At 34.8% G+C, this 72,089-nt stretch overlaps 2 long non-coding RNA genes and 1 pseudogene across 2 annotated transcripts; 2 read left to right on the top strand and 1 right to left on the bottom strand.

Moving 5' to 3' along the window:
• The first annotated feature begins 28,238 nt into the window (after positions 1 to 28,238).
• LOC149417027 (uncharacterized) lies at positions 28,239 to 33,772 on the top strand. The gene is made up of 3 exons (XR_016303401.1): positions 28,239 to 28,363; positions 31,162 to 33,183; positions 33,611 to 33,772. It is a non-coding gene; the product is annotated as an uncharacterized LOC149417027 (long non-coding RNA).
• Positions 33,773 to 36,402: 2,630 nt separating this feature from the next.
• Positions 36,403 to 36,533, top strand: LOC149417026 (U4 spliceosomal RNA; annotated as a pseudogene).
• A 27,848-nt stretch (positions 36,534 to 64,381) lies between these two features.
• LOC149417025 (uncharacterized) lies at positions 64,382 to 65,635 on the bottom strand. The gene is made up of 3 exons (XR_016303400.1): positions 65,549 to 65,635; positions 65,117 to 65,366; positions 64,382 to 64,692 (listed from the first exon to the last, which is right to left on the bottom strand). It is a non-coding gene; the product is annotated as an uncharacterized LOC149417025 (long non-coding RNA).
• Positions 65,636 to 72,089: the final 6,454 nt, after the last annotated feature.

Genomic DNA, 72,089 nt, shown 5'->3' with positions numbered 1-72,089 from the left:
GCCCTGAGCCAAAAGGCGCCTGGAGCGAGTAAAATTTTGGCGCCCCTTGGCAAAACCAGTAGACGCCTAGGTAGTAGATAGGTGATAACAGATATTTGGATGATTTTATATTTGTGTAGCGCCGTTTTAATAAAAATAATCTCAAGAGTGGTAGGACTATTAGGTATTATCAGCACCTTGGTGCCTTTGCAATTCGGCGCCCGCCGGCCCTGGTACTATAGATGTCACAACACGAGGAAAGGTCTATTATAGACCTCCCGGCCGAGGAGACAAAGTTGAGAGGATGCATATAGTATATATACATATATATTGACTGTCCCACTATAAGTGATCTTATGGATTTGTCGGAAACTATATACATATTCTAGTATAATATTATTATATTACCTACGAACTAGTATTGGACACATGTGTATATATTGTATATATACATATATATTGACTGTCCCACTATAAGTGATCTTATGGATTTGTCGAAAACTATATACATATTCTAATATAATATTATTATATTACCTACGTACTAATATTTAGACTACCCAACATTGAGGAAAGTTACAAGACATGGATTGAATTGATACCATTTCCTAAATAAATTCATGTTTTGTATACCTACTCATGGCATAATAAGTCTTATCTGTGCGGGTAACTGATAACATTGGAATTTGTTTATCAGTCACTTCGGGTATTTGACCCAATATTTTTTCACATAGAAATTTATGCATTTTTCGATAGCACTATTTTAGTGAAAAATCACCTCACCTTCCTCGCCGTATTTTTATGCGAATACCACACGAGTCCAAACTGTTAGGATCCAGTGTGACCATGACATATCTAATTGGGGTACATATATGTTATGATGAAGGTAGTGCAGAAGGGAGGACGATAGGGAAGTGGGTGGTTACAAACATCTTTGGGGGGAGGGTGTGGGTACCGCTGCCCCGGGAACAAAGTATTGGATAACCAAAACCTTTGCCATAGGTCACCCCAAATGCCCGGGTTCAATAACATTTACCCATGCAGAACCTTTGTTGTACAGATTTAATATTCTTATCAATGTATCATAGTGATTTATTTTTGTGGTATTATGCCGTGTTGCGCTATGTCCTTCTTTTTACAACGTTTCGATGGGGTTGATCAATAAAATCGATTTTTTAAAAACATTTTTTTATGTGACTATTGCACAATACTCCCAACTGCCCCTCACTGTGCGGAGTCAGTGGGAATGTGGTATATTTAATTTGCCATAAAAAATAGCCTCACAAGGCTAAAGGAAGTGAAGATGGGAAGATTTAAAAAAGTGGGTCTCGTTATGTGAATACCGCAAATGTTCCAATAATATTGCTCCCTGCACGTTATCAGTAGGAACACGGTATCTCCGATTTGGGGAATGTTGTGAGGAAGTGAGAAGACGAAGACGATGGAAGGATAATAGTTTGAATGTACCTGGCCATCCAGCTTTGGTCACAAAACATGGATGACGAGTAAAGCTATTCCAAGCATCTTTTAGATGATCTTCGAATGATGGCCTCTGATCTAACATATTTATTTTGAAGACAACTAGGTTAGGATATTACACAAATTTATATTTACTTCCATTATTTGTTAAATCACTAAAAAATTAGATCCAATTTTGCTTAACAATGTCGTGACCTCTGGGCCTGAGTCAAGGACCATAACCGCCCTGCCACAATTTGCATCCAATCATTACCAATACCTAGACAAAATGAAATTCAAATAGATGTTTTTAAAAATATAGATTTTAAGACACGACGAAAAGTTTAAAAAAAAATAACATCTCCAGCTTCTCTCAACAAGGCGTAGACGCCAAAACACATAAACGGAATATCGATATGAAGCTTATGAAATGTGGTTTAATGTATATCCTATCTATGTATCTATAATAAGGTTATGAAACCGTTTTGATTAGTTCGACCCAGTTTCGACGAGGTCACGGCAATCTTTTGGGAGGTCAGGGTCAACAAAATATACAATAGTCGATCACTATAAATACAAATATCACTGAAATATAACTAGATAATGAAACTTTTACATTTGAAAAGTAAATATTGAATAAATATTTCTAAATCAAAATGCTGAAATTGACATGAAACATACAGGAACGTATAAAAAGTTTTGGGCCAACGAATGCAAGTGGCAGTGTTATGATTTGCCAATATCCTCAATTAATCAAGCAACCCTACGACTACAAATCATAGAGGACTCACCACCACACCGATCACGCAGAAATATAGTGTATCAGGGGTGCTCAAACGGTCGATCGCGATCGACCGGTCGATCGCGAGTGCTTTTTGAGTCGATCTCGAGAAAAATTTCCCATTTTTCATGCCTTCTTTTTTATTATTTATTTGTAGCTTGTAGCGGACTGAGTTACTGAATGGAGTGTTCTGGAACATTGCAAATAATATCAGATATATATCTCATAGCCGCAGCATCTGACACAAAATTCTGGTATTTTATATCTGAAGATAAATATCCGAATCTAAGGCAAATCGCCCTTCAGTTGACGACAATGTTTGGGTCAACTTACTAGTGCGAGTCGAACATATCTCATCGTGCTTGCGATTAGCACTCGGTAATTACGTAACATCGTATGAAAAGTATGCTGAAGACATGCAGTGCCACGCTTCAACATCCAAAGTCATTATTTAGTTAAGTTTTGAAACTAGAAATCGTTTGTTTTTTGTAAGAACCAATAAACTTGCAATTTTGAATAAATATAAGTTTTTTTATTGACTTTTTAGTGCAGACCTCCACCTACCTTGACTAAAAAAAATGCATATTGCGAACTAATTTCTGTCGTTCCTCCAAATTCTATGTGGATTCGTGGCCATGCAATTGTGCAACGTCCCTATATATACATTTTTACCTGCGCCACTATACACCCTACCCACATAGACGACAATCCTGCATCACACATACTTGCAGCCTCTCAGAGTCGATCGATCGGAATCTAATAATATTGAGGTAGATCGCCAGCAGTTCAAGTTTGAGCACCCCTGGTGTATAACATGCCTTGGTCTCGTGCAATCAGAAGAATCATGTTATAAGCAATAGGCGCTAACGCAAAAATCATGCCTATAAAAAGAATGGATGAAAATAATAAGGTGAGAGACGAAATAGGAGGGGAAGCGGGAACAGACAGGGCAGCGGGACTGCCTTTGAGTTGGGGGAACTCGAAATTTCAGTTCAGAGAGCCGTGGACTTCAGTTGTGGGAGTCGAGAGACGATCCATTGATCACTCACATATCCCATTGATCACAAAGCTGATTTATTCTAAACTCTGGAGAGTTGAACCACGGGAGGGACACGAGAGAAGCAACCCCAATATCCCACATCGGTGCACAGCAGTAAACGCTTTAAATATATTTAACCAAACGTAATGAAACAGTACCAGTTACTTAACAAATGAATTGTATATCAGTTTAACTGTATAAAGTGTTTTCATTTTTATGGTTTCCGTGAGAGATGGCCTGAACTCGTGATCTCTGAGATTAAACAGGTAATAGTGTTATTAACTATTATATTATACTTTTTAACAGCCCATAGAATAAAGAAGAGAAATAGAAGTACCTTCCTTCCAAATTTGAATGGAAACAAATGTGACATTGACTTTGGTTCTGTACCATTTAGCACGCGGTCTGTCTCTCCTACACTTGCCTGAAATCGCATATAGCTGTCCCATTTCAATTTCGTTATCATTGTGAAATACAGTTTTGGGTGGAAACATAGGTCCAAATTAGGCTTATGTTAGGGTTATAAAGCACTTATTGTGTTATTAGAACGATGTGACCCAACGGCACTAGATCTTCTTTTTAAATTATTTTTATTTTTTTAAATATAACATGCCTTGTGAATGTATGAATATGGTGGACGTATGTCTGTCGGTATGAAAGGGACAGGCATATCTGAGTGGGAAAACATGACCGAGACGTATAAAAAGGCATGTCTGTTGTAAATCGTCCTCTCTTCATTAGCAAAACTCTTATATTGTGCCATCCGAGGATTTCCAACATATTCTTTCATCTTTGTCCTTTTAAATTGTGGCATAGTATTTTGAATACGTTTATTTTTTGACCATTTTATTTTTATAATGTAAATTATTTTTTTCTCTCTTTCTTTCTTCTCTGATTTTAAAAATAATAGTATGTTACATTTTTCTTGCAATTAAAATCATGGTCACCCTACATGTTTACAACATTATACTGTAATGAATAGGCTGATAGGGTACCATGTAGGTATCCAATTCGTAGAAACATCAATGTAACAATATTGTTATCTTAATATAATATAATGTTTGTGCTATTTTTTTTATACTTTGTAAAATTATTAACCTCAACATAGGCTTGTCCTAGTGAGGTTAAAAATTCTAACTTAAAAAAAAGATACAATGTAAAGAAACGATAAATAAATTGTACATTGTATCAATACTTGTAGCTACCTGAATAAAACCAAATAGTACGGAGTACCCACATACTTTTATTACAAAGGAATCTGGATGATCAGAAAGGAAGATCACCACAGTTGGCGTAGCCTAAAAAGGAAGCTGAATAGCCTTTAATTCTTCCTGGAGGAAGAACCACAGTAGGCGCAGCTGAAAGAACCATAGTTTGGTTGTAATCGCACCGAGCACCGCGGAAGAGATTATTGTCGCAGAAATTTGGGGCAGCTTTGGACCGGGCAAGAAGGACGACCAGGAATCAGGACGGAGCCAGAAGACGGTCGGACGCAGAAGGGCGGCGATTGGCAGGCAGCATCAGTCATCAGATTCGTGAGTTGAGTGCTGTTTGTTGCTTTTTCTGATTATTCGTTTCATCTGCGTGGAAATGGAAGGAGTGGGTTTACCCAGGTTTTTTCACCTTAGAGACGGGCTGGAAACGTTCGTGCTACAGTTCAAACAGTTGATCCTCGTCAATGATGAGAAATTTAAATCGGAGGAAAAAAAGAGAGCGGTTCTAATATCTCAACTACACACAGACACGATTAATCTATTGATTGATTTATGTTTTCCAAATAAAATAACGGATTTATCGGTAGCAAATATTTTTTGTTTAAATGATTATATAGCTAGGTTACGTTGTCTAACAAGATTCTGCAAATTTGAAAGTAGATTGGAAGAAAACTTAAAAGATGTTTTTGTGACTGGTTTATTAGAAGGTCGTATAAAAGAAAAAAAAATTTGATTCAAAGAAGCTGACTTTAAAAATTTGCATCAGGTATGGATTCATTTAATAAAAATATTATGTGTATTGAATCCGAGAATGTCGGGCTTATTTATAGAGGTAAACAAAACTTTAATAGCAGTGCAGCTAGGAATTATTCTCGTTCGCCGGTGCGGGCAAAGACAAAAAAGTTACAATTCCGAGAAGGAAATCAGTAGAACGTATACAACAGTTGAAATTCAGATATTGTAATTTAAATAATGATGATTCCAGTAATTGTAGATAAAACGTGACGTGTTTTAGTTGCAAAAATAAGGGACATTTTAGTAAAAATTGTCGGGAAAAAAATGGGAGAAAGTTTCATCTGTGTTTGTGAATTCAAGTGAAATAAATTCAAGGTTAACGAGGAATACCGATCCCATTTATTTTTCGTTAAAAGATAATAACGGTATTATCATAAAAGGACTATTTGACACTGGTGCAGGAATATCGATCATATCGGATAAAGATTATAGGGTACATTTTAAAGACGTACAATTAAAGCTGAAGGATTTAACCCTGAAGGGTTACAATAATTGTAAGTTACAGTTACTTGGATGTTTATTTTTGTCAATTAATTTAAATGGTATAACTAAAGTAATGGAATTTTGTGTTGTAAAGGATGGTTCGACCACTGTGCTGGGTAGTAAAAAGAATTTAACATTGGTTTTACGGGTTTCGATAAGCTTTCTTCACAGTTGGGATGTGAAATACTCACGCATAATATTCACGACGTAAACAACTACGATTTCTACGCATTTGGGGTTATTTAAATTCAGTAGGAAAGTGTTTGGGATAAAAAGTGCACCGGTAATATTCTGTAGGACTATAGCTTCATGTCTACAAGGTTTGATGATATTATGGTTACGGGAGAAACGATGGAAGAACATAATGCTAATTTAAATGCAGTTCTTAATAGGTTAAAAGTTTGCGGTTTTTGTATAAATATTCAAAAGTGCTTTTTTAACGCATCATAAATATGTTTCTTAGGGTTTAAAATCTCGAAGGAAGGGATTAAACCCATGGAAGATAAAACGAACGCAATTAGTAAAGTCGCGCAACCAAAAAAATTATCAGAGCTACGCAGTTTTTTAGGGATGGTAAATTTTTACCGTTCCTTTGTGCCAAATATGTCTATGTTATTAGATCCTTTGCACAAATTATTGAAAAAAAAACTAATTTTATTTTTAATCAAGCTTGCGGAAAAGTTTTTGATAAAATTAAATAAATATTATGTGATATTCGAGTGTTAGCACATTACGATCCCAATGTTATTTTGAAGGTAGTTACGGACGCCACAATGAAAGGTTTGGGTGCAACATTGTTACATGTGTACAAAAATAATTTACAAAGACCCATTTCTTTTGCTTCTCGTAAACTGGTGGTGCGCAAATCCTTCGTTTGCAATTGTGCTGAGTTAGTTGCGGTAAGTGCGATAAACACTTAGACGAAACAAAAAAGAAATGAATTTGCCTTAGTTTTTGCAAGAAGAAATGAGTGGGAAAGGCCAAAGACTTACCCTAGGTCTCGTCCTCCGTAGCCGCTGGTTCCTTTTCACTTATCAGCTTACATACAATTAAGAGCAATTCCCTTTTAACATTCGCTCACTCAACACAAAACAAAACAGTGACATTCACTGCGGCGGGTAAAAACGTTTCACTGGACTGGATGTGTTCTTCAAAACAATCACATCCGAGTTCAACATATGCGGGTATTCACAAGATGACACGAATGTTCGCGGACCAAGATGCAACGATAACAATGCTACTTGTCTTTTGGCCCGGGTCAAGGAAAGGGGACAAGGGGCAAATATTCAATTTTAAAACCTCACGCGCAACTATAAACTGACAGTAGCGGAAAAAAAATATTCAATTTTAGACCTCGAGGCTTGTGCAATTGTGTTTGCTTTTAAGAAGTTTTTCGAGTACATTTACGGAAGGGAATTTATTCTAGAAATAGATAATGAACCTTTAGTAAAATTTTGGGAGAAAAAAAAGGAATTCCGGTTTTAACTTGTAATAGATTACAAAGTTATGGTGTAATTCTATCATCTTTCAATTATAAAGTACAATACGTGAAATCAACATTAAATTGTTCGGATTACTTATCACGCGTATCTTTGGGAGATCCCGTTGAGGAGAATAACAATTTCGATTCAAAAATTTTGTGTTTATTCAAAAATAATAGCGAGATGCCAATAGATGTTGAGGAAGGTAAAGCGGAATCTAATACGGATAAATTATTATTAGAGATAAAAAATTATCTTAGAATAGGGTGGCCATATGAAGTAAATAAGGATGATTCCAAATGGATATATTGGATAAAAAGGAACGATTTATCAATAATTGATGATTGTATTTTCTGGAACCATAGGTTAGTAATTCCAATAAGTTTAAGGGATAAGATATTAATCTGATTGCAAAGATCTCATCTAGGGATTGCCAAGATGAAAGGGAGAGCAAGAGGTTATTTTTGGTGGCCGGGTGTTGACAGTCAAATTGAACATTTAGTTAGAGATTGTGAAAGTTTTGCGGAGATCCAACCGTCACAACCTAAGAGTGAGTTAACTCCGTGGCCGATAACGGAAGAAATTTGGAGTAGGGTCCATATAGATTACGTAGGGCCTATCGGAAATAAATATTTTTTGGTAATTATAGATTCAACCTCAAAATGGTTGGGTTGCGTGGAAGTAAATTCACCTAACTCAGATAATACCATTAAAATCTTAAAGAGATTATTCAGTTATTTCGGTAGTGTACAAACCTTACTTTCTGATAATGGAGCAGCTTTCATGTCAGCAGACTTTAAACAGTTTTGCGAGTTAAATGGCATTATAGATTATAAGAATGCACCATACTGTACAACAGGGTTAGAGCCAGCAGTTGTAATGTTTGGTAGAAGGTTAAGGTCAAATTTGAATAACTTTATACCTAGAGGGGGGAAGGTAAAGGAAAATATGATTGATCAGGATACCAGAATGAGAATGTCAAAATTTCAGAAAAATCAGAAATTCTATTATAAAAGAAATAACAAAGTATTTAAGTATTTTAAGATCAATCAGAAAGTTATGGTCACGGATTTTAAAGACCAAAACAATGATAAGCGGGTACCAGGGAAAGTACATAAATGATTGGGAAATAAACTATATTTAATTGAAGTTAAATTGAATGATAAACGCATGTATTGGAAAAGACATTTTGAACAGTTGTAAAAACTGTGTGTTAGAGTGGAGTGAAATCTTTTTTTTCACTGGACGGTAATGTAAGAGTTCAAATTTGGTGCCTTTTAGGTTTAATTTAAGCCATGTAAAATATTATACCATTTGGTTTAGGGTAACTGCCTCCGCAACGGCATCGAATTTATGAAAATAATCGGTTTTACACTCTAATTTGAAGTAATGTTTATGTACGATATTTTTGAATAAACATACCTACCTATTTTTATCAAGAAAGTTTACTTGGTATAGTATAGATTTGACACAAAATAAAAAGAAGTTCGAATTTGTGTTTAAGGCTAGCATTACACTTGTAAGTTTTTTCGTAAATTTACGACTTCTAGCCAATGGGCATCTTGCATTTTGAAAATCCAATGCGCCCATTGGCTAGAAGTCGTAAATTTACGAAAAAACTTACAAGTGTAATGCTAGCCTTATATAAGGGGAGAGAGGAAGCGCGGGAGGTGATACTGAGCTTGCTTGCACTTGTCGCGTCTCGAGTCTCTATCGTTCGTGGCTCGGATCAGTCGCACGCTCGTTTATCGTTAAAAATACGTTCGATAATCTTTCGTTGCAACCATGCAAAGAACTCGGAGTGTATTCAAATGTCCTCTATTTAGTGATGTTTGTGAGATGAAAGAAAACGTTCTACCTACTTATGAAGATGTAGTGAAATACTATGAGTGGACGAGACATCAACTGAAATTGCAATTAGAAACTGCAAAAGAACCAATTTTTGGCGAGATAGCAGACATAGTAACGTCGAGAATTGAAAATATATGGCAAACGGCATCTATTCCTACAGTGACGCGAACAAGGATCATTCAAATGTTGAAAGCATATCATCTAAAGTGCAAAAATCTACTCAAATCTATCAAGAGGCTCTCTCCGGACGAGTTAAATAGTTTTCATCAAAGAAGTAAGATACTTTTTGATATTTCAGCATGCAAGTGCAAAGAATTCGCTCAATGTATCTGTCCTAAGGATAAAAAGGTTCCTAAACGAGAGCAAACTTTTTTGACCGATCAAAGAACGTCTCGGATAATGGTAATCAGCGGAATCGACGTAACTGCTACAAAAAACATGCAAAAAAACTCTAAAAAGGAACCATGAACGAGAGAATCGCCGAAACACATCCTTAAGCAGTTCAACGTTACCTGATTTAAATGGTAGTATTTCTTCAGCGACATCATCAGAGACAGAAAAATCTGATTACTCCATGATCAAAGGCGTTATTAAAAAGAAAATAAAAAAAATCGACGCTTAATTTTCCTACGCTATCGAAGACATGTGATAGGTATGGAGTGTCTGACAGAGCAGCAGCAGCAATAGCATCATCTGTTTTGTTCGACATTGGGTCTGATGTTGAGGTTATTGATCGGCACAAGTTACGAAGAGAGAGAACTAAAACTAGAGAAATAATAAAGGAAAATGCAACAATTACAGAGCTCTTGGCCTTATACTTTGACGGGAAAAAAGACAAGACTTTGAATATTGTTAAAAAGGGCGGTAAATGCTACAGGACTATGGTTGTGGAGGAACATATCTCACTAATTCAAGAGCCGGGATCCATTTACATGGGATACGTGGTACCTGATGTTGGGACAGCAAAAGGAATAGAAACCGCGATAACAGGGTTTCTGTTACATAAAGAAGTTTCCCAAGATAGAATTATGGCAATTGGTTGCGATGGTACGAATGTAAATACTGGAAAGTATGCTGGAATTATAAGACTGCTTGAGAAAAAGCTACAAAAACCACTTCAGTGGATAATTTGTTTGCTTCACATGAACGAACTGCCTTTGAGACATCTGTTTCTTCATCTCGATGGGTGTACTTCGGGACCTAAATATTATATTGGTCCACTGGGAAAATCACTGGAAACCTGTGAAAAGCTGCCTGTTAAAAAAATTGAACGCATCGAAGGTCAAATGCTACCAGAAAAGGCCAAAGATCTGAGTTCAGACCAACAGTACTTGCATAAAATTGTCTCGGCGGTAATTTCAGGTGAATTTCCAGAAGACCTAGGCAATAAATCTCCAATAAAACTATCACATGCCCGTTGGATCACGCGTGCTAACCGAATACTACGTTTGTATGTATCTACTGAAGAAACATCTGAAAATTTGAAAACTTTGGCTACTTTTGTGGTCAAAGTTTACGCACCGTCTTGGTTCTCAATTAAAAATAAACCATCATGCAAAGATGGCACGCGTCATCTGTTCAATATCATTAAGGCCTCCAGATACCTGCCAGAAACTCTAAAAAAAATTATAGATCCTGTTATCCAAAGAAACGGCTAATTGCGCATCCTCAAGGGATTCTACTTGCGATGATAACAGATGATAAAAAACATGTTAGAGAGCTGGCAGCCCGCCGCATACTAAAGGCACGCAGTACTGCTCAACCTCCAACACCTAGAATGTTTCAAGTGCCATTGATAGATTTATACATATATTGATTTAATAAATTGGCAGGAAAACTTAACCGAACCACCGATTTTGAAAAAATTATCGGACCAGGAAATTCAGAATATCGTGGAATCTGGTGGCGAAAGCGAACTATTGTTTATAAGGCTTCCCTGCCATACTCAAGCTGTTGAAAGAGCTGTAAAGAATACGACAGAAGCTTCCATTTCTCAGTGCACAAGAAAGTCGCGAATAGGTGCTATAAATGCCAAGCTGGAATCGCGGAACATAATGCCTAAATTTAAAACTATGAAGGATTTTAAACCTCAATAATAAATGTATAATTTTTCAAGTTTGTTTCAAATTTCAAGAGCTGTAAAGACTACGACAGAAGCTTCCATTTCTCAGAGTACAAGAAAGTCGTGGCTAGGTGATGCCAGGCTGGAATCGCGGAACAAAATACCTAAATTTTAAACTAAAAAAGGATTTTAAACCTAAATAATAAATGTATAATTATGTTTCAATTTTTTTTTTTTTAGAGCGATGCCTTAATAAACATCTTAATATATATTGTTTATCATTTAACACCTACTTACCACTAAATTAATCAAAATGTATCGCCTTATAAACTTTTAACTTTTTTACCCTAATTTTCAATTTTTGGGGTCACTGCGGAGGCAGAAGATTTTAATTAAATGAAATGAAAAATCCCACATATTTTTATTTTAACATAAGGCACAAATCCCCCCCTCTTTGAACTCTGAATCATAAAATTATTTTTTTTCATACATCCGTGCTCCAGTCTATTGTGTGTATCATGGGAAAAGAACCCTAGTATTTTAATCCGTGAGTCTGAGACGAGGAGGCTATCGTTCGATGAGTACGATGTCTCCGACTTTGTTTCGGATGACAATCTAACGGGTGACTCTATTTTTCCTTCCAGCTCCAGTGAACCCGTGGCTTCAACGTCGGGGAACTGGAAGGAGCGCATTCGACCAAGGACACAGAAATTATACTAAGCAGCAGTCAACTCCCGAATCAACATGATTATGAAAAAAAAAATGTTTTGTAAAATAATAATGAAATAAGTTTTTATAATTATTATTAGGATAATCTTGCTGTGTTACTGTCTGCTGATTTAAGTGTGGAGGGATGTGGTGAACGTATGTCTGTCGGTATGAAAGAGACAGGCATATCTGAGTGGGACAGCATGACCGAGACGTATAAAATGGCATGTCTGTTGTAACTCGTCCTCTATTCATTGGCAAAACTCTTATATTGTCCATTGTATCAATACTTGTAGCTACCTGAATAAAACCAAATAGTACAGAGTACCCACATAATTTTATTACAAAGGAATCTGCATGATCAGCACGAAAGATCACCACAATATTGTTACAATAACACATAAGAAATGTCAAAAGGGCAAATGGTGACATTCGTATTTTTAAGAATTTTTATGCCAAGAAGAGAACGAGCTCTTGAGATTGGTGTTGGAGGAAAAAGTAAAATCATAGAGTGTACAGAATGTGATAACAATAAAAAACAATGTTAACATATAATACATTATACGATTTAAGGTTTCATAAAAACGTTCATAATAATACGTTCAAAACCCTTTCAATACCAGAGTTCCTTCAGAGGAACATGAATAATGAATTAATATCCTTTTATTTTATCAAACAAATCGCCCCGTATTTTAAGAGCATATGCTAAGTTATTATTGTTATTTATTTATTTGTTAAGACATACACAGTACAATAAGATACAGTTAAATATTTTTTGTTATTACATAGTTGTAGTACCTATTACGTATGTCCATAAAATATCATTACGTAATTTCGCCTGAGATTGTTATAAAAGGAAGGAAGTGTGTGGATAGATAATAATAAATGAATTGAAAACAAGAATTAAAATAAGCTCACGAATTGTAATTGACTGTTAATACATAGAAGTTTTGAAAAATTATGTAAAAATATTAAACATATTTTTGAATAGTTTTATTATAATGCTAAGTTCCAACCTTTATTCCATTTACAAGTACCTACTGTAAATAAAATAACAGATCCCGTTTTGCCTGTTTTGCTTGGCCTGGGATCCATTATTGATGGATGGCAGATTTGTTAAAAAAATACCCTTTTTCGCAATTAACCTTGAAGTATTGTAATGTTGTAATTTTATTTATCTATTCACTTATACATACAGTTTATAGGTATACATATTGACATTGGGTGCAAGTAATACAGATAGATGTTCCACATATAAAACATGGTAGTAGAACGAAATGTGATATGCAACTGTATATTATACATGATTGAAACTTAGGTAGTAATGTTCTGTGAACACCTCACTAGGAAAACCTGTGCCGAAGTGTTCGCATGGGTGTTATTCTGCCGTCATAGGTGGAAACACAATATCCTCCTTGGGAGTCTCCACCGTAGTTCCACCCATGGTGGCACTATTTTACATTTCTAGGTTAGAAGTTAGAAACTGTGTTGACATGTTCATCATAATATTATATAGAAAAAAAACGTATCAAAATGTTCTGTAGACACACTGTAGTACGAGTACAGATACATTGTACAAATGTAGAACATGATTTAAACTATGATTTAAATATTATAAATGAGTAATGAAAAGAAAAGTAAGAAATATACATGAAGTGAACTTAATGAGCATTTAAACTGAAAAGGGGAAAAAAGCAAAACAGAAGTAATATTACAATTAATTGTTTACTTTAAATATGTTTTTATATTTAAATAATATAAAAACCCGAAAAATCGTTAGAATGATGTTTATCATATATTATCATAAACATCATTCTTACGATCGCCGTATACTAAATAATTATTATGTTTGGCTTGGAGTAAATAGGTTTTGGAAAAAAAGTGCTCCTTTGGATTTTATCCAGTCTGTGATCTGTTTTTTTAGTTGATGTCTTAGTGAATTATCAGCAGGTTGTTTACAGGAAGGTGGCATGCATTAAAGGATCTTTGTCCGTGGGTCGTGTGTTTTAGCGGAATTTCAAATGTTAGGTTTGTTGAAAACCTGTTTATTCTTGAAGACTGAGATAGTAAAGGGATATGTATTTTGTATTTGAAGAGGTGAAGACTAGACTATTTTCATATAATTGTCTGAAAGACAAAACGTCGAGAATCTTAAAAATTTTTTCGGAGTCTGTATCGTATGGTACTTGAAGAATTAGTTTAATAATTGCTTTTTGTGCTTTTTCTAGTGGATTTAACTATTATTTACTACCCCAAGACAGTAGACCATATGTGATTAAAGATTGGGAAAGAGCATAATAAGTAGATCTTAGTATTGTGAGTGGGAAGATATTTTTGATATTATTTAAAAGGTATATTTTTTTAACAATTATTTTTATAAGCAATAATTATAAGCCTGAAACACTCATCCACATTGAAAAATCTCCTGATAAAAGATACATGACGCCAACGGCAACGTCCCGTTGGCGTCATGTATCTTTTATCAGGAGATTTTTCAATGTGGATGAGTGTTTCAGGCTAATAATTATTGGTTATAAAAATAATTGTTACCCTTTGTGCTTTGCACAAAAAATCTTGTCTTAAACATTAGTTTACCAAAAAAATATTATTTTATATTTTTTATTTATTTTTGTATTAATTAAGTTAATGTGCTCATCCCAGCGTAAGTTTTCGTCAATTAAGATTCCTAGATATTTTATTTGTCTGAAATTTTCTATGATTTCGCAATGGCATGTTAAGGAGGATTGAGAGCAGTCATGTCATTTCAAAACGAAGATTGAAGGAGGTTAACCTCTTTGTGTTATGGTGTGTGTTAAGAATTTAGTTTTTTTTTTTTGTATTTAGAGTTGGTTTGTTTTCATTGAGCCATTGTTTGATGGTAGCAAGACTTTTATCAGATTTCAGGAATGTCTTGATCCATGAGTCAGCATGACAAAGTGGCGATTATTTAGAGAAAGTAGGCTGGCGAGGTCAGGGTATGATAGTAAGGGGTGGCGTTAGTCTCAGCCGAAAGCGGCGCTACCAGAAGGGCCCGTGAAATTTATTACGAAAGTCATATTGCGCCAAAATTCCAAGAGGGAAACTTAGAATTATGTAGCTTCTCGTACGCCACCTTCAAAAAGTAGGAGCTTGAGTGTCTATTCAGGGCTCATGAGGACATGTCTCGAACGGACCGCGAATCTTGCTCAACGCAACCATAGTTTACCGCCCAAACCGTGGTAATAAAATAATTAAACCATTTAGGTTTTCAAACTTCCACCATTTTAAAACGGTACGAATAATAATAATACTTGAATGATTTGTATAGCGCCGTTTTTGTGCAAAAACACCTCAAGGGCGCTGTACAAACTTATAATACATTTCTACAGTGATCTATGTTATTACTTAACTATTTATGGAGAAATATACAGTACAATACTTACCTGGTAGATCACTTTTGTCACGAATGTCCTCAGAAAGCAGACTCGCTTTCCCTGCTTCCCAGCGAGAGTACCAAAATTTCCTCCGCCATTCAGAGTGTTGCTCGCTAAAAAAAAACCATAGACAATTACGTGAAAGAGAAAAAATAAATAAGTACTTTAACCAGTGTCAATCAAGCACTTTACGCAACTGCATCATAGCAAAAGTATTACGGTGTCATCAGCAAATGTCATAATTTTGCCTTCTGTAATTAGTTCACAAAGATCATTGATATAGATAACACGGGCATGTGCCCTAGCATGGTTTTCGAAAAACCTAGACCCATGTAAAGCTTTCGATACAATATACTATTTAAGAAACTTATTAAACTCGGTATCACGGGAAATGAACTTAACTTACATAAAAAATTTATATCAGAGAGAACTCAACAACTTATTATCAACAATTTAAAAAGCGAACCCCTTTCAGTCAGATACGGAGTACCCCAGGGAAGTGTTCTTGGTCCACTAATGTTTATTATCTTTTTTTAAAGTTTCTTTATTCATTGATTGAATTGTTTGTTACATGCATTGAAGATTTTTCGACCACCATGCTAGGCACATGCCCGTGTTAGTGTGGTCGAGATAATGAATTAATATATTGTTTTAATTTTACCATAAAATACTATAATAAAGTCTATACAAGACTCATACCCTGGTTGGGTTATGAATAGTACAGAAGATACCATGTTGCATCAGCATCATTTGCTAATTATGGTTTTTTTGAGAAAGCGTATATTTTGATTTAATGTAGTTAGTGAAGGTGAAATATTAAGGATTTTATCACATAATTTCGCATCAGCAGTAGTGTAATGGTGGTGTTATTTATTAAAATTCATTTCCAGTAGATCAGCCATATTAATAGTTCGTAGGTTAGGAATTAGGAAATTTGAAGCTTTAGTGATTCACGAATGTGTCTCTATTTTTTTTAGATCGTTTTCGTGTTTAATTTTGATAGTTTTTTCCCCAGGTCCTTTGCGTACAAGTAGTCTGTTGGCCTTGAACGACAGTAGTTAGTAAGTAGTTCTTTATAATAGGGTGTGAGCACTTCACTAAGGTAAATTGGAGAGTTCGAGTTTTGTATATTAGCCGCATTTTTTAGTGAGAGAATCGACTCCCTAGATTTTGGATTGTTAAAAGAGATATGCAATTTATCCGGGGTGTTCCGCCTGCGGTTTTGAGTCTTGGTCACCAGGCAAATGTGCTGTTGTGGCAGGGGCAGTCTCAGCGAGCTGGCTACCCGAAGTACAGCTTAGGATCTTCGCCCGGCCGCAGCCCTACACCCGCCATCTCCACACTGTCAGACAACTTATCTTGTTCCAGTTCTGCAAGTCTGGATTTAAGGTTCGAGATATTTATGTTTTTTCTTGTCACTCTCCTCACGTAAGAATCTAGTTTCTTTGTGAAGATCCTGCATTTGTTTGAAGCTTGAGACTAGGTCTTCATATTGGTTACCCGTGAATTCACTGCTTCTCTTTAGGTCGCTTATTTCTTCTTCAAATATTTTTCATTTCAGTTATTTTTTTGTCAAATAACTGAAATGAAAAATGGTGAGCTCGGTTGGTTATTGCATTTCGGACAAATTCAAGATAATTTATTTTTAACTGCCATTCGTTTGAAATTTGAGTCCGAGACGTTGAGGCAGTGATTGTGGAACGAGAGTTACAGTTGGCACAGGTGAGTGCATTGCCGTTTTTGGATAGCGTGGAAAGGCAGCGTTCACAGTTCATTTTGTTTATATGTTTCACACTGTTTATTTATTTATTTATATGCCCTTTGGGCATTAACATACATAGTTAATTGAAAAAATAATATTCTGAAGATTGTAAGTTCACAATTGTAACAGTAATAATACATATAACCATATCCATTTGACATATTATAACAGCAAGTAAATAGTAAATGCATACAATAATTAAATTGTAGGTATAACCTGTTGTACAAAAATAAGAATATACCTACTCCTAAGGTATACAAACTTAAATTAGTTAAAAAGAAATGTAAAGTTTATATGTACATACTAGGTAGTAGCAGCAGTAACATGATATCATACGACACATAGTGTATGAGGCCTTTGAATTAGAAAGTTAAGGAAATAATTATTGGCGGTATAGTTAACAAAATAAAGAGCGTTTGACGGGTTGTCGTGGCCTGTTAAATCGAGGGTGTTTGGTCTGCCATTTTACATAGTTCATATAAAAAATATTCTGAAGATTATAAATATAGAATAGTAAAGCAATAATATAACCTTCACCATTTGACATATAAAAGCAAGCAAAAAGAAAATGTAAACATGATAGCTTGTAGGTATAAGCCTGTTGTAAGAAAATAAGAATATGCCTACTTCTAAGGTATAAAGACGAAAATTGTTTATAAAAACGTTAAGTTTATATGTAAATACTAGGTAGTAGTTGTATTAACATAATATTTATGCGACATATAAAAGCTAGTGTATATATTTATTCAGTCATTCAATTATCTATTCATGAACTAGCGGGCTCTATAAGCCAGCCAGTTCGTAAATTGATGAATAAATAAAAATAAAGTAACATTTTTGCTAAATGATTACAGTAATTACATGTGAAATAATAATGCAGTTGTAGTAATTGCAAGAAGACAACACCTATTATTGTGTCAATCTTGAGGAAATAATTCGATAAAAGGTGCAATAGCTAGATTTATTTATTTTATTTATTTATTAAAAGTATACAATACAGAATGTTTACTGTTATATTACAAAAGTTCTAATATATTGGTTTTAAATTTGGGAACCGATTGGAAACGATAGATATCGATTGAACTATATTAGTTTCTAAGCGTATGAAGCCTTTGAATTGGAGAGTTTACGAAGTAAGTATTGGCAGATTTGGTAACAAAATATAGAGCATTTAAACGGGTATCGCAAATTAATTAAGCTCGTTAAATCGAGGGCGTCCAGGCCGCCATTTGATATATTGAAAAGGCAAACTAAGTCACTCACTGTGCGTCTTGTAGTTAAATCGCTTAGGTTTAGTAATTCCATTAGACATGTATAATTAAGTTCTTCGATTGGTATTCCAAGTTTGTAATTAATAAACCTTAGGAACTTATGTTGTACTCTTTCGATTTTTTGCTGATGAGTCTTATAAAATGGAGCCCAGATTGTTGAATTGTACCCCAAATTACTTCTTACCAATCGAAGGAATTAATTGTTTTAAATTCTTTTATCGTCCTCAGAATGAACCCCAGGCATTTCATGGCCTTGTTGGTTATTTCATTTATATGAGGAATAGAAGTTAATTTACTGTCAAATATTATACCAAGGTCCTTAATTTGTTTGACTCTTTTAAGGGAATTGTTTTTATGCTTTATTGATATTTAATGGGATTTTTGATTAGGGGAAAAGTTATTGATTGACATTTTTCATTTTTTAGAAAAAGTTCACTAAGGGTGCACCACTCTTGTAGCCTCACAAGATTTGATTGCAATACGTTACAGTCATTATGATTAATTATTATTTTTAAATTTTTAAATCGTCCGCAAATAAAAGTATCATAACTCCATCAAAGATGGTAGTTATGTCGTTGATAAACAAGGAAAATAACACTGGGCCCAGATGTGACCCCTGTGGGACTCCGGTGAAGATTTCAAACTGACTGAAAAATGTGAATTGATTTTTACTGATATTTTTATTTTGTGAAGGTAGCTTTCGAACCATTTTAAAATATGAGCAGTTATACCTAGGGATTTTAGTTGGTTTATAAGAATTTTATGTGAGACTTTGTCGAAAGCTTTACTAAAGTCTGTATACACTGCGTCTGTTTGAAGACGATTGTTCATGGAATTATTTATATATTCCTGATATATAATTAAGTTTGTTAAAGTATATCTTTTTGATATGAAGCCATGTTGTCGATGTGAAATTACTTTATTGATTTCAGGCGAGAGTTTAGAGAGCAGGGCAGATTCAATTATTTTCGGGATTGACGACTAAATACATATGGGTCTATAGTTGTATATATCACCTTTCTTGAATATTGGAGACAGAAAGCTTGTTTTCCATTTTTTAGGAAAAATGCCAGTTTTTATGGACAAATTAAAAAGTTTAGAGGATAAGTCAAGACTGATGAGGATTTCGAAAAGAAGATTGGTGGAATGTTATCAGGACCGGCCGATTTGTTAAGGTCAAGGGATTTTAATTTAGTTCTTATATCACGTTCTTCAAATATACATTGATTGAAATCGATGTTATTATTATTAGGTGTTGTGGCGTTGAACATTGTTGAGTTGTTTGTAGAAGCATACATTTTAATGAAAAATTCAGCAAACAGATTAACAACTTCTTGGGAATTTGTAATAGTTATAAATTCCAATGTAATGGTGAGATAATCAGGATCAAAGTAGAGGAATTAATACGACAGAGCAGAGATCTCAACTCATGATTATGGGATTATTTTTCTGTCAAGTAGGTAGAAAATCAGAAATAAAAGAGAATGAACTTTATCAAAACTATAATGTAACCATCAAAAGAACACAACATGGGAGTTCAAAGTATACCAATGTAACATAAAGAATATAAAGCATACACATACCAGATGGACTCCTGAACACACTATGCTAACTAAACGTGGCCGGGTATCGAAGGAAAACAACGGATGGCGAACGAAAACTTGATTCAGGTAAAGGGGAACGGACCCGTGACGGGACCAAGGATCGACCGAGGACGGCGTGGAATCCAGGGAAGCAAGGTGATCCTTCACTTTGGGGAAAAAGGGCGCTATACCTTCAAAGAGCGTCTGTAGAATCTTCATCCGAGAAGCACGTGGAATCCGGGAAGCAAGGTCATCCTTCACTTTGGGGAGAAAGGGTGCTACACCTTCAAAGATCGTCTGTAGAATCTTCATCCGAGAAGCACGTGGTCCAAGCAGTTTCCAAGACTTACGGACTTCGGAAAAAACAACAGCAATCCGTGACTTCGCGACGCGGGGTTAAACAGGCAAAATATTATAGCCACAACTAGGACCAATCTCTTTACAATTTTAAGTCCAAAACACAAATACTAGGTAGTAGTTGTATTAACATAATATTTATGCGACATATAAAAGCTAGTGTATATATTTATTCAGTCATTCAATTATCTATTCATGAACTAGCGGGCTCTATAAGCCAGCCAGTTCGTAAATTGATGAATAAATAAAAATAAAGTAACATTTTTGCTAAATGATTACAGTAATTACATGTGAAATAATAATGCAGTTGTAGTAATTGCAAGAAGACAACACCTATTATTGTGTCAATCTTGAGGAAATAATTCGATAAAAGGTGCAATAGCTAGATTTATTTATTTTATTTATTTATTAAAAGTATACAATACAGAATGTTTACTGTTATATTACAAAAGTTCTAATATATTGGTTTTAAATTTGGGAACCGATTGGAAACGATAGATATCGATTGAACTATATTAGTTTCTAAGCGTATGAAGCCTTTGAATTGGAGAGTTTACGAAGTAAGTATTGGCAGATTTGGTAACAAAATATAGAGCATTTAAACGGGTATCGCAAATTAATTAAGCTCGTTAAATCGAGGGCGTCCAGGCCGCCATTTGATATATTGAAAAGGCAAACTAAGTCACTCACTGTGCGTCTTGTAGTTAAATCGCTTAGGTTTAGTAATTCCATTAGACATGTATAATTAAGTTCTTCGATTGGTATTCCAAGTTTGTAATTAATAAACCTTAGGAACTTATGTTGTACTCTTTCGATTTTTTGCTGATGAGTCTTATAAAATGGAGCCCAGATTGTTGAATTGTACCCCAAATTACTTCTTACCAATCGAAGGAATTAATTGTTTTAAATTCTTTTATCGTCCTATTGAACTTTATCAAAACTATAATGTAACCATCAAAAGAACACAACATGGGAGTTCAAAGTATACCAATGTAACATAAAGAATATAAAGCATACACATACCAGATGGACTCCTGAACACACTATGCTAACTAAACGTGGCCGGGTATCGAAGGAAAACAACGGATGGCGAACGAAAACTTGATTCAGGTAAAGGGGAACGGACCCGTGACGGGACCAAGGATCGACCGAGGACGGCGTGGAATCCAGGGAAGCAAGGTGATCCTTCACTTTGGGGAAAAAGGGCGCTATACCTTCAAAGAGCGTCTGTAGAATCTTCATCCGAGAAGCACGTGGAATCCGGGAAGCAAGGTCATCCTTCACTTTGGGGAGAAAGGGTGCTACACCTTCAAAGATCGTCTGTAGAATCTTCATCCGAGAAGCACGTGGTCCAAGCAGTTTCCAAGACTTACGGACTTCGGAAAAAACAACAGCAATCCGTGACTTCGCGACGCGGGGTTAAACAGGCAAAATATTATAGCCACAACTAGGACCAATCTCTTTACAATTTTAAGTCCAAAACACAAATTCCACAACAATGGCCACCGGCTAAAACCGAAAAAAGTGGGTTTCACATAACCTCCAGTAAAAATAAAAACCTACACGAACTATTCGTGTTAGGAAAAACACCCCGCGCCCCTTTTTAAAGATAAAAACAACTTGTAATCACATGATTTACTCAGATTAAAACACCTTGATGGTGAGTGACTATTTCCGCGTCCAGCTAGCCCATGCTGACGGGGAGGAAGTGACCATAAACAAAAACTATTTATCTTCCCCCAAAAAATTGCCAAACTTCCAAAAAAAACACCATAGACAAAATAACCAAATAGGCAAGAACTGCACTAGTCACATAATATTTATGTGACAAATTATCGGCCGTTTTGTTATCTAAACACATGTTGGAAGGAATATTGGAGTCATTGTTGTTAAGTGATCTAAAAAAAATTAAAGATGTTATGGGGGTTGGCAAGAGCCAATTCTTCACATTTGTCGATGTAATTTTGGTAACATAACTTGGACATTTTTTTGGTAGACTTTCTGAGTTCGTTAAATTTAGCGTAATCAATAGGATCGCGTGTTGATTTGTAAATTTTTATGAGTAATTTTTTGACTCTAATTATTTGAATGAGATCATTACTGAACCAGTTTGGATAGTTATGTAAATACATTTTTGAAACTGGTACAAGTAAATCAACAGATTTATTTAGAATTCAGTAAAATTTATCTATCATTTGATTAATAAATGTTCTCTTCAGAGTCCAAGAAGTTCCAGTCAGTTGAAGATAAAAGATTAGTGATTTGATTATAATCGGCTTTGAAGAAGTTCAATTTTGTTGATGCCGATGGATTTATTTTTTTAATTGAACTCTTGCATTCGATCAGTAGAGGGGTGGGGGTGATATTTGTCTATTGGAAAGATAGATTCAATAGATGCGGATGGTTTAAAAAATTAAGAATTTTAAAAAACTAGGTCAAGAAGACGAGAATTAATATGGAGTACATAGTTTAACTGTCGTAGATTTGGAAAATTTTACATTATTGAGAACCATGGTTGGTGTTGTCCGTGGTAGAAGTTTTATTGTTATCTTTGTCCCATATGACATTTGGCAGATTGTAGTCTCATGTCATAATCATGGTGGAGCCAGGAAATTTTCTTCTGATTGTTTCGATTTCGAAGTAGTGATTCTTGTATAATTGGGCGTCGGAAGATGGGGGAAGATTACACTACAAGCCCGAAAAAATCAGGGGAAATTAATGATGATTCATTACAGTTGGATCCTATAATTACAAACAACAGAAATGCAATGACAACGCTAAGAAAATATCTTAATACAATAAAAACAACGATTATTGAATGTAAAGGAAAGATATCTGTAATACAAAAAGAAAGTATTTATGTTGTTATGGAAAATTTATTTGATTTAGTCGGCCATATGAACACGGAAATGTCTGAAATGAGGGGAAAATAAAAAAAATTTTCGACCACTGGCCAAACATATTTGTGAGATCAAAGAATTAATTATTAAAGAAAATAAAGCTGTCACAGCTAAAATTGAAAAAAACATTGAAGATATTAAAATAAATGCGGAAATAAAATCGTATGCGGAAATAACAAGAAATGACAAAAATAATGTGGAACCATCGAATTGCAAAAACCATAAACCAATAGTTATTGTTAAGCCGAAAGATAAAGAACAAAAAAATACAGTTACAAAGGATGAAATAAAACAAAATATAGATCCAGTTAATTTTGGTGTCACCGGAATAAGAAATTTTAAACAAGGAGCAGTAATCGTAGAATGCAAAAATATAGCTGCTACAAAGAAGATGGAAGAGCAAATAATCTCAAAGATGGGAGAAAAATATGTCGTGAATACACGTAAACCTAAGAATTCTAAACTAAAAATTATTGGTTTAAGAGATAAATTCACTCCGGAAGAAATTGTATCGAAAATTAAAATGCAAAATGATTATCTCGAAACAATTGAATAAAAAATTGAAATAAAACTTATCAAAGAAGTCAAAACGAAACGAGGTGACGTTAACTACATCATTTTCGCGGAAGTTGACGGAAAAACATACCATAGAATGTTACAAGAAGGCAGAGTAAATATTGGATGGGATAGATGTCGAGTATTCGACAAAATTTCACTTTTAAAGTGTTACAAGTGCAATGGCTACATGCACAAATCACAAGATTGCAGAAATGAAAAAGCATGCACTCATTGTTCCGGAACACATGACGACGACAGTGAAAACTGTCAAAACGACATCCAATGCATTAACTGCAAGAAAATGAATGATCGACTAAAATTACATCTGCCAACTGACCATTTTGCTTGGAGTGATTAATGTTCTGTGCACATGAGAAAAATTGAAGCGGAAAAAAAGAAAATTGATTTTTTATGTCACTAAAGACCTGCTCTATGGTAAACAGTAACATAAAATTATTTTTGGACAACCAATTAGATACCAAAGAGAGTTTTTACGTTAACATACAAAGTTCGCCTGCTCACCATGAAGAGTTTCTAATATAGTTCAATAGAGCCAGAAAAACCATCAATATAATTCATCAAAACGTACAATGCATTCGAAATAAAATCTTAGAATTAGAAAATATTTTGTGTGAAAAAAATATCGACGTTTTTTGTGCTAGCGAACACTGGTTACAAAAGGATGAAGCGACATCTATCAATTTTAAGGGTTATAAATTAGGTTCAATTTTTTGTCGAGAGAGCCATATTCATGGAGGTGTCTGCATTTACATAAACAAAAACATTGCTTTTACAGAGCTAGAAAGTGTTAAACAAATAACGAATGAATTTGTATTTGAATGCGTTGGTATTGAAATACCAAAGCTTAAAATGATAATTTGTACAGTTTACTATAATGAATCTATTATTAATATTTTTTTTTAACAACTTCAACTTTTATTTAACAAAATTTGCACAAATAACAATAAACTGACAAAAATTGACACAAGCTACAAAAACAAAAATGCTGATTCACTCAAAAACACATTAAAATCTCACAATATACGTTTGACTATTGACAAACCTACTCGTATACAAGGAAATAGACAAAGTATAATTGATCATATAGGAACAAATATATCACAAAGCTCTTACACATGGGAAGTCACGGAATTAGCTATGGCATAGTTAATGCACATAAAAACAGATCATAATATAAAACAAACATGGTAAACAAAAAAACAATTATTTAACAAAGAAAATACTAAAATGTAACAATTACTTATCATGTGTATGTTGGGAAACACTGAAATCATTTGAATAATACTTCATAAATGAAATAAATAATGTAATGAAATTTTCCCTTTCAAAATATTTAAACGTCCCCAAAAACGCCAAATAAATTGGATAACACCGGGTATTAAAATATCTATTAAACAAAAAAGACAACTGTACATAAAACAAAAACAAACAAATGACATGTCAATCATAAACTACTGCTAACAATACAAAAAAATCTTAGTTAAGTAAAATATATAGCTAAACAAAATAACAATAGTCAACGTATTCAGAATGCGCAGAATATGACCAAAGTATCATGGAACATAATAAAAGAAAATTTAAGCAATTCAAAATCTAAAATTAAACCAAAAACTTGTCTTAAAATAAATGATAACATGGTATCAGAACCAGAAAACATTGCAAATGAATTTAACACTTTCTTTGCACCACCGCCACCACCACAAAATACATCACAACGTCCAAAATCTGCTAAAACAGTCACAAATAAACATTCTCGATCATTTTTATATCACCTATAAGAGGAAATTGTCAGAATTATCAAAAAATAAAAGCAGTGTCACTGACAAAATCCCTATAGAAATTATAAAAACATGTGCAGAAGCTTTAAGTTACCCATTAAAAATACTAATAAATAAATCATTTGAATCTGGAACTTTCCCAGAACACTTAAAACAATCCGTTATTGTGCCGCTGTATAAAAAGGGCCTAAACAAAAAATTTCAAACTATAGGCCAATGTCCTTATTACAAAACTTTTCAAAAATATTTGAAAGAGCCATATTGTACAATCGCATTTATAACTTCCTCGAAAAATTCGAAATAATTTGTCCACAACAATTTGGATTTCGTAAAGGTCGTTCAATAACACACGCAGTCTTTACGTTCATAAACCAAATTCTGGTTAGTATAAATGTTAGCAAAAAAACCGTAGGCATTTTTCTCTACCTCTCAAAAGCATTTGATAATGTTGACCATAAGCTTCTTCTAATTAAACTTGAACACATTGGTATAAGGGGCTTAGCCTTAAAATGGTTTGAATTGTACCTCAACAATCGTAAGCAGAAAGTTCAAATTTCAAATATTGACGAAAAAATGATGCAACACATGATAGAATCACAATGGAGAACCATAAACAAGGACGTGCCACAAGGAAGCATTCTTGGGCCTCTCCTCTTCCTTGTGTACATAAACGAACTTCCAATAATTGCTGGCACAGAATGTTCAATGTTTGCTGATGACACTGCTCTGTTATTTGAATGTACTGGAGATGTTGACGAGTTTAATAAACATGTTAACGAGAATTGTCAATCAATAGCATACTGGCTTTTATCACAAAATCTGTCGTTTAACACAAAGGCTGGCCAATTCTTCCTGGTTACCGACTGAATTAGCCATTGATGCTGACAACCTAGAGGCCAGCCAATTCTTCCTGGCTACCAACTGAATTAGCCATTGATGCTGAAAACCTAGAGGCTGGCCAATTTTTCCTGGCTACCGACTGAATTAGCCATTGATGCTGACAACCTAGTAGCCGGCCAATTCTTCCTGGCTACCAACTGAATTAGCCGTTGATGCCGAAAACCTAGAGGCTGGCAAATTCTTCCTGGCTACCGACTGAATTAGCCATTGATGCTGACAACCTAGTAGCCGGCCAATTCTTCCTGGCTACCGACTGAATTAGCCGTTGATGCCGAAAACCTAGAGGCTGGCAAATTCTTCCTGGCTACCGACTGAATTAGCCATTGATGCTGACAACCTAGAGGCTGGCCGATTCCTGCTGGCCACCAATTGAACTGGCCACTGCTGCAACAGTCGCCTACGCCATTTGCTGTATCGTATGGCGCGATGATGCACAATGTGCCACAATCTGAAATTATCGCTGAAAGAATTCCGATTGCCCCAGTTTTCTATCTGTGTATTAAAACCCAGTTGTATTGAAATTCATATAACTATTTTTTGTGTATTGGGTTGGCTGTAAAAATATGAAGTATGTACCTATAAGCTACACCCCTTTGTACGTTCTGTATACCAGTACAATACTTGTTATTTAAATGTGAATGATTTGAATCGTCTTTCTTTTATGATGGTTTGGATAGAATACCTCACGGTGTTTTACTTACATCATGACCCAGGTTGAGGGCTGATGTGTGCCGGTGCTTATTATTTACAGTATTTCCTTGTGCAGGCAAACATGTCCCGTACACATGAGTTTCTGAAAAACCACCCACATCCCCTTTTCCTACCCTTAAAAGAGAAATAAACTCAACAAGTATATATTTTTATATATTTTTATATATATATATAAAATAGTGTCCGCTCTGTGTCTGTGGGACACTGGGCGGACGGAGTGGTTGAATGAGGTTAATAACATTTTGCAAACTTCAAAACAAGAGGAAGCTAACTGTCGCAAAGCCTGGCAACGCCGGAGACTTCAAATAATCTAAAATAATGTTGGTGATTCCTTAGGTATTCATGCAAATATATTCACATATTATATTATTGTAATTTCAGGAAAAACTTTTTCTTTTAACCCACAAATGTAATAATTAATCAATAGGTATTCCATACAAATAAAAATCGGATATGTTTATCAAAGACACCATCTAGGTTACAAACCAATTTCATTAGAAACTTTGTAATCATTTCAACAAAGGTGACTGCCAAAAATATGAGAAAAAGGAGTTGCAAGATGATATTTTTAATTCTAAATTTATTTATTAATGAATTAAATGTGACGCTTAATAAATTGGTTCCAATGGTCGAGTAAGACAAGAGACTCTGGGTTCGATTCCTAGTTGTGACCGTTTTGTTTTTATTTTTCGGTGTCTTGTTCTTTTTCGCGTTCCGTTTAAATTTATTAGTATTATATCCTTCTTCAATTATGTATTGTAATTTTGATTGCTTTTAAGTATTGAAGTTTGAAAATTAGTGTTTTCGATTCCGCTGGTCAACGCCCAATATCAAAGGCTACGATCCTATTGTTTCAAGGGAATTTGTAATTTTTTGCGGACAGCAATTAAAAAATAACACATTTTCCCAGTCTGCCCCTATTGACAAACTTATTATTACGTCACCTCAACCGCCGAAATGTACAAGGAGCTAAAATAGCAATTGATAAATAAAACAAAATTAACCTCGTGTCATAAAAAGAGTGATGATCCAAGAGTTGTCTGTCTTATCTACATACAACACTAAAATCTATATACCCTGGTTGTGTATACGTAAGATAATTTTATGTAATTTCTGCTTGAAACTTCCTTATAAAAGTTGATGTTGGATTCATTTTCTCAGAATTACTTGGTGGTGGTTGGTGCTTTACATGACATATGTTTGTATGATGTCTATTTGAAATCGTTTTGTGTCGAAGAGTTTGACGGACTTCGGAACGGTGAGCAAACTCATTTAAATCTGAACCATTTACTATCTCCTCATCTTATCTCATCTTCTTGCATTATTAGTAAATATAAAGATAGAATAATTTAAAATTGACAACTTTTAAATGTAGATTTCTTTGGAGACCAGTGTCGCCACTGAAATGTACCTTTGACCATTAGATAGAGACAGCCAGTCAACATAGCTTACTCTGTCTCTCTTACAATGCCTGACGTCATATTAGTAAACTTCATTAGATTTTGAATTTACGCTGAGAGACCGAATTTACGATATGAAATTTAAGCGAAGAATGGACAGATCTTTGGATCACAAAACATCTTGTTTTCTTTGAATATTATTTTTATTTATAATGCCTTTCTTTCCCATAAAAAAATCTTCCATCTTCTATGTAAAAATGAACTCAACATTATATTTTCTCCTTAAATTTAGGGACTTCTTTGTAAAATATATTGTATTTTTTAACACTTTTCAAACTGCAACTTTATTTTTCGTAAATGTACCGTTGCCGTTGTCATGGTAAGACAGAAATCCTGGGTTCGATTCCTAGTTTTGTTGATGGAATACAGTTTTCAGAAATGTTTTTATTTATTTATTCTACTAAATTTTACCATAGAATTCGTTCAAGATTTTGAATAATATCGATTTAGAATTAATTGAAATATTTCGTGTAATATTGTAAAGTCTAACTTAAATTATTTTTTTAATATTAAAACTTGGCCCCGCTCTCGCATTTGAAAATAAAAATGTCTCATAATGTTTTTCGTGTTTTTACTAAACAACATAAAGGGTTGAAACTCGTTTTAATTACTGTTAAAATACAGAGCAGTTTTTGAATTTTTAGTTATGAAAAACAACTAATTGTAAAGAGTACCATCCATTTCTTGACACTTATTTAGCCTGGAACTAACAACCATTTGTAAATGAGTACCCTCCACTTCTTCACACTTATTTAGCCTGGAACTAACAACCATTTATAAATGAGTACCCTACACTTCTTCATACTTGTTTAGCCTGGAACTAACATTTTAAATCTCTCGCAGGAGCCTTGCTCCCGGAGTTGCATTGATTTCCTCTTCAGAGAGGAATCAGTTCTTCGGTTTTAAACATTCAAGTTGGGTAGTAAAGAGTTTAAAACTTTACTTTTTAAGTAGTTCCATAGGAAAGTCAGTAGGCGTTAAAACTCCTTAGTAAGCTTTCAAAAAGTAGATGAATATAGTTTGAAAAGGAGATACGTAAATATTACTGTTAGAGGGAGCACACTGAAATAAATAAAAAAAAACTATAATAATTCAGCGAAAATTGTGAAAATATTTAATAAAACACATCTTGTTTAAAATGGAACAAAAATCTCTCGACAAATACTGAAGTTGTATTTAAAGGTACACTGTGGATTTTTTCATACAACATTAAATAACAGAATAGCATCTATTTTATAAACTTTCGGAGCATACTTCGTGATTTTTTTCTATTGAGGGAATTTCAGCTTTACCGTATTATGTTAAAAAACAACACATTTTTTTTAAGAACCTAAAAATTTAAGGTATTCAAGAGAAATATGTTGTAAGGCTTAAATCAGGACTCCTCGGTGGCCAGTTGATGTATCCTCGGCAGCTAATTACTCTTTCAGGGAAAATATCCTGAAGAGCAGCAACGAGTCATTTGTAATCTTCCTGGAAAATGTGTTACGGTTGTAGCCTCTAGCCAGTCTGATTTTGCTTTTCTGTAGTCAAAAAGTACGGATCATGTGGCAATATCGATCGGAACCAAAATTCTTCTGAGGCATCCGTTAGTTAGTTAGTGTGTGATTATTTGATGTAGGTATTACGATTATATCTGACCGATGGTCTTTTAAAAAGCTTCGGGTTATCAGCGATAATTAAACATGTGAGCTAACTTTTGGCCCATTCAATGTCATAAAAGTAATTTACTCTGAAAAATTTGTATTTTATTAAAATTCAAGGGAACTAAACGCCAAGCAATTCGATTAAAATCTTTTATATGGGTAAGACGAGTTAAAATGTAGATAAAATAAAATTATTTTCAATAATTATTATTTCATCACGTTATAATGGTGTGTGGATATTTGAGGTCTAATTGTTTAACAGAATTTGAATTATTAACAAATTCAATTGAATATAATATAATACATTCAAGTTCTGTTATTATTTATATATTTTACATCGACAAACTACTGAAAAGTAGTTTATTGGAACTTTTCTGTTTTTTTTTCTGTATTTTATCTTATTATTTACTGTAATATACATTTTTTCTTGCTTTCTTTAAAAAAAAAATAATTAAATACTGTGAAATAACTGGTCAGTAATGGAATATTAGCATAACTTGAATAGAACTTTTGCAGAACTTTATATCAATTAAAGCGGTTTATTTTTTCGTTTTTACGTTGCGCTACCTCCTTCTTTGGCCAACGTTTTGGACAACATTACGATGTCCATCATCAGCGCAAATGTCTAAACGTTTACACATCATATCTTGATATATATAAATTCTTTGAAATTTAATAAATTTCTCTCATTATTCGTGTTTATAGGAATCTCCATTATTAATATTTCCCATATGTATTTCTCTTGAAAGTGATGAAATCGTATATTTTCCCTAAAAACAAGATAAATCTATTGGCTTAACTTAAAAACTTATTTAGGTAATTTCTCACACTTTTTGAAGCATCCAGCACTTTTAATGAGTTTTCGTAATGATAAAGCAGGGATAGGCAATATTTTCAATAACAAGATTAAGATTCGTGTGAAAAAAATTATAATTTCTTTTTTCGATTAGATGACGTATCGCCTGACTGTCTATGGACTGCTGGTATGGTGCATTGCAGCTATGGTAAACACAGAGTGCACATCATCGGAATGTTCCCAAGAAACTTCAACCGTCCTGAACTGCCCGCCTGGAACTACTCAACATAATAACTACTGCTTTCCAAATAATATTTGCCCAGTGAACACTGTCTTCAAAAATGGATTTTGCGAAGATATCAACCAAGGACAAAACTTGCGATGTCCTGCCCCTTTTATTTTAAAAGATGGAGTCTGCTTAAATGAACCACTCATACAATCTTGCTCATCCAACTCCCAAAATTGCATTGTAGATAAAAACGTGAGAATGGAGTGTGAGCCTTCCATGATTAACTTTAATGGAGGTTGTGCTCCTCTGACTGTTGCCTCGTGTCCTTATTCAACAAGTTTGCAAAATGGGCTATGTGTCCGAGAGAATACGTGCACATCGGATACTTGCAATCAGCCACCAGTGGTAAATATCCCAGAACCACAAATAATACGAATTCTAGAACCGCCGGCAATAGTAAATGTGCAAGTATCTGCCGAACCAAAAGCCCGCCATGTAAGACAGGCAGAAAACTTAACTCAACAAGACCCCCCATCTAATCCTGTAAATAAAATAGATATAACTAATATCGTGGATAGTTATAATATTCATAACGTCCCTACTAATATCAATGGAGTCAACATTAATAATATCACGTTGGGCTCTCGGACTGGGGCGCTAAATATTAACAACCACGATAGATCGCAAAATCACGGAGAAGAATCACATGGCTTTGCCGAGGATGAATCAGGAACCTATAACGAGATATGCTGCGTCGTAATGGAACCACGAACGTGTGTACCAGTTGGTGATAAAATTAAATGCTCCCATACAAGACACCACAAATGCGGTGCAGAGTGTAGTGAATCTGGGAGTGATCCTAATTTATTGATAAGTTATCAGACGTATCCAGAAAAAAATGATATATCTGTTGCAGAAAATATACCAGATCCATTGGAGGATGAAATGAATGTAGTTCCTGAGACATACGCTGGGACGCATCCTGGTCACTATCTTGACTCTCAATCTCATCCTGATCACATTAATTTGTACCAGGGCCAAACAAACCCTACGAGTTATTCCGACCAATATAATCCTTACCTTATGCCTAATCAAGGTCAACCCAGTCCATTACCTTATCCATTCCCTGAAGATCATAATGTTGGTATTTCTATGTCACATCCAGGTCAACAATATCCAATGCCTTCCCTAGATTCTGGGGGTCAAAACATGGAAGTTCCCTTGCCGTATCCAGATCAGCCACATGTAATACCTCAACCTTCCAATGTTGTACATAACATGGAAGTTCCCATGTCATATCCAGGTCAACAATATCCGATGCCTTTCCTAGATCCTGAGGGTCAAAACATGGAAGCTTCCATGCCGTATCCAGATCAGCCACATGCAATACCTCAACCTTCCAATGTTGTACATAACATGGAAGTTCCCATGTCATATCCAGGTCAACAATATCCAATGCCTTTCCTAGATCCTGAGGGTCAAAACATGGAAGCTTCCATGCCGTATCCAGGTCAGTCACATGCAATACCTCAACCCTCCAATATGGTACATAACATGCAAGTTCCCATGTCATTTCAACGTCAACAATATCCAATGCCTTTCCTAGATCCTGGGGGTCAAAACATGAAAGTTCCTATGTCATATTCAGGTCGACAATATCCAATGCCTTTCCTAAATCCTGGGGGTCAAAACATGAAAGTTTCCATGCCATATCCAGGTCAGCCATATGCAATACCTCAACCTTCTAATGTGGTACATAAAATGAAAGTTCCTATGCCATATCCAGATCAATCCAATCCAATGCCTTATCCTTATCAGGATCGCAGTTTCAGTCAAGCTGGACAAAATGCTTATCTTTCACAGTATCCAGGTGGATTATCAACTGCGTTTTCACCATCCAACAGCAGACGTGGCCCTTTGTTAACTGCGCACAACATGTATAAATAGGTAAGGATATCCATTCTGTAATGCTCCAGCGGAACAAATTCCCAACTGAGATTTCATTAAAAATACATTTTACAATTATTCACGTTTTTCTGTCATATCAAAATTCGAGATGACTCGACTCGATCAGTAAATTTACTTGATCGTGTCGTGTTGCCCCCGAATTCTTCGTTTGTGCGTCATACGAGTACATTCTACACGCGATAAAGTCACATAATTTTTGTAAGTATTAAAGTAACAGTGTAATCGTCTTCTTGCTCACTAAAAAATCTATATATTTTTATGGTTAAATCTTTAGCATATTTTCTGTTCAGTAAATAAAAAAACCCTACAGAGTGAATGATCGTAGAACAGCCAGAGGCGGCTGCTTCATTAGGTCCGTAGGAAAATTTTGCAATTGTTTACAAAAAAATATTTTTATTTGTTCCAGATTGTAACCAGTGTCAACAAGCAAGGTGCCATCTGATGTGCTATTGGATAATTTGACACATCCCTTTTTTTCCCTACCTGTTAGTAAAGGTGTTCATACTATTTTTAATAAATTTTTGTCACATGCTGGTTTATTGTAATTTGCATAATAATATAAATAGCAAGACAGAAATCTCAAGAGTCTATTTATTTATAACTGAAAAATCCTATCGTAATAAAGTAGGTATCCAGGAGACTGAATATTAAACAGGTGTTGAAAATTTTTTTAAAGTTTCCACCATACATTTCTGATTTTTTTAAAGTCAGCTTCCTTCGTTATGATTAAAATTTTTCATTTTAATCATCCATAAATGATGTTGATATATTCGTTCAGTTTTACTTCATACATGTTGATAAATTGCCATTAATTTTACCCCGTAACTGAATAAATTTCTACAAATTTTTTCTTCAAGAGTCCATTTAAATAAATTATTTTATAAACAAAACTGTATTTTCATCATCATGTAATGAACGAAAATAAAGTATGGATAAAAACTGAACTTAACAGGCTCAATAAAGCTAAAAAAAGTTTAAGCATTTTGAATTTTAATTTATTTAAAAATGAAATAAAATATTAGTGAACCTCTTCAGCATCATAAATATATCGTCACATTAATAAGTACATTTCTTAAATCAATTCTTTAAAATTTATTGGTCAAACAAAGAACTTCTTAAAATAAAAGACAGGAATTTACAAAAATACGAAATTTAAAAAAACCTATGTGTACCCAGTGGCATCGCCAGCTTCAAAGTTAGATGGAAAAATATTATTAATTTAAAAAAATATCATATATTCAACATTCGCTGATTCTGAATATATAAGTTTTACTATATATTATTATACGTAGAATTTATAATTCCTTATTAAAAAATGAATAAAACACGGTTCACATTAAAACGCCCTGTTTGGTTGGTATAACTGAATCTGTTGATTCTGACGTCATCACACTGCATTCCATTTTGGTTTTGTATGAAAACTTTTGTTGGTTAGTTTTTTTTTCCTATTATATATTTATAATGGGAAATATTTATCTACTTTACTTCCATATATATACCTATATTGAAATTGAAACGTCATTTAAGTGACTATTACGTTATTTTTTTAATAACGCATCTAGTATATTATCATGGGAAAATCAATATCCAGCCACCGAAGTTATGATAAAGTATTATTATTATTTTTCCGATTTTATGTCCGGGTTGAATCTTCTCCATGGGAAAAACTAAACCCTTTTATAGTGAATACCTCACAAGAGTCCCAACTGCTCCCGTCTGGAGCCAGTGACACTATGGCATCCCCAATTGGGAGATGTTGTGAGGCTGAAGGTAAGTGGGGAAGGGAAAGAGGAAGGTGAGGAAGTACCTGGCTATTCAGATCTAGTCACTAAACACGGCTAAAGCCATTTGGAGCAACGTTTCAATTCTGAATGGTGGTCTTACACCAGGGCGATACTGGTAGTACCTTCCACTCTGGAACGTGCCGCAAATATACTATATATTATATTTTAATTAATTAATATTTTAATTAATTAATTGTGAAATAACACAAATTAATCAAATAAAATTTTTATTTGCGCACGCCGGGTTCGAACCCGCGACCTTCGGAATGGCAGTCCAATGCGTTACCACTGGACTATGCCGGCCGTCCCTTCCACAACCCTTCCACACACTTTTCCACAAATGATCATCTAGTCAATCAACATTAAGTGCATTATATAAGCAAAATAAATACAAAACAATACAAGAACAACACGTCAACACACCAGAGATGAAATGGGAAAATAATTCACCGACTCCAGATATTTTCATATCAGAGGGTTCGGCTCGGTAGAACTCCTAAGATGGCCTATAAATCTTACTCATCCCTCAACATAAATATTTCATTATCCTGAATGCATTTAAAATGACTGATTTTTGCATTTTTATGCATACATTTTTTGATAGATCTAATACGCCTCAATTTTTAATGAGAGAGTGAGGTAAATAAATAAATATTATTATTATTCTCAGAGTTAAAGTTTGGTAATAAGTACATAATTTTATTATTTATGATTTACTGTTTAAAACATAAAATTATGAAAGGCAAACTTAATTTTTTATAGTAAAATTGTGAATCTAACTAACAAACAAGCTGTTCGGGAGATTGGGTCTTTTGAGATTTTAGAATCATTTAGAAATATTTCCAGATTACTTCGATTCGCTGTATTTGAATATATACCAAAGTGAAATACTGTTTTTGAAAGCAAATAAAAGATTTTTTAAATTTTAATATTACAAACGGATAGAATACGTAAAAAATAATAAAATCTGATAAGCTGGAGAGATACCACTTTAGACGAAACTTAAAAATACGTTTTATTACACAAACAAACTTAAAGATTATTATCACTTCACTTTTTTTCGTTTCAAATACAAATAATTTATTAAATATTCACCAAATTTGACAAATCTTTCGCAAACACGCACGCAATAGACCAATTTACAAAAAAAAAAACAAGATTACAGTTATCGCCTGTGGACTGTTAATAATTATTAATAAAAACGGAAACTTTTTAGCGGCGGATAGCTTTATCGTTAAGGATTCTATATTTGATAATTGATTTCTTAAGTAAAGTTAAATACAAAGTACAAAGATAGTTGTATTTTATTGTAATTGATAGTTGTATTGTATTTTATTACTCTTCGTAATTACTGCTTTTTTGTTGCGTGGAGTCCTAAAGGTTTCCTAAATGAACAAATTGAGAACAATGATTCAACTTTGCACAGTGGCGATATCGTAACCAATGAGGTTTATCCGAGGTGCGATTATTGCTAGTTGAAAACTTTTATAAAACTACCGGTGAGGGAAAGGTCTAAACCATAAATTGTTTTATTTTCATTGTGAAATAATTAAAATGTATTATAGGTAATAAAGCGTTTACAAGCAATTTTTTTTTGGTTTTAAATATTTTTAGTGTTTTACACCACAATCAGCAATAGGGAAGAATCAGCAATAAGACAACACTATGATATCGATATCGACTACATCTCATCATTTCTCTGGCTGTATAAGCATTTATCATTTAGCATTGTCTGACGGGCGAATTATGTTAGACCTGGTTCTATTACACAGAGTCATTAACAACTTAATTGATAGCCCCAACATCGTTGCCACTATTAAATTCCATTTACCATTCTAATGCAATATATACATTACCAAATATCAGACACACTTACTAACCAATAGAATGCATGTTCTGGGCTACATACGAGTGCGGGGGTAGATACTATTGATATATTTACTGACTTCATTTATAGAATTACGTAAGCGTGGTCTACTTCAGATCATTATAATAGCCTTGGAAATTTAGTTTTAGTGATATGTTTTAGTGTCGTATGTTTTACTGATATAGTTTATCAGTTTAACATTATTCATGCTTTAAAAACTTGGTGTATAATTTTCGATAGCCACATATTTACATATATATATATTTAAAATAATAAAAATTAGGTAGGGGTAAATAAAATCATTCGAATAAGTAATCTTAATGGTGGTCTTTCACCAAGGTGTTATTGAAAGCATCTACCTCCCTGGAACGTGCCGCAAATGTACTATACATTATTTTATACGTTTGATTTTCAAGTTTTGCTCCCCGGATGAAAAAGACGTCCTTAAAAACGAGGTGGTTAGTTTCATTGACACGGTTTCAAGTTGGATGTCTGTTAATAAACTCAAACTTAATCCGACAAAGACGGAATTTATTTGGATAGCTTCTCCTGGAAGACAAGCCCTCATCGACTCCAGTCCAATCCGTATTCAGAATACAAATATAATCCCTTCTACGGAAATAAAATTTCTAGGTTTCACTTTAGACAATTGTCTTTCTCTTGAATCGCAAATTTCAAAAACTGTAAGTGCTGGCTTTTTCCATCTAAGGCAGATAAAATCAATTAGGAGATGCCTTCCCTTTGATGGAGCAAAATCACTCATAAATTCGTTCGTTGTCTCACGTATGGACTATTGTAATAGTGCATATGCTGGCCTACCTAAAAAACAATTCAACAGAATCCAGTCCGTTTTCAATGCTGCGGCGAGAATGATTTTTGGTGAATCTAAGCATTGTCGTATAACCCCGCTTCTAAGGGATCGTCTTCATTGGCTTCGATGCCCTGAAAGAATAGAGTTCAAGATCTGCTTAATGACCTTCAAAGCATTGCAGGGAATGGCGCCAGCCTATATATCGGAATTATGTGTCCGACAAAACCTAAGCGATAGACAGCTTACTCTGAGGTCAGCAGATCTAGATGTTACCAATCGTTTAATCGAACTTTCTCGGTCAAATCGAGCTGTTTACTATGATCGCTCTTTTCGTGTAGCTGGCCCACTCATTTGGAATAAACTTCCCCCAGCCCTTACCAATATACAAAATTTGGCTGAATTTAAACGGGTTTTAAAAACAAAATTATTCAAAAAATCATATTTAATAATTTAAAATCATTTATATTCTCATGAATCTAAGCTTCTTTTTTAAATATACTATAAAAAGCCATGTTTTGAAGTTTTCCGGTAATTGTTTGGTTTCGGTTTCCTCCTTATTGTACTTTTATGTTTAATGTCCACCTATTATATAATATTTTAATGTTTTCCTGTTTTATATAATATTTTAATTTTAAAGTTCTTATTTTTCGTGCACTGTCACTGTCTTTTATTGTTGTCCTCTACTAAAATAGCACTGTTATTGTTAAATTTTATTCTCTGCTTTTGTGTAAACCGTTTATTCTTTATTTCATATTATGTAATTAATTTTTTTTTAAAGGAACACAATAGGAAATTTTATTTTAAGTTTATTATAGTTAAGCGCACTTGAAGTGAAACAACACAAAACTGCGCTATATAAATGTTATGTTATTATTATTATTATTTAAGAGGAAGCTACAAGCCGACAATGTGTATATTCTCGGTATGCCTTATATCGTCACGAATATAGTTAAAGGGCAATAAAATCGATATGCAAACGCAGTCTAGAAACGCTTAATTTCGAGCGCATAAGTAGTTTTTATTTATTTTGTAAACAATTTTATAAGAAAGTTAATCAAGGGAAACTGTCACAGATAAACTAAGCTATAACAATGTATTTTTTAAATTGTTTTATTTATGCATTCATACATTTCTATTGAAAATATATATTTTTTGTAGTTAACCTTTTTTTTAATATTGACTAATTAAATTTTTTATTTGAATTCTACTCAAAGGAAACGATATAATAAGCTTCAATTTATCTAAAGCATATTTTTTGGTATTCCTAATGTAAACCAATTCGTTATAAAGATTAAAAAGAAAAAAGTGATTTAGCATTAAGCTTCGCCTTAAGTGGATGAATTGAAAAAATCAAAATTTAATTGCGGACATTGGGATTTGAACCTACAACCTTCGGATTCATACACAAGGATCGTCAACACCGTCAAATAATAATAATAATAGTGAGCAAGTGCACAAATATTTATTTACTTATAAACGAACTTTTAGCTGCCCCTCATAAATTGCGTATTAAATATATTATAATAAAATAAAACTTTTCGTTTTCAAACGTACGAAATAAATATGAAAATAAGGAAATTAAGTCCCTTTTTTATTTATTTTTAATCAATAATGACCTTCTTTCTTAAAAACCAGTATTTAAAAAAAATTTTTAAATTCGTTTCAATAGTTGAATTAATATCCAACGTTTTAATTTTTGTCCAAAAATCGCGTAAAACCTATAAACGTTTTTGAGGCTAGTTACGTTTTTTATTCTTAAGATTACCAGTTTTTAACATTGAAGAACGCTAGATAATATGTTAGCATCTCGACACTAATGTTATTGTATTGAACGAAGGGGCAAAAACACACTGTCAACCGCACCTTTATAAACAATTTACCGGTGTTTCAAATCTGTTTTACTATGAAAGAAGAATACGTTAGAGACATACAAGAACACCATAGATATAGTAGATTGGTTGTGATAGCAAAACATATAAGAATCAGCAGATTCAGTCGTGGTTTGACGGTTGATTAAAACTAACTATCTTTGCAAGGTCACATCGACAGTTCAATCTTATTATAAGTTGTTTTCCACATTTTTTCGGTAATCTAAGGTCAGCGTGTACTGGCAAACATTTAACATTTGACCTACTGGTATCTCCAGAAATGTTAAATATAATTTAATTTAAAAAAAAATTAAGATACAGTATTTTTTAAAATTCTTAGTAATAATCTAAATAATTTTATTTTAATCACAACATAACATATTTATAAAATGATGAAAAAAATGACTATACAACTAGAAAAAATATGTGAACAAAAACTACACTCAAAATCGAAGAAAAAAAAAGAATGGTACAAAAAATATGTAGGTACATTTTTTTAGCACACACCTCTTTTTGAAAAGTAGTTCACAATTTATAAAATTAAATTGGTCGACACGATGGAAATTTTCGGGACAAGTTTCTTCGACCGCATTTATTTAGATATCTGGAAATAACAAGTCCATCGTTTTGAAGTCAGTCTGGCATTATGAGCATATAACAAGTCTATCGTTTGCAGTCAGTCTGGCATTATGAGTATGTAACAAGTCTATCGTTTGCAGTCAGTCTGCTCTGGTTTTAGTTTTCGAAATAAGACATAGATAGTAATATAGAGCTATCCCGGTGTTACTCCGGTTTTCGTTTTTGAAATAAGACATAGGTAGTAATATAGAGCTATCCCGGCGTTACTCCGGTTTTTGTTTCCGAAATAAGATATAGATAGTAATATAGAGCAATCCCGGCGGTACTCCGGTTTTAGCTTTCAAGATAAGACATAGATAGTAATATAGAGTAATCCCGGCGTTACTCCGGTTTTAGTTTTCGAAATAAGACATAGGTAGTAATATAGAGCTATCCCGGCGTTACTCCGGTTTTTGTTTCCGAAATAAGATATAGATAGTAATATAAAGATTAAGACTAGGTGGAAAGAATACTTCCAACAGCTCTTGAATCCCAATAACAACCTGACAGTCGAACCAACTCACATTCCGGATGAGCTAAATAATGATGAAACGACTAGAGCGCCATCGGTGGCAGAAGTAAGGGCTGCCCTAAATAAATTGAAAAACAATAAAACACCGGGAGGAGACAATATCCCGGCAGAGCTCTATAAATATGGAAACGAACATCTGAAAAACCTGCTACACAATCTTATTGTAAAAATATGGACCGCCGAAAGAGAACCAGAAGAGTGGCAAACTAGTATAATATGCCCCATACATAAAAAGGGAGACAAATTGAAATGTGAAAATCACAGAGGAATATCGCTACTTTGTACAGCGTATAAAATCTTCACAACGATTTTGAAAGAAAGACTAGAACGTCATTCAGAGAACTTGCTGGGAGAGTATCAGGCAGGTTTTAGGAGGGGGAGATCCACCACTGATCAACTCTTTACTACTCGACAAATCCTGACAAAATGCTGGGAATTCGATATAGACATATATCAACTATTTGTTGACTTCAAACAGGCATATGACAGTATAGATAGGGAGAAAATATATGAAATACTCCTAAATTTTGGTATACCGCCCAAAATAGTCAAGCTTGTAAAAGCAACGATGGTTGGTTCACGATGTCGAGTAAGGATAGGAGGTGAAACAACGGAGGATTTTAACGTCTCCCAGGGGCTGAAACAAGGTGATGGCTTAGCTCCCACTCTTTTCAATATTGTTCTGGAGCACGTCGTGAGGAAGACAATGATTGCTACCGACTCAAACATTTGCTACAAAAGCAATCAAATAGTTGGATATGCAGACGACCTTAACATTGTCGGAAGATCCTTACAGGCTGTAAGAGAGGTGTTTGACCCTTTGGAGACTGCAGCAAGAGAGGTGGGCTTGCAAATCAACGAGAACAAAACTAAAATCATGATGCAAACCAGAACCCCACACCGCAGAATAAAAGATAAAGTGAATTTTAAAAACTCCTATAACTTTGAAGTGGTCGAAGAGTTTGCCTACCTGGGCTCCATCATAACGCAGGACAACGAAGACCCAGTAGAAGTAAGAAAGCGCATCACAGCCGCTAACAACACTTACTTCGCGTTGCTGCCAGTGTTCAAATCCCGAAACGTCCATAGGAAAACCAAAATAACCCTGTACAAAACAATTATTAGAACGGTCTTGGCCTATGGATGTGAGGCGGGAACACTGACAGCAAAGTCTGCGGAACGGCTGGACACCTTCGAAAGAAAGGTACTTCGAAGAATCTTAGGAGCGGTGCGAGAGGGAGAGGCATGGAGAATCCGCCACAATAAGGAGCTATATGACATCTACCAAGCTCCCAGACTCTCTACTCATTTACGGCTCCAAAGACTAAGATGGGCCGGACATGTGCACCGAATGCCAAGCACACGTGTACCAAAGAAGGTTTTAACAGGACACCCGGGAGGCAAACGAAAGGCGGGCAGACCTAGGCTGAGATGGGAGGACGATGTCAGGAAAGATGCCAGAGGACTACTCCATGTTGCAGATTGGAAGACGACGGCCGAGGACAGAGGGCGGTGGAGGCTCATGTTAAAGGAGGCCAAGGCTCGAAATGGGCTGTAGCGCCATTGAAGAAGAAGTAATATAGAGCAATCCCGGCGGTACTCCGGTTTTAGCTTTCAAGATAAGACATAGATAGTAATATAGAGTAATCCCGGCGTTACTCCGGTTTTAGTTTTCGAAATAAGACATAGGTAGTAATATAGAGCTATCCCGGCGTTACTCCGGTTTTTGTTTCCGAAATAAGATATAGATAGTAATATAAAGCAATCCCGGCGATACTCCGGTTTTAGTTTTCGAAATAATACCATTTCTTGTCTCATCAAATACCCCTAAAAACCATAAGCCCTTATAACTGCATTAACAACACACAAAACGAAAATCATTAAGCACCACTTTGTATACAAATCAGTTCATCAGTCATACAAGATGGCTGCCTGACAATTTCCCCTCACCCTAGATTTGGCTTCAATGCCATTCATACAATATCTAATGCTCTGTCCAGGGCTTTTTAAGTAGATGGGTAAAATGGCCTGGCAACCATCCTGTACGACAAACTTTTGGAATGATTTGTGCGCAAAGTGGTATAACACGAACTATTTTAATATTAATTATTTGAAAATAAAATACTTTGTTTTCACCACTATTTAATAAAAAAGGATAGACATGCTTCAAAACCAGTCATCAAGACAAAAGTATGATAAAAATTAACAATTTCAAAAGTAGACACACAAGTGTAGAAAAATAATTAATTACAGACAAATTACGAAAAAAATGTAGGAAATTATTAAAAGTTATTAAATACGCTTTAAAATTTCAACACTTACTGTATTGTTTAAAATTGACTAACTAACTAACCATCACGCCGTTTCCCCGCAGGGTTAGGCAGAGAGGACGGACCGCCAAACAACTCGGTCTTGGCACACACTTCTTGCCTCATTCACATTCATGTTAGTACATAATTTCTCAGGCGTCCCCGATTTCTGCTACCATTCGGATCTTATTTTCCTTACACTCCTTTCTTCGCTCATTCGCTCCACATAAGTGTCCTTTTCTTAATCTTACTCATTACGCTTACATCAGCCTTGCACTCTTTCATCTCTCTCTCCATCTCCACATTTCTCACACTATCATACCACACACACGCCTTAGGGATCTCATTTCAACAGCATTCCATCTACTTTAATCCTTTCTCTGCCAGTTCCATGCCTCACTTCCATACATCAGGGTAGGTACCAGCACTCCGTTATGGACTGCTAATTAAAATGAGGTGTTTCCAAATTAATAATTTGGATGACTTCGGGGTTTCTCATTCCCAGCATAATTACTATACTAACTTGTATTTTGTGTTATCTAATTGATAACACAAAATTTTTGTAAATCTAAAAAAATGTACAAATTGTTTCCTGAGCTGTAATAAGATTACGCCACAGAATACAGAATAACATATGCAATCAAATCGATTATTATCAAAAATAAAAACAGTATTTTCAATTTATGAGGCGGGTATTGGTACCGCCGCCCCGGGAACCATTTTTTGGATAACCAACAGCCTTGCCATAGGTCACCCAAGTGGTTTTCTACGTTTGGTGACTTTGCAGGGGTCCCCGGGTTCATTGGTTGAGGTTTGTCTAGGTCTTGGCGGCGGGCTGGATCGTGAGAGACTGGTTGAGAGAGACCCTTTAATTTATCTAGCTGGAATCTCTCGACCCATCACCTTACACCGCAGTGGGAGGGATGGGTTATTATACGCTATTTAATTACCCATCAATGGCAAATTACGATATACGCATTATGGCTTGGTCTATTTCGGCATATCTCTTGACATACACTACCAATTTGAATGTACGGCGAGCGATTCACATAAATAAGCCAAGCCACGAAAATATAGCGTGGTCTGTCACAGGCTTTATGGGTCTCATGTACTTATATTTAAATAACGGAATAATACATTTTTTATATTGAGAAGAACGAATATGAATTTGCCATTGAGGTGTAAAAGTGTGAGAAAAATTCGAATTAGTTCATTTCTATCTAATGACTGGTTAATGGCTGAGTTAAGTAATGCGGCTAAGTAAGTAGGCTGGCAGTGCTTCCAGCGAAGAAAAGTATCGAGCGAAAGAAGTATATAAGGAATGTAAAAAAAAGTAAGAGTTGGAGTGAAAGAACGAAAGAAACGCCTGGAAGAGGAAGAAGGAATGAAAATGACAAACAATTTCCAAGAAAACATTAAGTTGTTTTGGAAAGAAGTCAAAAGGTCCCGGAGTGGCCCAGAAAACGGGGGCATGAAAGTGATAAAATCAAAAGATGGAAAAATGTTGACGAATGAGGAAAAAATAAAAGAGAGATGGATGAATTATTTCGAGGAAGTCTTCGAAAGCGAAGTGAGTGACAGTGATTCCAGCGGCTAATCGGATATGAATGACGATGGAGTGAATGTTACCGAAATTAGCATGGATGAGATAGAAAGCTCGATTAAATGTATGAAGAATGGTAAGGCTGTCGGGTTTGACAATATTGCTGCTGAATATTTTAAAGGAGGTAGCCGTATAATTCTCACATGGTTGTGCAATCTTTTTAACCAATGTTTAAAGGAAGGTTACACGCCTTTAGATTGGAGAAGGGCTGTGATCATGCCATTATACAAAGGTAAAGGTTCACGTATGGAATGTGGGAATCATAGGGCTATTAGCCTGCTAAGTTCAGTTGGCAAGCTGGCAAGAAAGGAAACAAAGGATAAAATATGGGATGTGCAAGGTGCCTTTATAAGTGGAAGGGGGTGCATGGACCAGATCTTCTCATTGCGTATGCTCACTGAGAAGTTTCTGGCAAAAAACCAGAAACTATTCTGTGCTTTTTCTTTGTAGATCTACAAAAAGCAAACGACCGAGTCAACAGGAAAAAGCTATGGAAGGTGTTGTCCAAGTATGGAGTGAATACAAATCTAACTCAGGCAATTGCGTCTCTGTATGAGGGAAGCGTTGCATGTGTTAGGGTAAACGGTGGTTTTACGGGGTGGTTTGATATCACAAAAGGTGTTAAACAAGGCTGCGTAATGTCACCGTGGTTATTCAATCTATACATGGATAATTGTATGCAAGAATTGAAAGAGGTGGGATTGGGCGCAAATTTGAATAATTTGAAAGTATGTTGCCTGTTGTATGCTGATGATGCGGTGCTGATTGCTAATAGTATAGATGATCTACAGTCTCTCGTGTCTAGGATGAACGAAGTATGCATGAAGAATGAGTTAATGATGAATGTTAGTAAGTCTAAATTAATGGTGTTTGAAAGAGAGAGTACGAAAACAGTGTGCAATATAATTGCGAATTAGGAATACTTGGAGCAGGTGGATGAGTTTGTGTATTTAGGAAGTATGTTTACGAGAGATGGGAAGGCTGACAGAGATATTGAAAGAAGGGTAATTGCAAGTAATTCCGTTAATGGAGGACTGAACGCAGTTGGCGCTAACAAAAAATTGTCCAAAGAAGCTAAGTTAGCAGTCCACAACGGAGTGCTGGTACCTACCTTGATGTATGGAAATGAGGCATGGAACTGGCAAAGAAAGGATGAAAGTAGATTGAATGCTGTTGAAATGAGATCCCTGAGGCGTATGTGTGGTAAAACCATGTTTGATCGTGTGAGGAATGTGGAGATCCGCAAAGAGTGCAAGGCTGATGTAAGCGTAATGAGTAAGATTAAGAAAGGGACGCTTAGATCGTTTGGGCATGTAGAGCGAATGAGCGAAGATAGGAGTGTAAGGAGAATATATGATGCAAATGCGAATGGTAGTAGAAGTCGGGGACGCCCGAGGAAGACATGGCACGATCAAGTGAATCAGATACTCGAGTCGGGCCATGTAAAGAGTCAGAATAATAGAATAGTATGTATGAGACGATGTATGAATGTGAATGAGGCAAGAAGTGTGTGCCAAGACCGAGTTGTTAGGCGGTCCGTCCTCTCTGCCTACCCCTGCGGGGAAACGGCGTGATGGTTAGTAAGTTAGTTAGTTAAGTAATGCGTCTGGTAAATAATAAATATCATTATTGAATTTATAAAACCTTTTTCATTTAATTCTACTTTTCAATTTTATGTGTGACAGCTGTGTCACCTTCCGAATAATGCCATATTTATAATTTATTATGAAGATTTTTGAATAATTATGATTTAGTAATTTTTTTCTTTTCTTTTCGTGATATATTCGGAAATGGTTTTCGTTACAGCAACTTATTTGCTGAAATGAATTTTATTTATTTATTTAGGGCGGTGATCTTGTTACGCATTTTCACCTTTATACGACGATATTACGAGGTGCACTCTAAAAGCTAGCTGCAAATAATGTTTCGAAGATAATAGACATCTGTTTCTGGAATATTTATTTCATTAATAATTTATTCTCGACTTATGAGCTTCTACAAGATACATGTTTGATAAAAAAATATATTTCTAAACACACACAAGCAAAAAAACACAGTTGTATTAAAAATATGTCAAAGTGAAATCAATGTTAAATAATATATATGTGGTAATATAGTTTTAATACATACAAAAAGCCCCTAACAACACAATAGTACCGTTTTATTAAAAATATATTAAATAGAAATTAATGTTAAGTAATATGTATATAGTAATAAAATGTTAAGAGGAAACCGGGTGGTGTTTTTTCCATACAAACGTATTCCTCATTTCCCTCTCTGGATTTTGATACTAGAGAAAACATTTTTTTACATAATATGAATATTGACCGCAAGCGTGTCGGTACGTTTTGATTTTTTTGATAAGTTACTTTTTATAGGAGTTATAACCCTTCAAAAATTGTTAAAATTGCCTTTTTTTAACGCCATCGACAAACGTTCAGTATACAAATAAGACGATGTATTTTAAAAAAAAACAAAACGTACAGACATAGAATGTTTTCTTTCAATACATTTGGTAAAAAAAATCTTGGAAATCGGTTCAGTTTTGGAGTAGAAAAATGAGGACTACAAAACCTCTATTTTGACAATTTTATTTAGGTATTATCAGGCTGAGGTGCATGTGTCCCTTTCTCTCAGTATTCGGGGGTGAGGGGGAGCGGAGAGGGTTTTGTTGAATACGTATACAGTCAACGAAGTGATGTGACATTCTCAATAATTATATCGATACACTAGTCCACTAGTGTTGTCCCGAGTTATCGATGTTTTTTTTAAATTATTTTTCTGTTTGGTGACTTATCTTGAGTGTGCCAATACTTACCGAGCTTATTTACTAAAGTTATTGTGACAAATTTAATTTGTTTACGTCAAATAAATTAATGGAAAAAAATTGAAAAAAAAAACACCCGTTACAGACAGACCCCGAGATGATTCCGTTCCGTATTGCCGAGTTGGATATGGAACACAAAAATTAATTAAAATATTTTTTGACAACTTTTGAAGGTTGTACTCAACATAATATTATCCCTTTATAGGACACTTTTTTTAAGATACAACTACCGAACCAAAAAAAACTTTTATATTTGACTAAATATATTGTTCTAGATTTTTTTATTTTAAATTTATATTTTACAAGAAAATGTGTGATGGTAAGTACATACACCACTGATCGTTTGATGGAATGCTGGTACAGCGCACATACGTAGATTTTAATGATTTAGACGGCCAAAAGTATTTTTTTTTAAATCAATATAATGGTAAGGTATCTATTTAATTGGCGAGTCAACAGTTCTATGTACAATATAACATCCTCTTCCCCCTCCTTGGAAGCGCGGGAGTCGACTTTGATCAATCGGAATTCGATAGTGAACAAGTGTGTACGTGTCGGGTCTAGGCGCTCTCCTAAACTTATAACTTTCCAAAGTGCATTATTCATTTCAAGCTAATATTACCGTTTTAACTGTGATGGATTGCGATAATACAGGTAAGAACAATTTGTTTTCGTTACAGAAAAATTTAATTAACATTCTCTGTCATTCATTTTTAAAACGACAAACATCACTCTGTCAAAATTTTTTTTTTTTAATATATTTAAATTCGAGTGCCTTTTTAGTGTACTTATGAGTCCGTCCCTGTATTAATTTTCATTATACTATATAGTGCATATATGTAACTAACTAATTCCATAAGAAATAGCCGCGCAAAATCGCGCTTTTTTGAGCTAAGCCCTTTTGAAAGGCTCTTTGTCAAATATAGGAAATATTGAGTGTGCGATATTTTGTATTAAAATTGTTTTTTTATTTGTTTCAGGTCTACCTACTACCTCGGGTACTAAAGTAGTGACTCGTCAATACATATTTGACCAACTACAGAGTCAAAATTTACCAACTTTAAATGAAAAACTTGACTATTATGAGAATTTTCTCCTTATGCGCTATGGGCACTACAAAGAGGCTAAAGAAGACTTTAAAAAAAGATTTTCTTATGTAAAATCACAAATTAAGCGACGATGGGTAAAGGCAAATAAACACCAAGATGTTTTCCTGAAAATAAACCAATCATGGTTAGAGGGAACATTCGAGATTCCCGTTGAATCAGCCTCCTCGCAAGGTCGACCACCCAAGTCTTTTGGAGAACTAAGTGAGCGTAGTAAAAGAAGAAAAACGGAAGAAATAAGGGCCTCCGCAGGTGATGAAGTTATTGTTCACGCTGCTACATCTGTGTTGCAGACAACGGGACATAGGACCGCCTCGAAAGTGCTTAAAGATATTACGAACTCCCCAACACGGGCTAGTAAATATAGAAAAGCCTACAGTAGAGTTACCAACAACGATGAGGTACCTCAATTGACGCCTCTGCAAGCACTTAAGATGTTCGTTGAAGCTGATTTTACGAGACGACAGTATGAGATAGTAAGGGCAACAAATCCACAACATTTTCCTTGCTATGATCTTGTTTTGAAAGCAAAACAAGAGTGCTATCCGCCGAAAGAATCCCTAAGAATTACGGCTACTTGCGCGGAAAGTAATCTACAGTGCCTAATGGATCTAACCGTAACACGATTATCAAAATACCTAGAAGATGTGATAATCCAGCTTAACGAGCAAGAAAGGAAGTCGTTAATGATAATCTGCAAATGGGGTTGTGACGGTTCTCAGCAATCCAAATTTAAACAAATTTACGATAATGAGACTGATTCCGATGCCAAAATTTTTATGAGTTCTTTTGTGCCTTTGCGCATTGTTTGTGGAAAAGAAGGCAGTAAAATTGTTTGGCAGAATCCAACTCCTTCTTCGTCAAGGTTTTGCCGTCCGATTCGATTCCGATTTGTAAAAGAAACAACGGACATAACTAAAGAAGAGATAAAATATGTGCAGGAGTCCATTAAGCAACTAAACAAAACAGTTGTTACGTTGAATGAAGAGGAGTTTTCGTTCGGGCACCAACTCAAAATGACTATGATTGACGGAAAGGTGTGTAACGCAGCCACAGACACAAAGTCAACATCCCAGTGCTACATCTGTGGAGCTACTTCGAAAACCTTTAATGATCTATCGAAGAAAAATAGTGTAAACCCTCAAGCTTTGGAATTCGGCTTGTCAGTATTACACGCCCGGATCCGCATTTTCGAAAGCATTATACACCTTTCGTATAAACTGCCAGTAAAAAAATACAGGGAAAGAAAAACCGAAAAAGACAAGGCATTAGAAGCCCAAAAGAAGTTGGAAATTCAGGAGAGGTTTCGAAATGAAACCGGTTTGCTTATTGACATGCCAAAGGCCAACTTTGGCAACACCAATGATGGCAACACAAGCTGGAGGTTTTTTGAAAACCCCGAATTGACTTCAGCCATCACAGGTATTAACTTTGAACTGATTTACAGATTCAAGGTTATTTGAGAAACTATTTCTAGTGGCCATAAAATTGATGCTGAAAAATATGATAAGTATGCGTACGACACAGCAAAATTGTACGTAGAACAGTATGGTTGGCACCCAATGACGCCAACTATGCACAAGATATTGGTACATGGAAGCCAAATCATAAAAAGTTCGGGGCTCCTTCCAATTGGACAGCTATCGGAAGAAGCTGCAGAAGCCCGGAACAAGCATTTCCAATCGTACCGGCTAAACTTTGCCAAAAAGTTTTCTAGGGAAGAATGTAACTTAGATGTATATTATAGGCTTTTGTTAAGTTCAGATCCCTTCATTAGTTGCTTGAGACAAATAAGAAAACCTTCACGTAACGCATTTCTACCTGAAACGGTTAAACTTTTATTACCTGGTGACCCAAACACAGAGTCAGTAGAGACATCTGGACCTGAAGATACCGATTTTAATGTAATTTTATATTTAAAGAAAACTTGTTAAATTCTGTTTCCATTCATTTGTATTTTTTAGTGAATTTAGCTCTGTTATATATTACTGTTCTTTGTAACCTGACAAATATATGTATGTTTTTATAAATATATACCTTTTCTTTATTTTAATTGAACTTAGAACTAAAATAACCCCAAAAATAATTTTGGCCGCCTAAATCATTAAAATCTATCTATGTGCAGCGTATGTTCAGTGGTACATGCATCTACCACATGTTGTTGAATCGATTATGTTATTATAATATCATATTATACAAATGAATATTGAAATCTATGTATAAGAGGCACCATATTGTTTATTGTGCTACATATTAGGTACATACACATAACTAGTTTAGTTTTTATTTAACTTTTTTAATACGTTATATTATTACAGAAAAATGCACTTTTGGGAATACCTCCTACATCACTTGACATTTTCAATCTTCTTCAATGATCTAATATTTTTTGTTTTTAAACGCTTTATTGTAAAAAAAAATACTGTTTAACATCTAAACAATGAAATTAAAACAATTTATGGTCCAGACCTTTCCCTCGCCGGTAAATTTCTTGGTATGCGACCGTCAATTATTTCTGGTAAAAGGCATTGGTGGTAGAAATGTTCTAACAGTGGAACGATTTTTTGCCAGATTTCATCGTCCCTCTCAATTTTTTCATACAGCAAACCTTTTGAACTCCACACAACAAAATAACAATAATTACGATGAGTAATATGTAACTGGCCTTGTACTTGGTAGAAGTAATTATGATTCCGTTTTAATGTTAAAGAATGGTCTTCCAATTTACTAATCAATTATCTTTTGTGCAATTCCCTCTTCTGGTGACATATTTGCTATACTATAAGGGCATTTAATTTCAATTATAGAATCCTCACCGATAAGGCCATCCGGACTTGCCGCTAAAAAGTTTTTGGTTTTATCGATAAATAGCCCACAAGCGGATACCTGCAAACTTGTTTTTTTTGAAAATTGCTCTATTGCTAGGCTTTCATTTTCTTTTCCATAATTTGTGGCCATAGTTCCTTTGAATTGTGAGTACAGTACAGAGTTTAATACTCCCGTAACTGAAGTTTTTTGCCGAAGCTTATATATTTTTCCAAAGTTAGACGCCGTTATCCGCTTACGTCTTTCAACTGCCCACAGATTATTATTGCTTTGGCCTACCGTATTCCGTTCGAGCTCTTCCTTATTCGTTGAAGATAATTCTTTGAGAAATTCCTCTTTTTTCGTTTCAAATATTTCAGGTGGCATATCTGGTTCTAATTCCAATTGACCATAATTTTCATCGGGCCCTGTAACTTTTTTTCTTTTTTCTGTCGTATTTTCATTATACTTTAGTTTTTTTTTTCGACACATTTGTGTATTCTCCTTCGAACGTCGTTTTCTCTCTATAAAGTGCTTCGTGTATTTGCCGGGACTGTGGCCTTGGATTTTCTTTTGTATTCTTGAATGGGTTGCCAATTCACTATTCCACGAAGCTACTGCTCCAAAACATCTTGCTTGGTAAGATCCTCTTGTAGTAAAATTTACCCTTTTTCCACCTTTAAATTTGGCGATAACGTTGTTGAATTGCTCCACAGTGTTATTTGTCACGTCAATAATAAGACTTTCTGCATTTGCTATTAGAGACAATAAGAATTGTTGGATATCAGTCCATATTCCACAATCTCGAAGATCGCTTACTAAATTTGGATCATCAGTATACTTCTCCGGCTTGCAATAGTACGATGCACAATTTTTATGATCACCAAACACATGATTTGCGGTATTTTTTATGTCCATTTTCAAATTTTTTATTTTATCACTTTGTACTGTGTTTTCTTGCTCTTTACTGTAATTTACTGCTCCAACTACAGCTCTTCTCATGCGTAAAACGTTTGCTTCAACCTTTTTCCTTATATGAACTGATACAAAGCCTTTAGCGTTGTTGGTTTTTTTTCCAAGTGCTTTCATTTTGTTGCAAAAATTGCGGAGTAAGTGATTTTTGCACCCTATTTTTTGTACTATAAGGTTAGGACTATATGGCATTTGTTGCATTATTTTTTTCATGATGCTGGAGTCGCCATCACCAACTAGTTTGTTAAATTTCAATCCATGCATTTCCATGCTTCTCGGGAACCCTTCTGCTATAATGTGGGCTTCCATGGCATGAGCTCGGAGCAGGCAGTCACATGTATATACCTACGCACAAGTTGCGATGTGACTGAGATGATGAGTCAACAGCAGGCGCTCTAGTTGCTAGTTGCGACATGACTTTTTTATGTGTGCAGCAACCTGTATACACGCACCCACAAGTCTCATTTACTTGCGCGTGTGCAGAAGATGAGCTCGGAACCCTTCTGCTATAATGTGGGCTTCCATGGCATGAGCTCGGAGCAGGCAGTCACATGTATATAACTACGCACAAGTCGCGATGTGACTGAGGTGATGAGCGAACAGCAGGCGCTCTAGTTGCGAGTTGCGACGTGACTTTTTTATGTGAATACCGCACAGGAGTCCGAACTGCTCCCGTCTGGAGCCAGTGAGACTGTGGATTCCCCAATTGGCGACTTAATTGGACTAGTATTACAAAACCCTGTAAGCTGATAGCTGATTTGGCCGTAACTAAGTCGCCGCGTGTATCATTATTTCTCCAGACAATTATTTTATATTATATTTAATTAATATTCTTTTTAATGAATATTATTTTTAATATTGTGAAACAACATAAATTAATTAAAATCAATTTACTTGCGCACGCCGTGATTTGAATCCGAGACCTCCGGACTCGAAGTCGAGAGCCTTACCCCTCAACCACGGAGGCAAAATAAATGTATCTACGTACATATTTGTAGTAAGTAATAATAATAATAAAGTTAAGTACAATACAATATTAAATAATGTAGACCTCGCTATTTTATTACGAATATGTACCTAGGCACCTACTTAATTTTTGGAATAAATGAATCACAGTAAATGAAATAATAAGAACTGATCGCGATAATATGACGCGAAGTCGCTATCGGGCGCGGCGCGACGATTCGTGCTTACAACACCTGCAGCCACGCACACACACGCATTGGGGTTCACCAATACACCGATAGCGCTTTTGCTATCCCCGCTGAGATGAACGAAATAGAAATAATTTTTACAAATACCTATCGTTGAAATTTCTCGGCGCTCCTGCGCGCTCTTAATACATACAAGAAGCCTCTAACAACACAATAGCACCATTGTATTGAAAATATATCAAATAGAAATTGATGTAAAGTAGTATGTGTGTGGTAATAAAGCTGTAATACATACCAGGCCTCTAACAACACAATAGCGCCGTTGTATTAAAAAATTATCGAACGGATATTAATGTTAAGTAGTATGTGTGTGGTAATAAAGTTTTAATACATACAAGAAGCCTCTAACATCACAATAGCACAGTTGTATTATATATATATATATATATTGAGCGGTCGGTGGCCGAGTTGACATCGCGCTTGGGTCCCACCCAGGCGTAGTGTGTTCAAGTCCTCCATCACAACACAAGCAACATTTTCCGCTTTCTGTGGTGGCAGTATGAGATTTTCAAATATTCATCTGATAGTATTAATACGCTTGCGTCTGGACGATGTAGGCCCTCTGATTGGTCAAATTTAAATTGTTTGTTTCGGTTAAATTCCGCTAACTTGAAAATTAAGACACGATTTCATACTAAAATAGGATCGCCTCATAATAATACGAGATTTCTTCAAAACCATCGTTTCTGCTTATATAATTTTTGGATAATATCAAAGAAAATATGTTTTAGAAAGTTCATAATCCATTGGATTAATTACATTACAGTGAAAATTATCCACAGTTACGTGATTATGTTTGACGTTTATAAAAAAAATCACGCGTTCCTCGATACGCACGGCTATAGATTAGTTCGCCGACAGAGCGCACCTCTGGTTGTCTAAAAACGAACCAAATGAATGCCGCGAATATTTAAATATGCAGCTCACAATATTTGACCTCTTATGATTAACAAGCGTTTAATAAGAAGATTTCTTCTGGCAGCATATCACTTTGTAATGGCATTTTTCATTTTTCATTATTATTTATATTTTTTTTTGTTTATTAATTATATCTGATTTTATATTGACATGTTTTCTAATTTCTAAAATTTCAAAATTATTTATTTGCGATGCTTTATATCCTGAGTGAAGTATTTTAAGACCTGAATTTTTTATCGAAAGTGTGATCATTATTCAAAAGATGATTTGCAAACTCAGATTCACTATTTCCATTTAGAGCCTTACGATATTCTTTAGTTCTGACTTCAAAATTTCTATTTGTTCTACCTTTGTAAAATAAATTACAATCATCCCAGTTGAGTTTTTAAACTCCTGATTTTTTTTGTTCGAATTTTGCTATCTTTATTATTAAGAATATATTTCTTCATTGTTATTAGTGTAATACGCCAGTTGAATAGTACCAGGATTGTTTTTATATATAATTTTAAAAGTATCGTTATCCACAAACAGAATTCTATGCCATTGTTTATTTCTATCTTTAAAAAGACCGTTTGAAGAGAATATGTTTAATTTTTTTATTTAGTATTTCAACTATCAATTTATTAGAATAACCGTTATTAAATGCTATTTATCTTATGGATTATTGTTTTATGGTTGTATGCTATTTGTTTTTTTCAGGTCTTAAAATACTTCACTATAAATAATTTTGAAATTTTAGGAACGAGGAAACATTTTAATATAAAAGCAGATATAATTAACAAGAATTTTTTATAAACTCTCTTTTAAATATTTTCCCACTCAACTGGTCTTTCCCGTCTAACGATATTGTAATTCCTAATTATTATAAACCCAGCCTACTCTTACCTACTTAAATATAGATTTTTACTCTCCTGATGATGTTGTATATATAATGTGACTTTAAACTTTATTAGATACAGTAACAGTTGTAGGTAAAGAATTACCACCAGTTGGAGTAAAATTAACACCTTTTAATTAAACCGACTGCTAATCTCATCGCACAATTACCCTCCTTTTATTCATAAACACGGGTACAATTAATCAATATGTAATAATCTATTATTTAAGTCAACTTTGTTATAACTATCTTTAATTGTGACAAACTAAACGATATTGATTCAACTTATAGACATTAACGGTTGTAACACATATTTAAGCACTGCAAGTCTCCTATGAGCGAATTATATTAGGTACCTAAGATAACAGTTAATATCAGTTGTAGACATGTAGCCAATAATAGTGTTTCATTTGAAATAATCCATCACAAATACGTAAAATTTCATTTATTCAAACAACTGTCATTCTTATTATGCGTAAATTTAGCATGTTATTATTAATTAACTCCTTCCTGTACCGTGTTTTAACAATATATATACTCACCCTCTCTCTGTGAATATCCTAATATCTATCTATTAAATGTAATTGTTGTTAATATCACTTAAAATGGGCGAAGCCCAACCTAAGAGCCGCCCGCAGGGCCTAGCAGCAAAAAACCATTGGATCGGGTTTTTAACTGCTAGTTTTTAATATAATATATTAAAAATGTAAATTATTAAATTATTATTGTCAAATATCGTAACCCGGGAATATTTGTCTTTCTTTTTAAAAAGTAAAAAGTATATTCAAAATTTGATCGCATAGAAATATGCGTTTTAATTAAATACTTCGAATTCGAATTTTAAACAACGTGGCCTTTGAAATAATAGAGCGTTTTTTTGGTAATTTTAAAAATCTCAGAATAAATGAAATATCAGACCTATAAAAAAGCTGTAAAATTCAAAATCTCTTACTCACACATTTTGGGTTATGTTTTTTTACGGATAATTTTTGCAAATTAAGTTCTTTAGAAAATGGAAACGTAAAGTGCTTGACTGCTTGTTAAAATGTCAAGCCCAAAATTAACACGCTATAAAAATATGGACTGTACTCGTTCGTTTATATTAACTTAATAATGCGGATCCATGTTGTGGAGATATGTAAACTTTCTTCGGAGATATGTAAACTTTCTTCGCAACATGGACCCGTATTATAAACGTGCGTAATAATACGGGTCCATGTTGCGGAGATATGTAAACTTTATTCGGAGATATGTAAACTTTCGATCTTTTATTGGAACAGCTTTTCTTTAACTTTGAAGGTTATACCCATCAATGTAATGTGTTATTGAGGAAGAAAATAATATTGACAATTCTAAACGAAATATGAAACCGACTAAGTACAAATATAACGGTCTCGATTGGGAATCGAACTCAGGATCACTGCCTTACCGGGACAACGTTTTTATTCACTCGAATATTGTGTGGATCATTTGTGATCTGCCAAAATATGGAGAAAACTAGTTGCAAGATAATATTGCTAACTCTTAATTTGAAATATAAGATCGACAAATATGAAGAATATGCGTTGTTCTGATAAGACAGACTTCCTGGGTTAGATTCCAGGTTGAGACCAGTATTTTTTTTGTTTTCTGTGTCTTGTTCTGTTTAATATTTCGTTTGGAATTGTTTGTATTATCTTCTTCTTCAATGATATTTCGATATCTTTTGATACCCTTGTAAAAGTCCAACTTTTGTATTGCTCTGCGGCAATGAGTTTCCAGTCGAAGGTGTTAAAGGTCATACTTGACTTATTTTAACCAGTGATTGCTGACATCATTTGAAGTAAAAAAAATGTTGATTATACTTTGAAATCCGGTGACATTTTTGGTGTTTTTTTTTTAACTTAAATCAATAGTATTGAACAGTGAGAACATTTTAAATTTAATCATTGTTGATTAATTAACAATAAAATTAAAAAAAAAAAAAACAGTGTCACACCTCAAATGCCTTGGAAAAATCGGCGGAAATAGAAATACCGCGTTTGAGAGATTGGTTAATAATATACATAATAGGTAAGATAGACTTATTAAACTTAAAGTTGCCATTATGAATAATTGTATAATAAGTCTATCTTACCTAATATACTTAATAGGTAAGATAGACTTATACAATTATTCATAATGGAAACTTTAAGTTTTACCTCAATAATTTACAGTAGTTAATTATGACATGGAAATGCAAATATGAAGTAAATTTGTCAACGAAAACAAATAAACACACAAGAACGATGGTTAAACCTAGTCTAGGCTAACCCACTTGTAATAATTTAGAACAATTTTTTTTTTTAAAGTAATAATATGTAGCGGCAATCTACTGGAAGGTTCTGGAACAACAATATGTAGCTCGCATCGCATTTGCAACCTACGAGATTAGCGGCGAAAGCGCGCTGATCTACTTGTGGCGGGGAGGATTCTAGATTCTTATGTTAGTTAGGCAACAATATATTTTTTTATTTTTTTTATTTTTATTTTTATTAAAAGTATACAATACAGAAGATAGTATATTATGTAAAGCATTGTACTCCCAGGAGTTAATAAACTCATTGCGGGAATGATACGCATTACATGAAACATATAGCTGTATGTATTAAATGGACATATGATGGGACATACACAACATTATTATTTCAGATAGTCATTAATAAGATGAAGTTTGAGAATGTTAGTTTGGGTCTTTTTACATTGACTTGCACATTTGATCTCGTTGGGTAGTTGATTATATTTTGTGTGAGCTATGTATTCTAGGGATCTTAGTCCATATTTTGTTGATTTGATTTTTGGTATATGTAGTTTGTTGTGATTTCTTGTGTTGTGTTGGTGTACGTCGTAATTGTAATAGAGTGTAGTGTTGGAATGTGCCGAGTGTTGAATTACTTGTAATATAGTTTTCGTTATTTCAAAAGTGAGAATGGTATAAAAAGGAAGTATTTGGGTGTTTCTGTAGATGTCTTTGACATGTGTGTCCCAAGGTAAACTGAAAATATTTCGCAGGACTCTATTTTGGACGACTTGGACTTCTGAAATCATTTTTTTGTAGCAAATCCCCAGATTCCGGCGAGATATATTAGATGTGAGTGAATCATAGCATGGTAAATCGATTTTAATAGAGAGGGAGGAAGTAACCCGCGAAGTCTATATAAAACACCAGTTATAGGAGTAATTTTTGATAGAACATGTTTAAATTGGTGATTCCATGTGAGTTGTGAATCAATGAAAAGGCCAAGATATTTTGTAACATCAGCTCTTTCAAGGCGTTTATTATCAAGACTTATATTAAGACTTACATTTTTTTTATTTGCAAACAGTATGTAATGTGTTTTTTTTTATGTTTAGGCTAAGTTTGTTTAATCGCAGCCAGTTTGCCAGGCAAGCTACATCCCTTTCCATTTCCTTTTCAAGTTCGTTTAAATCATTATTGTGATAAAGAATCACTGTGTCATCTGCATAGAGTTGTATTGTACCCTTAAGTCCCCATTTAGCAATATCATTTATACAACAATAACATTCAATGACAGCTGTCGTGTTTTTATTTCACTCTTGAAATATCTCAAAATAAAATAAAAAATTCTAGCTAAAATCTAAATATCTATATTTCAATAGCTTTAATAGTGAAGTGAAGTTATACTAATTAATATTTCGTGCCAAAATGACTACACGAGCAACTAAAAAAACACTAAATACTACGGACACCCAACTCCTCCAACTTCTTGACAAAAAGTTTGAAGAATTTAAGGTACAATTTCTGGAAATCATCAGAAACGAGTATAAAGAAGAAATCGAGGAATTAAAAAAAAATATTAACTCTAGAAAAAAAAATTGATACGAAAAAAAACAACAACCTTGAAAAAACTCTGGAACAAAACGCCGTAATACAAAGTGAATTTAAAGAATTACAAAAACAATTGGATGCTAACGAACAACACGCACGCATTAATAACATAGAAATCATTGGGATACCAGAAAAAAAAACAAGAGAACCTGACGGAGATTATCAAAAGGATCTATTCAGAATTAAATATAGTAAGCGACGACATTGAATACGCCACCCGAGTCACCCCCAAGGAGAAGATTGAAGGAAGACCGCGGAATATTATAGTAAAACTAAAGGGCAGGAAACAGAAAGACGAAATCATAGCAGCAATCCGGACAAGAAGGGGCCTAACAGCAGAGGATATTAACTTTAATGGAAAACAACGGATCTATATAAATGAACATTTAACTCATAAAAACAAAGTACTCTACAAAAAGGTCAGAGAGTTTACCAAAATTAATAAATTCAAATTCTGTTGGATCAAAAATTGTAAAATTTATGTAAGACTTAATGAAAACACAAATCACCATTGCATAAATAATTATAATGATCTAGAAAAACTAAAAACATACAATATTTCCATCAACTAACTTTCCAGCAACTTTATATTAACTGCACTATATACTTAATACAATGGAATCTTTAGAATTATACTATCAAAACTTAAGAGGTCCCAGAACCAAGACACATATTTTTCTTCAAAATGTATTATTAAACAACTATGACATTATATGTCTCAGTGAAACATGGCTTAACAATTCAATCTTTAATGAGGAACTTTTCCATCCACGGTACCATATTTACAGACGAGATAGAGATTATCATAACCTCAATCAAAATCGCGGTGGTGGAGTTTTAATTGCAGTCAAAAGTAAATTAATTTCTGATCAAAAACTAGAATGGAATTCTGAAGCGGAAGACATATAACATATTATTCAATATCGACATCTTCAATTGCGAATTTACTAAATATAAAATGACCTTAAAAGAGTATTTCACTGATGTTTCTTGAATTGATGTTTCTGATGTTTATGTTTCTAGTATTTATATATTTATAATCCTGTTATGGTATGATTTATATGATTTATATGCACAATATTGTCTTCTTATGGTTATGGTTATGATATGATTTATATGCACAATATTGTTTGTATTCTTATGGTTACCAATGTATCGGTATTCTTTTATTTTGTAAAAATTTTAGTTTTTTTTTCCCCTTTATTTTTGTTGTATTATTTTGTTCTATTATTTTATACAATTCTTTTATTTTATATAATTATAACTTCACATTTCTCATAAATTTAATTATTTCTTCTAATGCTGTCTTACGTAAAGTCACAAGGAGGAAATCCGTAATTGGTTTTATTTTGGCTATTTTACTTATGTACAATCTGTAAAAATCTAAACTGTTGATTTCCCAAAAATGAATAAATAAATAAAAATAGTAGTGGTCCAAGTACGGAGCCCTGAGGCACGCCACATTTTATCGTTCCCATGCTGCTTGTCCCTTTTCCAACAAAGGTCTGACAGTGTCGGTTAGAGAGGTAGCTACACAGTAACTTCAGGGGAGTGCCTACTATGCCTAGGTGTTCTAGCTTCTTTAGTAGTATTGACGTATGACGTATGACGTATGACTTATATAGTAGTATTGACGTATGACGTATGACTTATATGACGTCACAATATTCACGGTTCCAATTTTGGATTGGAGTTATACCTCCTGGGTGCAACTAAGGTGGCCGGTTGGCCAATCCCACGCGCTGACCCCCACGCCCTGCACCGCCTCCGGTCACCGTTGCTTATCGCACCGCGCTGTGCCAAGGTATGACTCTCCAGAGGGCCACAAGTACATACAAGCGTTCCCGGCGTTGCCCGCACTGCGAGCTCACCGCACTAGGATCATCTGCCGACCCTTCGGCTTACTTCTCACTGGGCACCTGGAAGACCCATGATCTACACCGCCAGTACTAAACATCACTTACATGTTCGACCTCCGCGCAAAATTTATTTATTTATTTATTAATTTACGGACAATATGTCCATTAAAACCATAATATTGACACGAATAAGAAAAAAAAAGATGACAGTGAATGGAGAGTACATGAATGTGAAGGGCAAAGACAATGTAAAATAGAAAATGTTCATATAGAAAATAACTACAAGTCATAGCATCAATAACGATTAAGTTGTAAAAAATTACACATTACGTATCGCTTTTTGAAAGTCATTTAGACTTACACCAAAAAATTCAATGCTCTGACTTGAGTTTACAAGTCTCGACATTCTAGACAAAGAAGAATGGTACCCATAGTTAGTTGAGTGGTGATTGAGGAACAACAATTCATTATTTCGGAGTCTACGGGATGGGGTGTTGAATTGAATGAGTTGTAGCAGTTCAGGTGAGTCGGTTATACTGTTGATTATTTTAAATATGCAAATTAGATCGGAGTCTTTTCTACGTTTTTCTAATGAAGATAGGTTTAAAGTCTGTACAATTTCCTCATATGAGTAATCGCCTCTTTCAAGTCCTAACCTCCAAGCAATTCGCCGTAGGAAGCGATGTCGGACAGATTCGATGTGACTAATGTGGACAGCATAGAAAGGAGACCAAATGACACTGGCATATTCAAGGTGAGGACGAACCAACGAACAATATAGAGTTTTAAGTGTTCTTATATGTTTAAAGTCTGAGGTAATTCTATGAATGAACCCGAGTAGCTTCAGTGATTTATTTACGATGTTATTTATATGATTTCGAAAAGAGAGATTGCAATCAAGAGTGACCCCAAGGTCCTTGATGGATGTGACAGTTGATAGACAAGCACCATTTAGTTTATACTCAAACTGAATAGGTTTATTGGCTCTGTAAAAGGACAAAACTTTACATTTATCAACATTGAGTTCCAAGCAGTTTAGTTTGCACCAATCGTTAAATGAATCAATATCAAGTTGAAATAGTAAACAGTCATGAAAGGATTTAATTATCTTAAGGATCTTATTATCATCAGCAAAAAGCCAGAAGCGTGTGTGCGAAAAAACTTTAGTTAAGTCGTTAATAAAAAGGTTAAAAAGAAGCGGTGCCAATGACGAAGAGCCACCGATTTCATAGCCACGACCATTCCATCACTGTCTATCTCCGCTTCATCTGGTGTTTACCATCGGCCTGGAGGAATCGCCGTCGACTATATCTACCGCCGCGGTGTCCATCTTCGGCCTAAGGAATTCGCCGATCATATCCACCAACTGCGTCGACCATCGGTTCGGAACTTACGGCCGTTGTGGCCAATCTAATCTAAGCCGAATACTCGACTCAACCCTGCTGAAATGCCCAAATCCGTTTTGCCCAAAGCATTTGATCGTCACACCACTCAAATTTAAGGAAGCTAACCTCGTGGATTAAAGACGCTTAAGGAAGACCTTCTTATAAAAACTGACAACAGAGCGAAATACGCGAAAGCAATCGATCTGTCATCGCTGTCATCTGTCATCAGTTCACGCTCTTGTCGGTTTTTTTTCGAATTATGAACATTTTGAATATAGTAGATGCGGTGGAATGGGCCGATATGCTTGATAATAATATTGGATTATATAGGCGGCGACAAGACGGCGATATAAATTTTATACATATATTAAATGATGCAGACTTTTATACCCGTTTTAGGATGACTAAAACGTGTTTTTTATACGTTTTGAGCCAAATAGAGGATAACTTGACTTACGCAAGCGAAAGGTAAAATTTTGACTTATTCGAGTGTCATTGAATATATTTAGCACTTAGCAGGTCTGAAAACCTTTTATCTAATGTTATCATGCTTTGTTTATTTCTTTTTTAGAAACTGCCCAGTTTTACCATGCAATCAATTGCTTGTTGCTTTGCGTTTCTACGCAACTGGAAGTTTCCACATAACAAATAGAGACTTTTTTTAAATTTCCCCATCTACGACCAGCAAAATCGTAAAAAATGTTTCTCGTGCCTTGGCAAGTTTAAGGCCTGTCCACATTAAATTACCAATAGGGGAAGAGGTGGAAGTAGTAAAAAGGGAGTTCCACGAAATAGCCGGATTCCCCAACGTATTAGGTGCAATTGATTGCACTCATGTCAAAATTCAATCCGTGGGTAAGTGCCAGACAAGCATGTGTTTTAGTTTTGTCTGCATGTTTTTCTGTACTGTACCAATTAAGTATTGTGTTGACCATCTGATTTCTCCGAAAGGTGGACCAGAAGCTGAAACGTTCAGAAATAGGAAGGGCTACTTTTCCATTAACGTGCAGACCATTTCAGATGCCAGAATGAGAATAAGAGACATTGTAGCAAGATGGCCAGGATCTACACATGACTCCCTTATTTTTCAAGGCTGCCGAGCCAGAGCAATGTTCGAGACATGGCAGTACCCAAATGGAGCACTTCTTGGAGATAGTGGATATCCATTAAAAGTATATTTATTGTTTAAATATTCAAATACCTTTTTTATAACTTAACTTTAAAATGAATGTGTATGATTAATGGGTACTTTATATTTAATAGGTAAATGAGAGTGTATTTGGGAAGCATGTTTATGAGAATTGATAAGGTTGTAGAGATATTGAAAGAAGGGATAAATGCAGATAACTCGATTAATGGTGGACTGACATGCTTCGCTCTAACTCTCTTAACGTTCCAAACTCTTCTCCCATTAGCTTATTCGGAGAGTCATTTGTCATGTTTTCAGTTGGTTGTTGGTCATTCACTGACCCATAAGGGTTGGGAAATGGAAGGTTAGGTACATTTATAAATTAAACAATCTCTTCTTGCTATACAAATGTCTCATATATTGCAATAAATGAATCCACGCTACTAGAAAAAGCTTTATTCTCTTTGTGGATGGAGTGGAGTGGTGTGGAAGTTTTACATAAATAATAGAATAGTTTACAGTTTATAGGAACATAGTATGGAATGTGTTAGTATGGAATGTTATAGGAACATAGTATGGAAGCAACACCAATAAACCGGAGTGACCAATCACAGGCATCCGGAACGTTGGTGTTGGCAGCTCTCTATGCCGTGAAGGAGCGCATCTAGTGGAGTATCCTTGTTCATCAGAGCGTTTGGAGTGGGAGTCGTAACCCTCGGCAACAGAGACTCGAAGATGTGGGCAACATGAAAGCAAACCAAAGAAAGATTAAAAAGTACACATAAAAGGCATTATTATTGATATTGGTCTGCAAAGCTAATGAACGATGACCAATAAACAAGAATCATAAATCATAAAGAAAATAGTTCCCACAAAGCAAAACTAGCAATTAATAGAATATAGGGAGAATTTAATATTGTTTACTGTGACATACATATATATGCACATTATGAGAATATTGGAAACAACTGAAAATAACTTAAGAAAATTGTGACATACATATATACGCACATTATGAAAATATAGGAAATAATAAAAAAAACAAGAAAAAAATCCTTTAGTGCGGGAATACTTAGCGCGTGCACCATTCTCGAGTGCTCCAGCCGAACGTGGATTTACTTGATTTTAAGGACATTCTGCAAAAGAAAACAGTATAAAATTATTATAAATGTATGTTTTATTTCATATTTTAGACATATCTGCTGACACCATATCGAAATCCGGAAACACCCAACCAGAACAACTACAACACAAAATATATAAAAACAAGGAACGTGGTAGAAAGACAATATGGATTGTGGAAAAGACGATTTCCGGTCTTATCCAATGGCCTACGACTAAACATCGACACCACGATGGCAGTTATAGTTGCATGTGGAGTTCTTCACAACATATGCATCAATCGTGGGGAGGAATATCCAAAAGATTGGATCCACGGTGTTGGTGATGAACCCAACAATGTGGCATTCAGGAACAATGCAGGGAACAACATCGCCCATTTAAATAGAGACGTTATTGCAAATAATATGTATGTACAAGCATTATAATATTAACAATTACCACTTTCTAATTTCTTTGTAATTGCCTCCTGAGCTCTCCTCTCCAACTTCAATATATCCAGTTGGATTTCCCATCGGATTTCTGCTCGGGCTGCCTCTGCGACCTTCTGCTTCCTGGCATCACTAAGGATTTGCAGTTGTATATCCGATTGGGCTTCTTTTGAGACCCTCGCCGCATCGAGCATTTCCAGTTGGAGTTTCAAGTGGGCAGTCTGCATACTCAGGAGGTCGCATTGCAAAAGAGACTGGACCTGTTTATTGTTATTAGTTAATTTTGTAGAACTCCATTTCAATTTTTATTTATTTTATATATTCAATAATTTGTTATCTAATGTATAAAAACAGTTTGATAATGCCTTCAGAGGGCGAAACAGCTGTAACGCATAATAATAATTACAAAGCAGAACTTGTTTATAATAAACTGTTTTTATACCTTTTGCATTTGAAAGTTTTCAGTCTGGGTCTCTAATAACACTCTTTCCTTCGCAAGTTGGGTGGTAGCAACATTTTGCAGGTCACTAAAGAGCGAGTCCTTTGTTGATTTTCCAAAGCACAGTCGCCTCTTGAATGCCTTCCTTGGAACTACGGGTCGAACAGTTGATACCACTGGCATCACTGGACTTTCAGGAAGTGTGAAAACTGGATTTTCATCCTGAACAAAATATAAGAAGAATGTCAAGTTTTATAACCAGCCACAAGTAATTTAAAAACAAATAATGTGTAAACCTTTCAAAAGACCGTGTAATAAAATAACATTTTACACAAGTATCTATGGGAAAATGAAGAAATTAAAATATTTTGCAGATTAGTTATTTCAAGTTATTGATGGCCGAGCGGTAAGGCTCACGACTAGCAATCCGGAGGTCGCCTGTTCAAATCCTGGCGTGTGCGAGTAAATTTTATTTGTATTACTTTGTGTTATTCCACAAACTGTTAATTAAAAATAATAAATAGTATATTTGCAGTACATTACAGAGTGGAAGATACTCTCAGTATCACCCTGTTGTAACACCACCATTAAAGAATTGAAACATGGAATGAAATGGTTTTAGCCATGCTTGGTGACCAGATTTGAATACCCAAGTACTTACCCATCTTCCACTTCCTTCCCTAATACCTTCAGTTTCACAACACACCCCAATTGGAGATGCCGCAGTCTCACCGCACTGACTGACACCGCACGGGCAGTTGGGAGCAGTTGAGACACCAATGCGAACAATGCCATTATTGAGAATTAGGATAAATGAAATAAAAATTACCAATGTCCATTCCGCAGGCTCCACTGATTCCAGAGTCGGCTGCTCTACTTCCTCCCGGCTGGTGGATGCCTGTTGATCATCTTGGACGGCAGGACCATTGCAATCAAACCTTTCAAAATAGAATACAAATATGTATGTCACGTTAAATAATATTAAATTCTCTCTATATTCTGTTAATTGCTAGTTTTGCTCTGTGGGAACTATTTTCTTTATGATTTATGATTCTTGTTTATTGGTCATCGTTCATTAGCTTCGCAGACCAATATCAATAATAATGCCTTTTATGTGTACTTTTTAATCTTTCTTTGGTTTGCTTTCATGTTGCCCACATCTTCAAGTCTCTGTTGCCGAGGGTTACGACTCCCACTCCAAACGCTCTGATGAACAAGGATACTCCACTAGATGCGCTCCTTCACGGCATAGAGAGCTGCCAACACCAACGTTCCGGATGCCTGTGATTGGTCACTCCGGTTTATTGGTGTTGCTACTTACTGTTATGATCAATTATACATACTATGTTCCTATAAACTGTAAACTATTCTATTATTTATGTAAAACTTGTAACTTTCTGCCTAGTTTTTTGATGCTGAATCTTTATGTGGATGATGTTTTTTTCTGTAGTTTTATCAAAGGTTACAGTTAAGAGTTTAGATTCAAAAAACCTTCATTAACAAAACAGTTTTTTCTTTGTTTTTTTTTTTTTTAATTTCCTGAAAATTCAATCTCGTAAGACATTTTACGTCGAGTACTGAATATTTAATATTTGCTCATCAAAACCTAACAAAACTGCATGTATTTTCATTGGTCGATAGTTTAGAGAGACATGACAGCAAAAATAGATTTAAAATCAGTAAATTAACTGCCAAATCCATCCACAAAGAGAATAAAGCTTTTTCTAGTAGCGTGAATTCATTTATTGCAATATATGAGACATTTGTATAGCAAGAAGAGATTGTTTAATTTATAAATGTACCTAACCTTCCATTTCTCAACCCTTATGGGTCAGTGAATGACCAACAACCAACTGAAAACATGAACAAGTCATAAGTAATGTGCGCTTTCCATCTATTGTTGAACTACAATGACAATGCATTGACAAGCTTTTGGATTCCACTACGTAATGGTAGTACTAAAAGTGAGGGTTTATTTGAGTGCGCCAATTCTGGGTCTACTGCCATATACCGTAAACATAATGTATTCCTAATTGCTCCGGGTACTAATGCTGACTCAGTGGACATGTTCAGTCATCACCAAATACCAATTTAATTAAAAACAAGATATTTTAACTTACGAATTTACCATCCCGGAGGAACTTTATCCAATTGCTGCCTCAACCTTCAGCAGCACTGGATCTTCTATGTCTTGACTGGGCCCTCCACCAGTTCTAAATATTTGGCAACGAACACTTGCCCTCTGTGTTCGGGCATCTCGTTTCAAGTTGTCCCACGCCTTTTTTAGAGCTGCTAGGGGTCTGCAATCATATATAAAATATTACGAGAAATCAATTGGGATGTATACAAATTGTAATTAACCAAACATTGCACCCTTCCTAGAAAGGTTACGCAGAGAGGACAGTCTGTCGAACCACTTGCCTCGCCCACAATCACACCATATATCATACATACTCTTCTGTGTCTTCCTCGGGCGTCCCCGACTTCTTCCACCATCCAAATTCGCGTAATAATATACTCTCCTTACACTCCTTAGTTCGTTCATTCTACGTGCCCAAACCATATTTCTTAATCGAGCTTCAATGGCATTTGAAGAACACATTATTATATGAGATAATCAGTATGTAACTTACCGGTTAATTGAGTTGCTGCTATTAAAACCGAGAACCACTTCGTTCCAAGCAGTTTCTTTAGATTTCAAAAGTGTGGCGTAATTTGGGCCGCCTGTAGACCTAGACAAAATGACCCGCGACGAGGTAACTAAATCGACAAGTCGCATTTTCTCATTTGGGGTGAAATTTTTTGAGCGTTTTGCTTTGTCCATTTTGTATGTTTATGATTTTGAATCTAAAGTTTCAACTGCATAAAACGTCAAACTTGACGTAAACAAAAAAGTTAAGTCAATTAACACCTTATTTTTTACATATTAAATACGTTTGTTTTAAAAATATGAAATGTCGGTTTATGTATTACACTATTTAAAGTAAATTATCTGTATAAATAATAAATACAATTAATTAATGCTTCGGTATTAATTTAAAATGTAAAGTTTCTAATTTGACGTCATTTTTTTGTCTATGTAAATAAACAGTGCTACACACGAGGTGTTATGATCAAAATGTTGGCTACAGGCGAAATGGAGCAAATCACTACGATCACTTAACTGAGCAGCGCCTGGCTCAGGCTAAGAATTCCTTTGATAATCCATCGAAATTGTTGGCCACAACGGCCGTTAGATTAACAATATAAAGAGACCACACTAAATATTGATTCAAATCGTTGACATACTCGCAAAAGATAGCTCTCTCTTTACACTCTTTTTATTTTGTATGTGTTTTAAATTAAAAATTAACAATAAATCTTACATTATTTAAAAAAATTCAACTTGTCTATTTCATCGGCATCTGAATGTTTCTCTGTCTTTTTCTATTTCACGATATCTTTAGAAATAATCTTTACGTGTAAATTCAGAGATTGGTTCGAATTGGTTCGATATTAAATGTTTAATTATTTACAGTTTTTTAAAAGATGGAAAAAGACTAGAAAAACGGATCGATGCAACGAGAAGAGAAAATTGGACTCCAAGTATCACAGTGCAATCTGTTCGCATTGAAAATATCACATTGAAGATTGTGATGTTTTGGACACTCACATAAAATAAACGAAACGAACGTGCTCAAAAAAATTTTGTTTAGACAACGACGGGAGATTTATGGACAGACAGGCCTGGAGTAAACACATTCACGCGGGACAGGGCGCAGGGACGGGCAGTCGAGTTTTGAACTTGGGTGCATTGACAGCCCCGAGAAAGGGATACAAATCCGAAGTGTTGTTTGAAATTACAGTTAATTATTGAATTCAAGTGGTATTAGAGAGTATTGCGGAATATTGAATTAAAGTGAAAGATTATTGATCCGGTGTTTGTGTGAAGTGAAAGTGGTTCGACTCAGTGAGAAACAATTAATAATAATGACAATAATAATAATTGGATAATTTGTAGAGCGCCGTTTTGTAAAAACCCACCTCAGGGGCGCCCGGTGTTGTGCAATCGCGATTGTGTTATAAAGTTGTGTTGATTTAAATGTGTAGTTCAAACTAAATTACTTGTCTTAAAAACATGAAAATAATAATAATAATGATCGCGTTTTTAAAACAGAGTGACCGTATATAAAGGCAGCAAGTTTTAATCGGGCTAGGTTATTGATTTGGCGAGATGGCATTCTATCCACGGAGACCGAAAAACCAGAGAATCAAATAGATTATTAACTGTGGGTTCGAATCCTAACAGATTAGGGAGGTACAATTTTATTTACAGGAATATTTAATTACCCTTTTATAAGCGTAGGGAGGAGGTCGAAAATTAAAGTGATTTAGCTATATAGTGTAACCAGGTAAGCTTCACGCTGAGGATGAGAGGTGACTAACTGGGTGAGTTTTATATTATTTATTAAATTTCAGAGGACCTTTTTAAAAGACGGATACAACCGAGGTACAGGAACTAAGTTTACGACACCTGCCGCCCAAATAATGTTATCATTAACAGGGATGTGCTAGGCGAACCGTCAATCAGCTGTGAGCGAGAGACGAGTCAACGACCTTTTCATATATAGGACAAGACGCAGGTACAGTCAGTCAAAGGGGAAGTTTTGCTAGCGTATGCCGTCCCGAATTGAAAGCGTTCGGATGCAACCAGACGGAACAAAATGAAAACTTTTCTTCTGTTATTTGACTTTTCTAATTTAATACTTTTCATCTATTGTTTGACTTTCTAAGTTACAAATTGGGATGCACAAAAACAAATCTAAAGTCGGAAGAGGGAGATGGTAATCTCCGAAATAAAACTACCAACCGAACAACTTTTCTCAACAGGTACCTTTCGAGAGGTAGGCAGCCTCTTTAAATTAAATGCAAAAAAAATCAAACCAATTATCCGTTTATACCTTACCTGAGAGGATAGGTATTCAGTAGGAGTTACCCATACCTAATACACGAGGATGCTAGTAACCTCATAAAATAAATACTGGAACCAAATATTAAAATACAGACAGTCCTCATCCCAAATTTGGCATATCGAGTAGACCTTACATATATCTCACATGATAATTGGCTGAATGGGTAGGCACACAACCTATCGTTAATAAGCGGGCAAAATGTCGACAAGATCGTCGTGTGTTATATATGTATTGACCTAGAAAGGGATGTAAATCCCCGACGGCGTGGGAGTTACAACGTTTTCTGGAGGTGGCACGTAACTTAGGACCTTGCGTGTCACATTTTCGCGACTAGATTCGTGACAAGAGATGTCATGGTTTTCCCCTTCTACACTCAGTAAAGTAGATTTTCCTGGAGGTGTTTGAGATTGGGGCAATTCTGAAATTGGTGATGAGACCTGGTTTTCTTTATTCTGGCGTGAAGGTTGCCGATTTGGAACAAGGGGAGACCCGGCCGGTTGTGATATCCAGACACGCAGATATCGATCGCCTTGCTCAAATTATCATCCATCAGTTTTGTTTGGTAAGCGGAGGAGCCAATCTTAACTTGAAAAAAATTCATTTCCTTTCCTCTCCCTCCCCTCCCAAAATATATACATGGATGGCGCCGACAACTAACACCATAAACTTATCGTATGTATATCACATGTATAAAATCTAACACTTTATTATATTCACATTACCCTACGATAGGTAGAATCGAGTAGCTAGTGGGGGGAGAGCAGGCGACTTAGAAGATAAGGTTTATAAAATGGTTTTAAAACACAGCAGTAATGAATTCAACTCACTCTATCTCAAAAGAACCAAGGGATACCACACATATATAGATAACTAGGTTTCTAAACCGAGAAACAAAAACCCAACACAACGTTCGGTGAAGCCTTTTTATACTGAACCGTCACGTGAAATGAGTACGTTCAAGGTCGTACGTCACGTAGACAAACTAGGATGTACACACTTGAAGGGGTGTGTAATAAAGAGAGAGGCAAGGGATTGAAAGACGGCAGGGAGGACCTTCCTACCCCGGATATATACATAACCAAAGCCTTATGGAAAAGTTACCTATGGGACTTAAAGGAAAATTTATCGTAGAAAGAAGATAAGAAGGAGAAGTTTGAAGTAGAAAGGGCAGATCATTACAAGATGTTGTAAGTATATCGTGTGTATTGAAAATTAAAATACAGCCATGAAAACAAAATAGAAATAAATAATAATTGGGTTTCATGTTAACAGATTATATAAAAATCAGGTGACCTTGGACCAGCTGTACAAATTATTCAATTTTTATTATTATTTGTATTTTGCCATGAAGAATGGCGTTTGAAGAAACTTTTGCTTTTAAGCCAACATTTATATCACACGAAAATTTTTTACCTATAGTAATTTTTTTTAAACTAATATTTGGTGGAACTGAAGTTCATTTCATAGTATTATGTACGTTTTTATCAGTTTGATTGTTTATATTTTTATTTAAAATCTAATGTCTTTAAAGAAACACAACACCATAACATAAATTGCTTTTAATTATTTACGAATCACGACTAAATATCTAA

Source organism: Hesperophylax consimilis, chromosome 16 (assembly GCF_061612785.1).
Source record: "Hesperophylax consimilis isolate HC1 chromosome 16, BYU_Hcon_1.0, whole genome shotgun sequence".
Classification (NCBI taxonomy): domain Eukaryota; kingdom Metazoa; phylum Arthropoda; class Insecta; order Trichoptera; family Limnephilidae; genus Hesperophylax; species Hesperophylax consimilis.
The sequence above is the reverse complement of the archived record's forward strand: the minus strand, read 5'-3'. Positions and strand labels throughout refer to the sequence as shown.